The sequence below is a fragment of the Notolabrus celidotus genome, chromosome 1, assembly GCF_009762535.1.
Source record: "Notolabrus celidotus isolate fNotCel1 chromosome 1, fNotCel1.pri, whole genome shotgun sequence".
NCBI classification, from domain to species: Eukaryota; Metazoa; Chordata; class Actinopteri; order Labriformes; family Labridae; genus Notolabrus; species Notolabrus celidotus.
Genome location: NC_048272.1, coordinates 39,939,248 through 40,008,780, shown reverse-complemented (window position 1 = coordinate 40,008,780; position 69,533 = coordinate 39,939,248). Strand labels below are relative to the sequence as shown.

At 41.0% G+C, this 69,533-nt stretch overlaps 6 protein-coding genes and 1 long non-coding RNA gene across 12 annotated transcripts in view; 5 read left to right on the top strand and 2 right to left on the bottom strand.

The window, feature by feature from the left end:
* Positions 1–33,770: 33,770 nt before the first annotated feature.
* LOC117821512 lies at positions 33,771–37,376 on the bottom strand. Its single transcript, XM_034695855.1, has 10 exons — positions 37,260–37,376; positions 36,997–37,154; positions 36,854–36,905; positions 36,184–36,275; positions 35,869–36,085; positions 35,653–35,772; positions 35,409–35,563; positions 35,092–35,295; positions 34,694–34,953; positions 33,771–34,585 (listed from the first exon to the last, which is right to left on the bottom strand). The coding sequence occupies exons 2-10, from the start codon at positions 37,122–37,124 to the stop codon at positions 33,939–33,941; spliced, it is 1,875 nt and encodes a 624-aa protein (XP_034551746.1). The 5' UTR covers positions 37,125–37,154; positions 37,260–37,376; the 3' UTR covers positions 33,771–33,938.
* Positions 37,377–38,349: 973 nt separating this feature from the next.
* On the top strand, positions 38,350–40,190 carry LOC117822059. 2 transcript variants are annotated; one of them, XM_034696691.1, is made up of 4 exons: positions 38,350–38,612; positions 38,872–38,965; positions 39,137–39,224; positions 40,122–40,190. In XM_034696691.1, exons 1-4 carry the CDS (start codon positions 38,561–38,563, stop codon positions 40,125–40,127), a joined length of 240 nt encoding a protein of 79 aa, XP_034552582.1. In that variant the 5' UTR covers positions 38,350–38,560; the 3' UTR covers positions 40,128–40,190. The 2 variants fall into 2 exon arrangements, with proteins under 2 accessions (XP_034552582.1, XP_034552575.1); XM_034696684.1 differs by having other exon boundaries at positions 39,392–40,183.
* A 1,941-nt stretch (positions 40,191–42,131) lies between these two features.
* On the top strand, positions 42,132–48,864 carry LOC117821613. 4 transcript variants are annotated; one of them, XR_004633009.1, is made up of 11 exons: positions 42,132–42,467; positions 43,201–43,333; positions 43,480–43,726; positions 43,867–44,143; positions 44,276–44,453; positions 44,563–44,639; positions 44,749–44,929; positions 47,177–47,422; positions 47,588–47,759; positions 47,859–48,007; positions 48,353–48,864. XR_004633009.1 is itself a non-coding variant. In XM_034696031.1 (8 exons), exons 1-8 carry the CDS (start codon positions 42,414–42,416, stop codon positions 45,528–45,530), a joined length of 1,185 nt encoding a protein of 394 aa, XP_034551922.1. In that variant the 5' UTR covers positions 42,132–42,413; the 3' UTR covers positions 45,531–45,698. The 4 variants fall into 4 exon arrangements, 2 of the variants coding, with proteins under 2 accessions (XP_034551922.1, XP_034551914.1); XR_004633007.1 differs by having other exon boundaries at positions 47,859–48,011; XM_034696031.1 differs by lacking the exons at positions 47,177–47,422; positions 47,588–47,759; positions 47,859–48,007; positions 48,353–48,864 and adding an exon at positions 45,490–45,698 and having other exon boundaries at positions 43,480–43,723.
* LOC117822153 (P2X purinoceptor 7-like) lies at positions 48,113–51,568 on the bottom strand. Its single transcript, XM_034696827.1, has 4 exons — positions 51,449–51,568; positions 49,269–49,338; positions 49,024–49,178; positions 48,113–48,674 (listed from the first exon to the last, which is right to left on the bottom strand). Exons 1-4 carry the CDS (start codon positions 51,565–51,567, stop codon positions 48,512–48,514), a joined length of 507 nt encoding a protein of 168 aa, XP_034552718.1. The 5' UTR covers position 51,568; the 3' UTR covers positions 48,113–48,511.
* Positions 51,569–54,911: 3,343 nt separating this feature from the next.
* On the top strand, positions 54,912–61,678 carry LOC117821497. 2 transcript variants are annotated; one of them, XM_034695820.1, is made up of 13 exons: positions 54,912–55,289; positions 56,037–56,380; positions 56,503–56,724; positions 57,119–57,268; positions 57,379–57,526; positions 57,645–57,802; positions 57,902–58,045; positions 58,154–58,370; positions 58,467–58,586; positions 58,676–58,830; positions 58,939–59,142; positions 59,289–59,548; positions 59,632–61,535. In XM_034695820.1, exons 2-13 carry the CDS (start codon positions 56,367–56,369, stop codon positions 60,255–60,257), a joined length of 2,418 nt encoding a protein of 805 aa, XP_034551711.1. In that variant the 5' UTR covers positions 54,912–55,289; positions 56,037–56,366; the 3' UTR covers positions 60,258–61,535. The 2 variants fall into 2 exon arrangements, with proteins under 2 accessions (XP_034551711.1, XP_034551720.1); XM_034695829.1 differs by having other exon boundaries at positions 55,273–56,380; positions 59,647–61,678.
* A 1,257-nt stretch (positions 61,679–62,935) lies between these two features.
* LOC117822593 lies at positions 62,936–63,656 on the top strand. Its single transcript, XR_004633219.1, has 2 exons — positions 62,936–63,066; positions 63,194–63,656. It is a non-coding gene; the product is annotated as an uncharacterized LOC117822593 (long non-coding RNA).
* A 4,497-nt stretch (positions 63,657–68,153) lies between these two features.
* The window catches only part of LOC117820035, a 2,894-nt gene continuing 1,514 nt past the window's right edge, over positions 68,154–69,533 (top strand). The window contains exons 1-5 of the mRNA XM_034693661.1: positions 68,154–68,176; positions 68,304–68,738; positions 68,826–68,970; positions 69,068–69,375; positions 69,497–69,533. The exon at positions 69,497–69,533 is cut by the window's right edge and continues 145 nt beyond it. Of these exons, the coding sequence (XP_034549552.1) occupies positions 68,154–68,176; positions 68,304–68,738; positions 68,826–68,970; positions 69,068–69,375; positions 69,497–69,533 (948 nt within the window). The remainder of the gene's footprint in view (positions 68,177–68,303; positions 68,739–68,825; positions 68,971–69,067; positions 69,376–69,496) is intronic.

The window sequence follows — 69,533 nt, the reverse complement described above, 5'->3', positions numbered from 1 at the left end:
AGTATCATCAGTGAAGTCAGTGTCATCAGTGAAGTCAGTGTCATCAGTGAAGTCAGTGTACTCAGTGTCATCAGTGAAGTCATTGTAGTCAGTGTCATCAGTGTAGTCAGTGTAGTCAATGTCATCAGTGTAGTCAGTGTCATTGGTGAAGTCAGTGTAGTCAGAGTAGGCAGTGTAGTCAGTCAGTTTAGTCAGTGAAGTCAGTGTATTCAGTGAAGTCAGTGTAATCAGTGTCATCAATGAAGTCAGTGTAGTCATTGTAGTCAGTGTCATCGGTGTAGTCAATGTAGTCAGTGTAGTCAATGTCATCAGTGTAGTCAGTGTCATTAGTGAAGTCAGTGTAGTCAGTGTAGTCAGTGTAGTCAGAGTCATTTTAGTCAGTGTAGTCATTGTCATCAGTGAAGTCAGTGTCATCAGTGAAGTAAGTGTAGTCAGTCTAGTCAGTGAAGTCAGTGTCATCAGTGAAGTAAGTGTAGTCAGTCTAGTCAGTGTCATCAGTGAAGTCAGTGTCATCAGTGAAGTCAGTGTACTCAGTGTCATCAATGAAGTCAGTGTAGTCAGTGTCATCAGTTAAGTCAGTCTAGTCAGTGTCATCAGTGAAGTCTGTCATCAGTGAAGTCAGTGTCATCAGTGAAGTCAGTGTCATCAGTGAAGTCAGTGTACTCAGGGTCATCAGTGAAGTCATTGTAGTCAGTGTCATCAGTGAAGTCAGTGTAGTCAGTTTCATCAGTGAAGTCAGTGTGATCAGTGAAGTCAGTGAAGTCAGTGAAGTCAGTGTCATCAGTGAAGTCAGGGTAGTCAGTGTCATCAGTGTAGTCAGTGTAATCAGTGAAGTCAGTGAAGTCTGTCAATAGTGAAGTCAGTGTCATCAGTGAAGTCAGTGTCATCAGTGAAGTCAGTGTCATCAGTGAAGTCATTGTAGTCAGTGTAGTCAGTGTCATCAGTGAAGTCATTGTAGTCAGTGTCATCAATGAAGTCAGTGCAGTGAGTGTCATCAGTGAAGTCAGGGTAGTAAGTGTCATCAGTGTAGTCAGTGTCATCAGTGAAGTCAGTGTACTCAGTGTCATCAATGAAGTCAGTGTAGTCAGTGTCATCAGTTAAGTCAGTCTAGTCAGTGTCATCAGTGAAGTCTGTCATCAGTGAAGTCAGTGTCATCAGTGAAGTCAGTATCATCAGTGAAGTCAGTGTCATCAGTGAAGTCAGTGTCATCAGTGAAGTCAGTGTACTCAGTGTCATCAGTGAAGTCATTGTAGTCAGTGTCATCAGTGTAGTCAGTGTAGTCAATGTCATCAGTGTAGTCAGTGTCATTGGTGAAGTCAGTGTAGTCAGAGTAGGCAGTGTAGTCAGTCAGTTTAGTCAGTGAAGTCAGTGTATTCAGTGAAGTCAGTGTAATCAGTGTCATCAATGAAGTCAGTGTAGTCAGTGTCATCAGTGAAGTCAGTCTAGTCAGTGTCATCAGTGAAGTCAGTGTCATCAGTGAAGTCAGTGTCATCAGTGAAGTCAGTGTACTCACTGTAATCAGTGAAGTCATCGTAGTCAGTGTCATCAGTGAATTCAGTGTCATCAGTGTCATCAGTGAAGTCAGTGTAGTCAGTGTAGTCAGTGTAGTCAGTGTTATCAGTGAAGTCATTGTAGTCAGTGTAGTCAGTATCATCAGTGTAGTCAGTGTCATCAACAATGTCAGTGTATTCAGTGAAATCAGTGTAGTCAGTGTAGTCGGTGTAATCCGTATCATCAGTGAAGTCAGTGTGCTCAGTGTCATTAGTGAAATCAGTGAAGTCAGTGTAGTCAGTGAAGTCTGTCATCAGTGAAGTCAGTGTCATCAGTGAAGTAAGTTTAGTCAGTCTAGTCAGTGTCAACAGTGAAGTCTGTCAGCAGTGAAGTCAGTGTAGTAAGTGTCATCAGTGAAGTCAGTGTTGTCAGTGTCATCAGTGAAGTCAGTGAAGTCATTGTAGTCAGTGTCATTAGTGCAGTCAATGTAGTCAGTGTAGTCAATGTCATCAGTGTAGTCAGTGTCATTAGTGAAGTCAGTGTAGTCAGTGTAGTCAGTGTAGTCAGAGTCAGTTTAGTCAGTGTAGTCAGTGTCATCAGTGAAGTCAGTGTCATCAGTGAAGTAAGTGTAGTCAGTCTAGTCAGTGAAGTCAGTGTCATCAGTGAAGTAAGTGTAGTCAGTCTAGTCAGTGTCATCAGTGAAGTCTGTCATCAGTGAAGTCAGTGTACTCAGTGTCATCAATGAAGTCAGTGTAGTCAGTGTCATCAGTTAAGTCAGTCTAGTCAGTGTCATCAGTGAAGTCTGTCATCAGTGAAGTCAGTGAAGTCATTGTAGTCAGTGTCATCAGTGAAGTCAGTGTACTCAGGGTCATCAGTGAAGTCATTGTAGTCAGTGTCATCAGTGAAGTCAGTATAGTCGGTGTCATCAGTACAATCAGTGTAGTCAGTGTAGTCAGTGTAGTCAGTGGCATCAGTGAATAAACAGAGTTATTATAGTCAGATATATGTAATCAGTGTAGTCAGTGTAATCAGTGAAGTCTGTCATCAGTGAAGTCAGTGTAGTAAGTGTCATCAGTGAAGTCAGTGTCATCAGTGAAGTCAGTGTAGTCAGTGTCATCAGTGAAGTCAGTGTAGTCAATGTAGTCAGAGTCAGTTTAGTCAGTGAAGTCAGTGTATTCAGTGAAGTCAGTGTCATCAGTGAAGTCAGTGTACTCAGTGTCATCAGTGAAGTCATTGTAGTCAGTGTAGTCAGTGTCATCAGTGAAGTCAGTGAAGTCATTGTAGACAGTGTCATCAGTGTAGTCAGTGTAGTCAATGTAGTCAGAGTCAGTTTAGTCAGTGAAGTCAGTGTATTCAGTGAAGTCAGTGTCATCAGTGAAGTCAGTGTAGTCAGTGTCATCAGTGAAGTCAGTGTAGTCAGTTTAGTCAGTGTCATCAGTGAAGTCATTGTAGTCAGTGTCATCAGTGAAGTCAGTGTCATCAGTGAAGTCAGAGTAGTCAGTGAAGTCAGTGTCATCAGTGAAGTCAGTGTACTCAGCGACATCAGTGAAGTCATTGTAGTCAGTGTCATCAGTGAAGTCAGTGAAGTCAGTGTAGTCAGTGTAGTCAGTGTGATCAGTGTAGTCAGTGTAGTCAGTGTGATCAGTGAAGTCATTGTAGTCAGTGTCATCAGTTAAGTCAGTGTTATTAGTGAAGTCAGGGTAGTCAGTGTCATCAGTGTAGTCAGTGTTATCAGTGAAGTCAGTGTACTCAGTGTCATCAATGAAGTCAGTGTAGTCAGTGTCATCAGTGAAGTCAGTCTAGTCAGTGTCATCAGTGAAGTCTGTCAATAGTGAAGTAAGTGTCATCAGTGAAGTCAGTGTCATCAGTGAAGTCAGTGCACTCAGGGTCATCAGTGAAGTCATTGTAGTCAGTTTCATCAGTGAAGTCAGTGTCATCAGTGAAGTCATTGTAGTCAGTGTAGTCAGTGTAGTCAGTGTCATCAGTGAAGTCATTGTAGTCAGTGTCATCAGTGAAGTCAGTGTCATCAGTGAAGTCAGAGTAGTCAGTGTATTCAGTGAAGTCCGTGTGATCAGTGAAGTCATTGTAGTCAGTGTCATCAGTGTAGTCAGTGTCATCAGTGAAGTCAGTGTAGTCAGTTTAGTCAGTGTCATCAGTGAAGTCATTGTAGTCAGTGTCATCAGTGAAGTCAGTGTCATAAGTGAAGTCAAGTAGTCAGAGTATTCAGTGAAGTCAGTGTCATCAGTGAAGTCAGAGTAGTCAGTGAAGTCAGTGTCATCAGTGAAGTCAGTGTACTCAGCGACATCAGTGAAGTCATTGTAGTCAGTGTCATCAGTGAAGTCAGTGTAGTCAGTGTAGTCAGTGTGATCAGTGTAGTCAGTGTAGTCAGTGTGATCAGTGAAGTCATTGTAGTCAGTGTCATCAGTTAAGTCAGTGTTATTAGTGAAGTCAGTGTACTCAGTGTCATCAATGAAGTCAGTGTAGTCAGTGTCATCAGTGAAGTCAGTCTAGTCAGTGTCATCAGTGAAGTCTGTCAATAGTGAAGTAAGTGTCATCAGTGAAGTCAGTGTCATCAGTGAAGTCAGTGCACTCAGGGTCATCAGTGAAGTCATTGTAGTCAGTTTCATCAGTGAAGTCAGTGTCATCAGTGAAGTCATTGTAGTCAGTGTAGTCAGTGTAGTCAGTGTCATCAGTGAAGTCATTGTAGTCAGTGTCATCAGTGAAGTCAGTGTCATCAGTGAAGTCAGAGTAGTCAGTGTATTCAGTGAAGTCAGTGTCATCAGTGAAGTCATTGTAGTCAGTGTCATCAGTGTAGTCAGTGTCATCAGTGAAGTCAGTGTAATCAGTTTAGTCAGTGTCATCAGTGAAGTCATTGTAGTCAGTGTCATCAGTGAAGTCAGTGTCATAAGTGAAGTCAGAGTAGTCAGAGTATTCAGTGAAGTCAGTGTCATCAGTGAAGTCAGTGTACTCAGCGTCATCAGTGAAGTCATTGTAGTCAGTGTCATCAGTGAAGTCAGTGTAGTAAGTGTCATCAGTGAAGTCAGTGTTGTCAGTGTCATCAGTGAAGTCAGTGAAGTCATTGTAGTCAGTGTCATCGGTGTAGTCAATGTAGTCAGTGTAGTCAATGTCATCAGTGTAGTCAGTGTCATTAGTGAAGTCAGTGTAGTCAGTGTAGTCAGAGTCAGTTTAGTCAGTGTAGACAGTGTCATCAGTGAAGTCAGTGTCATCAGTGAAGTAAGTGTAGTCAGTCTAGTCAGTGTCATCAGTGAAGTCTGTCATCAGTGAAGTCAGTGTAGTAAGTGTCATCAGTGAAGTCAGTGTCATCAGTGAAGTCAGTGTAGTCATTGTAGTCAGTGTCATCAGTGTAGTCAGTGTAGTCGATGTAGTCAGTGTAGTCAATGTCATCAGTGTAGTCAGTGTCATTAGTGAAGTCAGTGTAGTCAGTGTAGTCAGTGTCATCAGTGAAGTCATTGTAGTCAGTGTCATCAGTGAAGTCGGTGTAGTCATTGTAGTCAGTGTCATCAGTGAAGTCAGTGTCATCAGTGAAGTCAGTGTACTCAGCGTCATCAGTGAAGTCATTGTAGTCAGTTTAGTCAGTGAAGTCAGTGTATTCAGTGAAGTCAGTGTCATCAGTGAAGTCAGTGTACTCAGTGTCATCAGTGAAGTCATTGTAGTCAGTGTCATCAGCGAAGTCGGTGTAGTCATTGTAGTCAGTGTCATCAGTGAAGTCAGTGTCATCAGTGAAGTCAGTGTACTCAGCGTCATCAGTGAAGTCATTGTAGTCAGTGTCATCAGTGAAGTCAGTGTAGTCAGTTTCATCAGTGTCATCAGTGAAGTCAGTGTCATCAGTGAAGTCAGTGTACTCAGTGTCATCAGTGAAGTCATTGTAGTCAGTGTCATCAATGAAGTCAGTGCAGTGAGTGTCATCAGTGAAGTCAGGGTAGTAAGTGTCATCAGTGTAGTCAGTGTCATCAGTGAAGTCAGTGTAATCAGTGTCATCAATGAAGTCAGTGTAGTCAGTGTCATCAGTTAAGTCAGTCTAGTCAGTGTCATCAGTGAAGTCTGTCATCAGTGAAGTCAGTGTCATCAGTGAAGTCAGTATCATCAGTGAAGTCAGTTTCATCAGTGAAGTCAGTGTCATCAGTGAAGTCAGTGTACTCAGTGTCATCAGTGAAGTCATTGTAGTCAGTGTCATCAGTGTAGTCAGTGTCATTGGTGAAGTCAGTGTAGTCAGAGTAGGCAGTGTAGTCAGTCAGTTTAGTCAGTGAAGTCAGTGTATTCAGTGATGTCAGTGTAATCAGTGTCATCAATGAAGTCAGTGTAGTCAGTGTCATCAGTGAAGTCAGTCTAGTCAGTGTCATCAGTGAAGTCTGTCATCAGTGAAGTCAGTGTCATCAGTGAAGTCAGTGTCATCAGTGAAGTCAGTGTACTCACTGTAATCAGTGAAGTCATCGTAGTCAGTGTCATCAGTGAATTCAGTGTCATCAGTGTCATCAGTGAAGTCAGTGTAGTCAGTGTAGTCAGTGTAGTCAGTGTTATCAGTGAAGTCATTGTAGTCAGTGTAGTCAGTATCATCAGTGTAGTCAGTGTCATCAACAATGTCAGTGTATTCAGTGAAGTCAGTGTAGTCAGTGTAGTCGGTGTAATCCGTATCATCAGTGAAGTCAGTGTGCTCAGTGTCATTAGTGAAATCAGTGAAGTCAGTGTAGTCAGTGAAGTCTGTCATCAGTGAAGTCAGTGTCATCAGTGAAGTAAGTGTAGTCAGTCTAGTCAGTGTCATCAGTGAAGTCTGTCATCAGTGAAGTCAGTGTAGTAAGTGTCATCAGTGAAGTCAGTGTTGTCAGTGTCATCAGTGAAGTCAGTGAAGTCATTGTAGTCAGTGTCATTGGTGCAGTCAATGTAGTCAGTGTAGTCAATGTCATCAGTGTAGTCAGTGTCATTAGTGAAGTCAGTGTAGTCAGTGTAGTCAGTGTAGTCAGAGTCAGTTTAGTCAGTGTAGTCAGTGTCATCAGTGAAGTCAGTGTCATCAGTGAAGTAAGTGTAGTCAGTCTAGTCAGTGAAGTCAGTGTCATCAGTGAAGTAAGTGTAGTCAGTCTAGTCAGTGTCATCAGTGAAGTCTGTCATCAGTGAAGTCAGTGTACTCAGTGTCATCAATGAAGTCAGTGTAGTCAGTGTCATCAGTTAAGTCAGTCTAGTCAGTGTCATCAGTGAAGTCTGTCATCAGTGAAGTCAGTGAAGTCATTGTAGTCAGTGTCATCAGTGAAGTCAGTGTACTCAGGGTCATCAGTGAAGTCATTGTAGTCAGTGTCATCAGTGAAGTCAGTATAGTCAGTGTCATCAGTACAGTCAGTGTAGTCAGTGTAGTCAGTGTAGTCAGTGGCATCAGTGAATAAACAGAGTTATTATAGTCAGATATATGTAATCAGTGTAGTCAGTGTAATCAGTGAAGTCTGTCATCAGTGAAGTCAGTGTAGTAAGTGTCATCAGTGAAGTCAGTGTCATCAGTGAAGTCAGTGTAGTCAGTGTCATCAGTGAAGTCAGTGTAGTCAATGTAGTCAGAGTCAGTTTAGTCAGTGAAGTCAGTGTATTCAGTGAAGTCAGTGTCATCAGTGAAGTCAGTGTACTCAGTGTCATCAGTGAAGTCATTGTAGTCAGTGTAGTCAGTGTCATCAGTGAAGTCAGTGAAGTCATTGTAGACAGTGTCATCAGTGTAGTCAGTGTAGTCAATGTAGTCAGAGTCAGTTTAGTCAGTGAAGTCAGTGTATTCAGTGAAGTCAGTGTCATCAGTGAAGTCAGTGTAGTCAGTGTCATCAGTGAAGTCAGTGTAGTCAGTTTAGTCAGTGTCATCAGTGAAGTCATTGTAGTCAGTGTCATCAGTGAAGTCAGTGTCATCAGTGAAGTCAGAGTAGTCAGTGAAGTCAGTGTCATCAGTGAAGTCAGTGTACTCAGCGACATCAGTGAAGTCATTGTAGTCAGTGTCATCAGTGAAGTCAGTGAAGTCAGTGTAGTCAGTGTAGTCAGTGTGATCAGTGTAGTCAGTGTAGTCAGTGTGATCAGTGAAGTCATTGTAGTCAGTGTCATCAGTTAAGTCAGTGTTATTAGTGAAGTCAGGGTAGTCAGTGTCATCAGTGTAGTCAGTGTCATCAGTGAAGTCAGTGTACTCAGTGTCATCAATGAAGTCAGTGTAGTCAGTGTCATCAGTGAAGTCAGTCTAGTCAGTGTCATCAGTGAAGTCTGTCAATAGTGAAGTAAGTGTCATCAGTGAAGTCAGTGTCATCAGTGAAGTCAGTGCACTCAGGGTCATCAGTGAAGTCATTGTAGTCAGTTTCATCAGTGAAGTCAGTGTCATCAGTGAAGTCATTGTAGTCAGTGTAGTCAGTGTAGTCAGTGTCATCAGTGAAGTCATTGTAGTCAGTGTCATCAGTGAAGTCAGTGTCATCAGTGAAGTCAGAGTAGTCAGTGTATTCAGTGAAGTCCGTGTGATCAGTGAAGTCATTGTAGTCAGTGTCATCAGTGTAGTCAGTGTCATCAGTGAAGTCAGTGTAGTCAGTTTAGTCAGTGTCATCAGTGAAGTCATTGTAGTCAGTGTCATCAGTGAAGTCAGTGTCATCAGTGAAGTCAGAGTAGTCAGTGTATTCAGTGAAGTCCGTGTGATCAGTGAAGTCATTGTAGTCAGTGTCATCAGTGTAGTCAGTGTCATCAGTGAAGTGAGAGTAGTCAGTGAAGTCAGTGTCATCAGTGAAGTCAGTGTACTCAGCGACATCAGTGAAGTCATTGTAGTCAGTGTCATCAGTGAAGTCAGTGTAGTCAGTGTAGTCAGTGTGATCAGTGTAGTCAGTGTAGTCAGTGTGATCAGTGAAGTCATTATAGTCAGTGTCATCAGTTAAGTCAGTGTTATTAGTGAAGTCAGGGTAGTCAGTGTCATCAGTGTAGTCAGTGTTATCAGTGAAGTCAGTGTACTCAGTGTCATCAATGAAGTCAGTGTAGTCAGTGTCATCAGTGAAGTCAGTCTAGTCAGTGTCATCAGTGAAGTCTGTCAATAGTGAAGTAAGTGTCATCAGTGAAGTCAGTGTCATCAGTGAAGTCATTGTAGTCAGTTTCATCAGTGAAGTCAGTGTCATCAGTGAAGTCATTGTAGTCAGTGTAGTCAGTGTAGTCAGTGTCATCAGTGAAGTCATTGTAGTCAGTGTCATCAGTGAAGTCAGTGTCATCAGTGAAGTCAGAGTAGTCAGTGTATTCAGTGAAGTCAGTGTCATCAGTGAAGTCATTGTTATCAGTGAAGTCAGTGTACTCAGTGTCATCAATGAAGTCAGTGTAGTCAGTGTCATCAGTGAAGTCAGTCTAGTCAGTGTCATCAGTGAAGTCTGTCAATAGTGAAGTAAGTGTCATCAGTGAAGTCAGTGTCATCAGTGAAGTCAGTGTACTCAGGGTCATCAGTGAAGTCATTGTAGTCAGTGTCATCAGTGAAGTCAGTGTAGTCAGTGTAGTCAGTGGCATCAGTGAATAAACAGAGTTATTATAGTCAGATATATCTAATGATGAATTAACAGAGTTATTATAGTGAGATAAAACCAATTATGAATAAACACGGTTATTATAGTCAGATATATCTAATGATGAATAAACAGGGTTGTTATAGTCAGATATATCTAATGATGAATATACAGAGTCATTATAGTCAGATATATCTAATGAATAAACAGAGTTATTATAGTCAGATATATCTAATAATGTATGAACAGAGTTATTATAGTCAGATATATCTAATGATGAATAAACAGGGTTGTTATAGTCAGATATATCTAATGATGAATAAACAGAGTAATTATAGTGAGATATATGTAATGATGAATAAACATAGTTATTATAGTCAGATATATGTAATGATGAATTAACAGAGTTATTATAGTGAGATAAAACCAATGATGAATAAACAGAGTTATTATAGTCAGATATATCTAATGATGAATAAACAGGGTTATTATAGTCAGATATATCTAATGATGAATAAACAGAGTTATTATAGTCAGATATATGTAATGATGAATAAACAGAGTTATTATAGTCAGATATATCTAATGAATAAACAGAGTTATTATAGTCAGATATATCTAATGATGAATAAACAGAGTTATTATAGTCAGATATATCTAATGATGAATAAACAGAGTTATTATAGTCAGATATATGTAATGATGAATAAACAGAGTTATTATAGTCAGATATATGTAATGATGAATAAACAGAGTTATTATAGTCAGATATATCTAATGAATAAACAGAGTTATTATAGTCAGATATATCTAATGATGAATAAACAGAGTTATTATAGTCAGATATATCTAATGATGAATAAACAGAGTTATTATAGTCAGATATATCTAATGATGAATAAACACGGTTATTATAGTCATATATATCTAATGATGAATAAACAGAGTTATTATAGTCAGATATATCTACTGATGAAATAAACAGAGTTATTATAGTCAGAATATATAATGATGAATAAAGAGAATATTATATTCAGATAAATTCAATATGAATAAACAGGAGTTATTATACGTCAGATATATATGATGATGAATTACACAGAGTTAATATAGTCAGATATTATGTAAATGATGAATAAACAGAGTTATTTAGTCAGATATATCTAATGATGAATAAACAGGTTATTATAGTCAGATAATCAAAATAATGACATAAACAGAGTTATTAGAGTCAGATTATATGTGATGAGAAAAACAGAGTTATATAGTCAGATAATGTACGAGTGAATAAAAAGAGTTATTATAGTCAGATATATGTAATGATGAATAAAAGAGTTTATTATAGTGATTAACTCAATATGACTAAACCGAGTTATTATAGTCAGATATATGCTAATGATAAATAACCTACTGTATAGTCAGATACTATCTTAATGATGCATAAACAGAGTATTATAGTCAGATAAATTCAATAATGAATAAACAGAATTATTATAGTAAGATATATCTAATGATGAATAAACAGAGTTATTATAGTCAGATATATCTAATGAATGTACAGAATTATATAGTCAGATATATCTAAAGAATAAACAGAGTTATTATAGTCAGATATGTCTAATGAAAAAATAGAGTTATTATAGTCAGGTATATTTCACAATGAATAAAGAGTTATTATTATAAGATATATCTAATGATGAATAAACAGAGTTATTATAGTCAGATATATCTAATGAATAAACATAGTAATTATAGTCAGAAATATCTAATGATTAATAAACAGAGTTATTATAGTCAGATATATCTAATGATGAATAAACAGAGTTATTATAGTCATATATATCTAATGAATAAACAGAATTATATACTCAGATATATCTAATGAATTAACAAAGTTACTATAGTCAGGTATATTTCACAATGAATAAACAGAATTACTATAGTCAGAAATATCCAATGATGGAGAAACAGAGTTATTATAGTAAGATATATCTAATGATGAATAAACAGTTATTATTGTCAGATATATCTAATGATGAATAAACAGAGTTATTATACTCAGATATATCTAATGATGAATAAACAGAGTTATTACAGTCAGATATATCTTATCATGAATAAACAGAGTTATTACAGTCAGATATAATTAATGAATAAACAGTTATTATACTAAGATATATCTAATGATGAATAAACAGAGTTATTATAGTGAGATATATCTAATGAATAAACATAATTATATAGTCAGATATATCTAATGAATTAACAGAGTTATTATAGTGAGATATATCTAATGATGAATGAACAGACTTATTATAGTCATATATATTTAATGAATAAACAGAGTTATTATAGTCAGATATATCGAATGAATTAACAGAATTATATAGTGAGATATATCTAAAGAATAAACAGAGTTATTATAGTCAGATATGTCTAATGAAGTAACACAGTTATTATAGTCAGGTATATTTCACAATGAATAAACAGAGTTATTATAGTCAGATATATCCAATGATGAATAAACAGAGTTATTATAGTCAGATATATCTAATGAATAAACACAGTTATTATAGTCAGATATATCTAATGATGAATAAACAGAGTTATTATAGTCAGATATATTTAATGAGAATACACAGAGTTAATATAGTCAGATATACTTCTAATAATGAATTAAACAGCGTTCGTATAGCTCAAATATCTGTAATGATGAATAAACAGGTTATTCATAGTCAGAGTTAATTCCAATAATGAATAAACAGATTTCATTATAGTCAGATATATCTACTGTAATGAACTAAACAGAGTTATAAGTCAGATTATATGTTAATGATGAATAAACAGAGTTAGTATGTGACGATGATTAATAATGACATGAACTAGAGTTATTATAGTCAGCACTATATGCTAATGATGAATTCAAACTGAGTTATTATAGTCAGAATTAACTTCTAATAATGAATAAACAGAGTAATTATAGTTCAGATGATCTAATGATAAATAAACAAGTTATTATAGTCAGATATATGTAATGATGAATAAACAGAGTTATTATAGTCAGATATATCCAATGATGAATAAACAGAGTTATTATAGTCAGATATATCCAATGATGAATAAACAGAGTTATTATAGTCAGATATATCTAATGAATAAAATGAATTATATAGTCAGATATCTTATGATGAATAAATAGAGTTATCATAGTGAGATATATCTAATGAATAAATATAATTATTACAGTCAGATATATCCAATGATAAATAAACAGAGTTATTATAGTGAGATAAATCCAATGATGAATAAGCAGAGTTATTATAGTGAGATATATCTAATGATGAAAAAACAGAGTTATTATAGTGAGATATATCTAATGAATGAATAGAGTTATTATAGTCAGATATATCCAATGAATAAACAGAGTTATTATAGTCAGATATATTTCACAATGAATAAACAGAGTTATTATAGTCAGATATATCTAATGATGAATTAACAGAGTTATTATAGTGAGATATATCTAATGAATAAACAGAGTAATTATAGTCAGATATATCTAATGAATTAACAGAGTTATTATAGTGAGATATATCTAATGATGAATAAACAGAGTTATTATAGTCAGATATATCTAATAATGAATAAACAGAGTTATTATAGTCAGATTCATCTAATGATGAATAAACAGAGTTTTTAAAGTCAGATATATGTAATGATGAATAAACAGAGTTATTATAGTCAGATATATCTAATGATGAATAAACAGAGTTATTATAGAGAGATAAATCCAATGATGAATAAACAGAGTTATTATAGTCAGATATATCTAATGATGAATAAACAGAGTTATTATAGTCAGATATATCTAATGATGAATAAACAGAGTTATCATAGTCAGATATATGTAACGATGAATAAACAGAGTTATTATAGTCAGATATATCTAATGAATGAACAGAATTATATAGTCAGATATATCTAAAGAATAAACAGAGTTATTATAGTCAGATATGTCTAATGAATAAATAGAGTTATTATAGTCAGGTATATTTCACAATGAATAAAGAGTTATTATACTAAGATATATCTAATGATGAATAAACAGAGTTATTATAGTCAGATATATCTAATGAATAAACATAGTAATTATAGTCAGATATATCTAATGATTAATAAACAGAGTTATTATAGTCAGATATATCTAATGAATAAACATAGTAATTATAGTCAGATATATCTAATGATTAATAAACAGAGTTATTATAGTCAGATATATATAATGATGAATAAACAGAGTTATTATTATCAGATATATCTAATGATGAATAAACAGAGTTATTATAGTCAGATATATCTAATGATGAATAAACATAGTAATTATAGTCAGATATATCTAATGATTAATAAACAGAGTTATTATAGTCAGATATATCTAATGATGAATAAACAGAGTCATTATAGTCATATATATCCAACGATGAATAAACAGAGTTATTATAGATAGATATATCTAATGATGAATAAACAGAGTTATTATAGTGAGGTATATTTAATGAAAGAACAGAGTTATTATAGTCAGATATATCTAATGATGAATAAACAGAGTTATTATAGTGAGGTATATTTAATGAAAGAACAGAGTTATTATAGTCAGATATATCTAATGATGAATAAACAGAGTTATTATAGTCAGATATATCTAATGATGAATAAACAGAGTTATTATAGTAGGTGTCATAAGTACTGTCAGTGTAGTCAGTGTAGTCAGTGTCATCAGTGAAGTCAGTGAAGTCAGTATAGTCAGTGTCATCAGTGTAGTCAGTATAGACAGTATCATCAGTGAAGTCAGTGTCATCAGTGAAGTCAGTATAGTCAGTGTCATCAGTGTAGTCAGTATAGACAGTATCATCAGTGAAGTCAGTGCCATCAGTGAAGTCAGTGTACTTAGTGTCATCAGAGTATAAACAGAGTTACTATAGTCAGATATATGTAATGATGAATAAACAGAGTTATTATAGTCAGATATATCTAATGATGACTAAACAGTTATTATAGTCAGAAACAGTATATTTTTCTAAACCATGCCTTTGTATTCATTTGTGAACTAACCTGTGTATTGTTAAAGGGGAAACCCTCTGTTAAAGGGTCGGTAACTTGTTAAAACTCTTTGGGTGAAAGTCCTTAGGTGGGTTGTTGGTATTTTATCTTCTATACCCAGAAATCCTCTCCTAGCTTGGTTACACACATATGGATATGTTTTATATTTATATAGTCCATATTTTATACTAGCTCCTTTAAAAGAATTCTGCTGGCAATCACCAGGAAGCAAGCGCTCTCTCTGTTCTTGTCTAAAAATGTTGTATTGTCTGTTTGTCTGTGAAGCCGAAGGCAATTTTCCACATTGTGGACAATTCCAAGTCTAAGTCTAAGTCCAAACATATAGAGACAGTTACATTGAAAAGTCACCAACTTTATTATTTGCTGCAGAGATTGATCATTGTTCATTGTTACAGCCACTGTACAGTATGGGGTGTGAGTGGATACACTTCTTGTACACTGCAGCGACCCTGAGGACAGCGCCCGCAGGAGGCTCCCTGCTCCTCAGTTCTTCAATGGGGTTACTTTTATCCAGCTAGCAGTACAGCTTGTTGAGAAGCTCTTAATAAGGGGCTGTGACGGACTTTGCTGTGCCAGACTTCTGAAGTTGGAGCTGGAACCGGTAGTACACTGTGACGGGGACTGCAGAGGCAAGACGTATTGTTCATCCCTCCCAGGACTCTGTCAGATTAAAAAATGTCTCATCAGATCCCGTCAGAGACTGCTCACTCATAAGCAGCATGTCTCCATGCTCCTCCTCCTGCCTCAGCTCCATTGCTCACATATCTGTAGTGCAATCCAGTGAAATAGATGCAAACAATTCAACTTATCTCTTTTCCTCATTTGCTTGCACCTTGCATTTCTGCAGAGACCCACTGAAACACCATGAAAAGCTTCAGGTCTCCATACAGTGTCTCATCCTCCTCCATCCTCAGGTTGGTGTAACACACAAATCTGTGGGAGGAAGTGTGAGTATTTACAGTTATTTAGTGTCCACTAAAGTGTTGACAGGATATGGAGAAAAAACAACACCAAATGCTCTGGAGATCATTGTATTTCTTGAACCCTGTCCTATTCAGCTGCTTAGGCAGACAGTACAGCAGCTCTGGATGCCTTGTAGTGCTTGAACACATTTTGTTCTACAACAGAGGAGTGTGAAATACTGCTCTTGTTGCATTCTGTAGTATAGCCACCGGACAGTATGATGTCTGAGGGCATAGACAGGGAGAACAGAGAAAAGGAAAGAAGAAGAGACGGTGGGGGAGAGAAGGGAGTGGGAGAGAATTCCAGGGATAGTTGACGTGGATGCTCCAAGGAAGAGTTCAACATTTTCAATCTGAAAAATAAAAGAAAGCATTTTAAAGTAGCTTCTGATCAGGAGTACTATACTCAATATTTTTTTCAATGTGATATCAAGTGTTTAAAGGTGACATATCATGCAAAATGGACTTTTTAATGGTTCTCTACCTGGAATATGTGTCCCTGGCATGTCTACAAACCCCCCGAGAATGAAAAAAATTCATTCTGCCCCTGTTCTGATTTCTCCACCTTTCTGTAAATGTGTGTGAAACGAGTCGTTTCAGACTTCCGTGTTTTTGTTACGTAACAGCAATATCCGGTCTGTCACGGAGTCAGAGCTCAGAGCTTGTTCAGCCCATAGACTGTGTAAAATAATACTGAATCCCCCCTCCGTTTTTCATTCCCTGCACACGTGTGTGCTAACAAGGAGCTTAGGAGGGAGGCATGCTAGTTGTAGGCTGTCTTAATAAACACAAAGGTCGGTTTTACTCCCCACGTCTGCAGATTTGAAGATCTAGTGGATGATTTTTATTTATCATGGATAAGTGCTAGCGCTAGTTAGCATAGCCACATAGCTACATATCGTAGCTGTAGCTGTGTACCAAGACACACGTCGACATACTGACAAATAAAACAACAAGAAACACAGAATCTGTGACCAATCCTTCAGAAAAGGTCCCGCTGCCTTTCTGGCAGAGGTCGGTTTTACTCCCCACATCTGCAGATTTGAAGATCTAGTGGATGATTTTTATTTATCATGGATTGGTTGTAAGTCACCGTTTAAGTGCATGGCGTTACAGAGTCCTGGTAAAAATTCATGTAAGGTCACAGCCTTTGTACAGTCATCCAGGGTGGACTGTCTACTCGTCCAGCCATTCCAGGTCTAGGCCTTCTCCCCGGTGTGATTTCCTGTCCACACCATAATCAAACTTCAGCTCTTTGCCCACTTGAATGTCCACCAGAGCCTTGAATGGGATAACATCCAGTTGTTCTCCATCGTGATCAAGCCTCACATGCACCGGCTTCAAGTTGGGCTTCTTGGCAGAGTGATTTATTTTCCGTCCAGCAGTGTCCCGGTCTGCATGGGGTGAGTTTGTGCATCCACACACAGATCCCTCTGTCCATCTTTGAAAAAGACCAGGTAGCCCATGACACCTTCTTGAGCCTCAAGCATGGCTCTCCCCTCTGCTGCTCCGAAGGGCGATTTGTAATCACTCCTGTAAACAAGAGTAGATTGAATTTCTTTGAGTTATTTGAATAGCTGTAAAATATTACAGGTTGTTCTGGGTGTTGGTAATTTACATAATTTAAAATTATTCAAATGCTCAAAATGTGTTGACCTTTTCTCTCCTGGCAGTAAATGTGCAATGTCTTACCTTTTCCTTTGTCACCATCAAAGTCTTTGATGGAGAGGCCCCTCCACTTCTGTGACATGACACTCTTGAGGAGCTTCTGGTTGTTAGTTATGTCCTCTTTCTGGGGTGGTGTCCACAGCTTGTGGAGGGCCTCATATTTGGGTTTGTTGGTCTCCCAGGTCATGCGCTCAACACATTTGTTGAACTGCTTCTCGGTGGGTTGGCGATGCTTGAATTTGGCTGGAAGAGAAAGACAAAGTCAGTCATAAAACTTGTTTGTGTCATTTATCAGTGTGATAGTCACCGCTGGAATAGGCAGGAGTTCTTACACAGCAAATGCTTGGCTCTTTGGTCCCTCTGGATTCTGTGCCACCTGTCGGTGAGGGACCGATCCTCAGCTGGGAAACTTGCTTCCCTCCTCCTTTTAGCAGGCGGAGCCGGTCTCCACAAATGTAGCACACGCTCGTGTGTGTTGGAGCTTTTCGGGAGGGCTGCCTTCTCCTCCTTCTCCCAATCCGTTTTTTCCAATGAAAAAAGAATCACAATCTGCTATCGCCATGGTCGGTCTGATGTACAGGTAGTAAGCCTCAAACCACTGTGGGAACAAGAGAGAGACAGTGACTTGACTGTAAAACATTGTCATCAATAAAATAAAAAACAAAAATAAATCATTGTGACTGCAAAGAAACACTCACAGCCTCCTGCTCTGTCGTCAGGGCAAACGCTGCAACCTGCATGGTGGCCGTTTTGTGGTTCTTCACACCAATGACCACCCTGCCATTACATTTCTGTCTGTTGACAAACTCGTGCACCTGTGAACCAATGAGAGCGTGTTAATGCATATGCTTACAAATAACCAGGAGACAGCTCATTGAGTGAACAAATCACATTCATCATACAGTCATTCCCTCCACGGCTCCAGGGCGCTAGAAATGCTCTAGGACCAAGATTGCTTCGAGGTAATAGCGGTACATGGTCACTTCCTTATCACCCAGGGCTCCACCTCTCAACAACTTCATAAAGTGTTCCAGGAACTCTGATTTTGCAAGACGCAAAACCGCCTGGCACCTCTGGCACAACAGACTTCCTGCCGTGGATAAGTTGAGTCCATCTAAATCCCAGAAAAGAGACTGATATTAAACACACAGCACTGAGAATGATATTAATAGTAGCAGTAGCAGTAAACTATAGCATTAGTAATGACAGGATAATGCAGCGTGAACAGTGAAGCCATTTACCTTTCTTTGACTGTTTTCTGGGTGTTGGACCTGGAAACTGGCTTCCTCACAGTTTGGATAAACTCCTTGAACACCTGACACTGGTTACGCAGCTCTGGATAACTGCTTTCAAGGTCCACTCTGGTTTTCAAGTAATCCAAGAACTTTATTAGACTTTTCATGTAATTCAGGATTGTAGCCGGGGTCATGGAGGTGTATTCCAGTTGGACGAAGTAGTCTCTGGTCTCTACCGTCTTCTGGAGGAAATCCAGGGTCAGCTCATCCCCTGTGGGCTGCACGTAGCGCAGGAACCTGGAGACATTGTCGACCTTTGAAGGCAGATGATGAGAAAGAAATGTTTAGTATCTCTGTCAGGACAATATGATGGACGTATGGAAACATTGTCATTGACATTGATAAAAAGATCTTACCTCCTGCTGGCAATTGGGGCTCTTCAAGGTCTCGAGCAGGTACTTTTTAAAGTCCAGCAGTAGAGCAGTAGTCTCTGCAAACTTCTCGTAGAGACCTGCTGCCATCATGTTTTTCCTCACTGATGAGGTTGGGGCTGGAAGATCTCTGTTTAAAAGACATGAATAAAAACACTGAGCTTTCAGCGCAGGGAATTCACTTCAGCAGAAGCAGTGTGGAGTTTACTGTGCTTACATCTGCCGAGTTGGGTCACTAGGTCCTTCACCAGCAGATGAGGATGGTGATGATGGGGCTGACTGAACGGGGCTATCAGTCGGGGCTGATGGTTGAGGGATGGCTGTTGAAGCAGAGGTGCCAGCAGTGGGGGGTTCAGCTGCAGAGGCCATGTCAAGCTCGTCGGGCTGATTGGTGACAAAACTCCCCCGCTGCAGCAGGTCCTGCATCACACGATAACGACTGGAGGTGTCAGGGATCATCTTACACAGTGCCTTGTAGTCCCAGATCCTCCCTGCTTTGGCCCAGTCCTTAAAGGATTTCCTGGCTTCCTTCACCGCAGCAGTTCTCTCCTCTGGGTCACTCTGTTTCATGCACACACGAGCCAGGTGTACCGGAAGGTTTTCCTGAGGCTTGAAGCACTTCAGGCAGTGGACAATGTTGCGCTCTGGAATCCTTGAGGATAATGAGAAAAAACAGTAAGTCAGTTTGATTCTAATTGACAATTGTCTGGAAAATGAACAGCCTCCGGTGAAAGACACAAGGGAAAAAGAATAACAAAGTCTCACCTTCTTTCATTCTGCTCGGCCATCGTAGATGCAGCAAAAACAAGGAACAAGCAACAAGAAGGCTAGCAATCAGCAAGCAAGAAAAAAGTAAGCAAGTAGCTCAGCAAACAGCAGTACACTGTATCTGGTAAGAGAAACAGGGTAAAGTGACTGAGTTTTCCTGATGTCTTTATACCTGACTGTGGGCAGGGCACTGGGCCTGGCACACCCTTGTGAGGGACAGCCAATCAGACAAGCTAGTGCTTACACTGAGGGTGTGTCTGTGAGGGAAGGTGGTGGTGGGTGGACCATCTCAAACACAGTGCCTTGAATGTAATTTTTTCATAAAAGTCATTTCAGTAAAACATATCAAATTGACAAATATTCAACTGTTAACTAAATACTGCAAAAAGCTTAACCAAAAGTATAAATGTAATGTTTTGTGAAAGTTCTGTTTCAACTGAAAGAAAGGCTGGAACATCTCTCACACAGTCTCTGTGTCTGTTTGTGATAGTTGGAGACAATGGACCACAGTGGGAGAAATTCTCCAACTATCAAAGTTTGACCATCTAAGTGATTATGTCTCCTATGCCTAGATAGGGATATAGACATGCACAACTTGTACAAGACACATGTTTTTTGATTTTGATTCCATTACCAACATTTCAGGTTGAAACTTTGAAAATAAGACTAAAAGGAAATAGGTTGGGTCACATGCAGGCTGTTGAAAACATGGCTTGGCCAGGTGTACTGGACTGTGAATGGGCCATCATCATCATGTAAATACAGTTACCCCCCCATAACTGTATTTACATGATGATGGGCCCATTAACAGTCATGCTAATGGAAACTTTGAGAACTTGAGAACTTCCCACACTGTGGTGCAATGTCTTCAACTAGTGAATTGATTTTGTGCCAGTAAAAAGTTATTTTTATAAACCTTCACAGCTTGAATTGATGTTGTGTTTGTAAATAGTTATTTTTATAAACCTTAACAGCTTGAATTGATGATGTTTTTTTTAAATAATTATTTCATAAACCTTCACAGCTTGAATTGATGTTATGTTTGTAAATAGTTATTTCATTAAGAATCTCTCACACATGTCTCCAATGCCTAGATAGGGATATAGCCATGCACAACCTGTACAGGCTACATGTTTGAAGTTGATTTTCAAAATCAGAACATAATCAGAATCAGAACCAACTTTATTGGCCAGGTATGCTTGAACACACAAGGAATTTGACTTGGTAAACTGTGCTCTCTTTGTAGAAGGCATAATAATAAGACATACGAATGCAAATAAAAATATAATAACAATAACCTCAGCTATAAATACAGCTAAATTTGATTCCATATAGACATTTCAGGTTGAAACTTTGAAAATAAGACTAAAAGCAAACAGGTTTGGTCTCATGCAGGGTTTTGAAAACAAGGCCAGGTGTGCTGGACTGTTAATGGGCCATCAGGATTGTATTTATAATCCGGGCTCGTCACAGAATCTTCACAGGAGGAGTTAACCAATGAAGGTTTATGAAATACCTATTTACAAACACAACATCAATTCCTAGTTGGAGACATTGCACCACAGTGTGGGAAATTCTTCAAATCTCACAGTTTTCATTAGCATGACTGTTAATGGGCTCATCATGTAAATACAGTTATGGTGAGGATACCTGATGATGATGATGATACATGATGGCCCATTAACAGTCTAGTACACCTGGCCTTGTTTTCAAAACCCTGCATGAGACCAAACCTGTTTGCTTTTAGTCTCATTTTCAAAGTTTACACCTGAAATGTTTCAAATGGAATCAAAATGGACTTCAAACATGTGGCTTGTAGAAGTTGTGCATGTATGTCCTGGTCTAGGGATTTGAGTTAGACAGGTCAAACTGTGAGATTTGGAGAGTGTGTGTGTGTGTGTGTGTGTGTGTGTGTGTGTGTGTGTGTGTGTGTGTGTGTGTGTGTGTGTGTGTGTGTGTGTGTGTGTGTGTGTGTGTGTGTGTGTGTGTGTGTGTGTGTGTGTGTGTGTGTGTGTGTGTGTGTGTGTGTGTGCTGCTTATGAGTGAGCATTCTCTGAGGGAGGGATCTGATGAGACACTCACTAATCTGCCAGAGTCCTGGGAGGGATGTACAATACGTCCTGCCTCTGCAGTCCCCGTCACAGTGGACTATCCCGGGGACTACCAGTTCCAGCTCCAACTTCAGAAGTCTGGTACAGCAAAGTCCGTCACAGCCCCTTATGTAGAGCTTCTCAACAAGCTGTACTGCTAGCTGGATAAAAGTAACCCCATTGAAGAGCTGGTGAGCAGGGAGCCTCCTGCGGGTGCTGTCCTCAGGGCCGCTGCAGTGTACAAGAAGTGTATCCACTCACACTCCATACTGTACGGTGGCTGTAACAATGAACAATGATCAATCTCTGCAGCAAATAATAAAGTTGGTGACTTTTCAATGTAACTGTCTCTGTATGTTTGGACTTAGACTTGGAACTTTTATTTGTCCACAATGTGGAAAATTGCCTTCGTCTTCACAGACAAACAGACAATACAACATTTTTAGACAAGAACAGAGAGAGCGCTTGGGATTCTTCCTGGTGATTGCCAGCAGAATTCTTTTAAGGAGCTAGTATAAAATATGGACTATATAAATATAAAACATATCCATTTGTACATACAGATACATTAGAACACGTGTACACATGCATATATGTGGATATACATACACATGCACACAGACAAGTGCATACATACATACATACATACATACATACATACATACATACATACATACATACATACATACATACATACATACATACATACATACATACATACATACATACATACATACATACATACATACATACATACATACATACATACATACATACATACATACATACATACATACATACATACATACATACATACATACATACATACATACATACATACATACATACATACATACATACATACATACTACAATTGAAGTCATAAAATTATGCAGGCCCCTGTAACCTGTACGGGGACAGGCGGATGCTGCAGTTTGCTATTTATTTGTTTGAGTTTGCTAAAATTGAAATGTAAAAGTTTGGTTTGATTTTGTAATCTAAGAGTTGAATAATTGAATTGCTCTTGGAACAAAAGAGTTCTTGTAAATATTCTTTGTGGCTCGTGGCATTCTAAAACGCCGACCTGAAGGGAGCAGTTCAAAATGGCAGTGCAAAGGATGGGCCGTGTCACCTGTGATGTTAAGGACCTTCCTTTTACTTATCTGTGCATCTCTGTCACTTAGTGGTTGCCCTATAATTTTGCAATCCTATTAAAAAATAAAACACTTTCTACAAGATTCTTATACACCATTTCAAGAATCTTTTGACAAACACCAAAGTCATTTAGCTTCCTGAGCAGGTGTACCCTCTCTCTCTGTGGCCGGTCAGACAAGAAGTCTCTGATCCACAGAATAAGACCACCATTGACTTCTAGGTCCAAAGGCCTTTTAAGGAGGATATGTGTCCTCACTGAGTTAAAAGCAGAACAAAAATCAATAAATAAAACCCTAGCATAATGTGCTGTAGTTCACAATCCAAATAAACTGAATCTAGATCTCAAGCTTTAATTTTTATTTATTTATCTAACCTTTATTTAACCAGGTGAGTTAATTGAGAACTAATTCGCATTTGCAATAGCGACCTGGGCGAGAAGGCACCTCAGGTGGCATGACAATAAATAAAATACAAAACAAAAAACAGAGAGAACAAACAGAGAAACCTAGAGACAGAACAATACAATACAAAAACATGACAGCAGTGAACAACTTAAAAGCAATTTAAATTGATTATTGTACATAATCTCTAAAGACTCTTCAGGCAGTTCCAAACGCTGCAGCACGAGTATTGACTAGAACTAGGAAGAGAGAGCGCATCTCTCCAGCGTCTCTTCACTGGTTCCCAATAAAATATAGAATATAATTTAAAATCCTTCTTTTAACCTACAGAGCCCTTAAAAATCAGGCACCCTTGTATCTTAAAGAGCTCATAGTGCCCTATTACCTCTCTAGAACACTACGCTCCCAACATGCAGGCTTGCTAGTTGTACCTAAAATCTCTAAAAGTAGTATGGGAGGTAGAACCTTTAGTTACCAGGCCTTTGGAATCATCTACCAGTCAAGGTCTGGGAGGCAGACACCCTCTCCATTTCTGAGAGTAGGCTTAAAACTTTCCTTTTTGATAAAGCTTATAATTAAAGCTGACTCAGGCTTGGACCAGCTTTTGTTATGCTGCCATAGGCCTAGACTGCCGGGGGAACTGGCGCACTAACACACTGGGATCCTAGCTCACCCCCTTCCCCCCAACCCCTTCATCACTTACTTTAACTCTGCCTGTCCTATTAAAGTTACTAACCATAGACCTTTCTGGAGTCCCTGAGCTCCATTGTCTCGTAGATTCCTCTGAGATGCCATAGACGTCCTCCTGCTGCAGACATTCTGGACTCCAGCTGATACGGACGTGCTGGACTCCAGCGGAAACAGCTTCTACTACTCTTCTCATCACTATGACCGCTCTCTCTTACTCACGTACACGTACAGGGCTGAGCTTGTAGAATGTTCATCATGACCATAGGTACAATGCGTGTCGTGATTTTCAGACAGGTGCTACCTTCTCAAGTGTCAAAGGTCACTCAAAGGTGGTTACCGGACACCTTTTTCAGTATTTTCCAAAGAAATTTCAGAAACGCTTTGAGCTAGGAGGCTGAACTGGGAGTATGTTCATCGTGACTGCATGTACAAGGTGTGTGGTGATTTTGGGGTCACTTGTGACAACGGTGGCCTTGTGGCGTCCAAAAATATGTATTTTCCACACTTCAGCGAAAAAGGCGAGGAGGCCTGAAGTCCCCTTTTCTTGAATAAATCATACATGCTTTGAGAAAGGAGTATCTTATCTTATTGTAGTTTGGTAGTCAGTGTCATCAGTGTAGTCAATGTAGTCAATGTCATCAGTGTTTTCAGTGTCATCAGTGTAGTCAGTGGCCACGGTTACATGATTTTTTTAAATTCAGAATTAAAGTATTCTCTTTCTTGTTTACACGGAAATAGTAATTCTGAATTGAGGTTTACATGGAAAACATGTTTACCTGGGTGTTAGGGAGGGTTCTGATTGGTCAGGGGTTGGCGTGACGTATTTACGTTTACCGGAAGAAAACAGACCCCAGTTCCTGCTTCTTTCATTTTTGGTTACGACATGGAAGACCACACAATAAGTGTAATTTTCACTTTGATCTTGATTATAGTTTTGAATAAGCAGCTCGACACAAACATACTGCCTCACTTTTGTCAGCTGAGGAGGAGAAGAGAGATAGACGACCGGTGAAGGGAGGCGGAAGACCGTACTTTGGCGAATTAAAACCAGTTAGTGCAACAGCTGCTCTACCTCAGCCTGAAATATGTGTGTCATCATGACAGGACAAAGGAACGAGCATGAGCAGGACGACCGGAATTAATTTAAAGCAGAATGAACGTATACATGATCGAGGAACTATTCAATTCAGATTTAAAATCAGAATAAACCAGCCACTTACATCGGATTTAAGTTTAATTCAGAATGATCATTTTCATTTGGAATAAAAGGTGTTTACAAGGTCATTTTTAATCTTTTTAAAGAGGATTTAATTTCAATTCTGAATTAAAGAGGAATTAAAAGTCTCATGGAAACGTAGCCATTGTCATCAGTGTAGTCAGTGTCATCAGTGTAGTCAGGATGGATGGATGGATGGATGGATGGCTGCCAACCAACCAACCAACCAACCAACCAACCAATCAATCAATCTGAGACTGGATCTTATCCTGTCCTCAGACTCCTTCCAAACAGAGCAGGTCTAGACTGTACTCAATGTTCTATTATTAACAAAGAACCAACATTGAGACAGGATAATATCTAGTCCCAGTTTGATGGATGGATGGATGGATGCTCATGCTACATGTTTATTGAAGCGGACTAGACATCTCTCCTACAGCAGTGGACCTGCGAGAGAGAAAACTATTCAAGGAGAGGAAAGATCAAACGAAAAAGGATATTAAGGCATACGAGGAGTTAGTAGAAGAAAGAAGCAGTGACCGTGACGCTAGAAACTAAGAGCATTGTGCCGGGTTTTGACACGGACAGTTAATTTTAATGGGTAAATGGCCTCTATTTGAATCCTCTCATGAGGTCAATGATTGTTGCCCTGTAGACATTTTGGATGTGGATTTAACTTTTGAATATTGGCTTTTATGATGTCATAGTTTTCCCATTTTCATCTGTGCCAACCAACCAACCAACCAATAAGACCTTATTTTCGGCAGTTGAACGGACGCAGGCAATTCACAGATTTTTGTGAAGCAAAAATCCATCCATCCATCTGATAGTTGTGTCATGTGTCATGAGCTTCAGAGACAGCTTGTGGATGCAAGCAGTCAAAGCTCGGGGTAGAAAGGAGCCTCCTGAGGTGGTCTTGGCATCTGATAAGGTGGCCTCTTTGGCACCTCTCCTCTGAGGTACCTTGGGTGGTACCTCTCTGTGCCAGACTAACTGCTGTGTGAAATCTGCATCTGACTCCAGTTCAAACCTATTTGACGGTTGTGACCGTATGACAGGGATGTCTCCTGCAGCCATGTTTTGACACACACTCACGAGTTGCTATGCTAATGTAACCAAGCTAGGGCTGGAAAGGGATTTCTGGATTTAGAAGATAAAATACAAACAACGCCACCTTGGGACTTTCACCCAAAGAGTTTTAACAATATACTTATTTTTAGTTACCGCCCCTTTAACAGAGGGTTTCCCCTTTAACAATACACAGGTTAGTCCACAAACGAATACAAAGGCATGGTTTAGGAAAAATATATATACACACAAGCTTTATTTAATTAGCAGACAAAATAGTTTTTAAAACACAACAATTACTACTTCATGAACAGACACCAGAAATCAGTGTTGGGACACCGCTAACTGCAGCCAGGCTTATCTGTGTCAGGCCTATAAACCCGGCACACTCACGACAATAACACACACATCTAGTTAATGAATTAGACTATGCAAAGGACATGAAAAAAAGCCTGACACAATAAACTGTAGCTACAGCCACGGCTGCTTACACAGCCTGGACGGGGATACTTTAACACTGTTACTGAGTAGAGTCTTTAAATCACACTGTTACTGAGTAGAGTCTTTAAATCACACTGTTACTGAGCAGAGTCTTTAAATCACACTGTTACTGAGTAGAGTCTTTAAATCACACTGTTACTGAGCAGTCTTTAAATCACACTGTTACTGAGCAGAGTCTTTAAATCACACTGTTACTGAGTAGTCTTTAAATCACACTGTTACTGAGCAGAGTCTTTAAATCACACTGTTACTGAGCAGAGTCTTTAAATCACACTGTTACTGAGCAGTCTTTAAATCACACTGTTACTGAGTAGAGTCTTTAAATCACACTGTTACTAAGCAGAGTCTTTAAATCACACTGTTACTGAGCAGAGTCTTTAAATCAAGACAAAAAGGCAAGCAAAAAGAGACAAAAAGACAAGGCAAAAGTGGCAATCTGCAACAAAATACATGAACGTTAACCACTCACATACAACAACAACACACGGCACATTAAGATAAACAAAAACCAGTTGAGGTTTACCTCGGCCGTCCGCGACACTATCACGTCAATACCTCGCGCACTATATGCGTTGCCGGCACACAACGATCCGCCAACCCGAAAGGAACACCGTCCTGGAATTAAAATGAAAGTTACTCACATGTACGGACGTTGAAAACACTTAACACACGCGACTCGTACCTGCTATCAACCCGGAGCTCTGCAGAGACTGAAGGGAGCTCCGTCACTCAATTTTATCCCCGCAAACAACCAGGTAACCGCAGGTGATTGGTTCCCACCCAGCTGGGGGGCATGGGCGCTAATCAGCCAGTTACACTAACACAATGCTCTTTTCATGTTGGCACACCTCGTGGAAGAGAAAAGGAGCTCATGTGGATTTAAAAATACACACACCAAAAACTGAGCATTTTTAGAAAGGGTGTTTAGAGCTGGTCCAAAACCTCCTCTGGAGCTTGATTTCTATCATATTTTGTCTGACACATGGCGAGGATGTTACATTTAGACAACAGGAGACTGTATTCAATGGTTGAAAAAGTGCGTCACCTTTAAGATTCATCATGTCACTTATGATGTCAGAGTTTATGTCCAATGAATACTTTTCGTTGCCTAGGAGATCTGACATCACTAGTGAGGTCATACTTCCTCATGTTATCCCATGAAGGCAGAGCACTTTGCAGCTAAGTTACAGCAGCAAAGACAAACTTCCCTTTAACAGGCAGAAACCTCCAGCAGGACCACACCCATGTTAGACAGCCATCTGCCATGAGTGCAGTCATAATGTTATTCGTCTAGTGATGTCATTGACTGAACTATGACATCATCGTTGACATCATAGTTGGTTGAGTAGAAGTCTATATATAGGACCTGTTTTCATGTCACATCTATTGACAATGCTATGCGGATTATGGGCGGCCCCTCAGCCTGCCCAAGTCCAAATGTCAGACAGAACCAGACTCGTGTAGTCAGTGTAGTCAGTGTCATCATTGCAGTCAGTGTCATGTGAAGTCAGTGTAGTCAGTGTACTCAGTGTCATCATTGTAGTCAGTGGGTGCATCTCAAAGCTCTAAACTGCAGTCTCCTCGCTCCTCGGCCGAACCGGAAGTACTTACTGACGCGCCATTTTAACTTGCGTCCCAAAGCTCTAAACGCTGCTGGAGGAGAGAGGAGCGAGGAGCGAGGAGACTGATCCGAGGAGGGATAATCGAGGAAACACGAGAGCAGACTTAACATCAGCTGAGTTTAATAACAGAGAAAAAACTGACCTTAAAACAGTCACTGAGGGTGCCCTGAAACAGATCATAAACATCCGTCGGTTTCTAAACAGTCTGTTTGTGATGAGCTGAGATTGAAAAGTGTTTGACATGAATTTTAAAAACAAAATACTGATCGCAAAATCATAAATTCAATATAACAGAGGATGGATTATGTTATATCTGATTGTTTTTGTCAGATTCACTGTCTAATGAAATAGAGTAATAGAGTCTAATATCATTGATAGAATATATATCAATGATCAGTTATTCCTCCTGTTAGTTTCCCCATTTGTTCTCATTTTCTTCATGAAGAGAAGTCTGACAGTAAAGTTTGTCTGTTAGTAAAAACACTTTTTATGTTTCCTATCAGGTTAATAAAGTTTCATACGAGGCTGATCATTAATGAGCACAGGGTTTTGAAAAGAGTTGCATGGTTTCTATTTTCCCTTAAAGTAATAAATAATTTAATAATGAGGCATTTTACCGGTGAATCGATCCGTGATGCTTTAGGACAGAATAAACAGAGAGCTGATTCTCTTCATGTGCAAGTCTGTGTTAAACATGTAAACACAGAGACAGAGATCTGTTACTGTTTATATATATCAGAGTTATTACAGTGAACATGTGTGCAGACACAAACAGCTGTTAAAGCCGTCGTCACAAACCGACGTCGCTTCACGTGACGCTCCGGAGGACAGGACGTCTCATTTCTCTAAATACAAATCTCCTCTTTCCTCTCTCCTCTGGTTTCATTTCCTCGCATCTCTGGTGGGCGGGACTAAGACGCGAGGAAGAGACGCGAGGAAGAGACGCGAGGATGGACGTTTAGAGCTTTGAGACGCACCCAGTCTCATCAGTGAAGTCAGTATAGTCAGTCATCAGTGTAGTCAGTATAGTCAGAGTCATCAGTGAAGTCAGTGTAGTCAGTGTCATCAGTGTAGTCAGTATAGTCAGAGTCATCAGTGAAGTAAGTGTAGACAGTGTATTCAGTGTCATCACTGTAGTCAGTGTAGTTAGTGTCATCAGTTTAGTCAGTATCAAAGACTGTAAATAAAAATGGACAGCGTTGCTCCGCCTCTTCACGTTGTACAGTTCTGAAGCCAAAAAATCCCTCTCCCGGGCGCAGCCATTGTGCAGCCAGAGCCTGTGAAGCCTTTGTAATAAGCTCCGCCCTACAGCGTAACGTCACAAGACACTGTGTGCCCTTTGAAGTTTCGTTCTACGGCGGCTATGAATCAAAGGAAACCCGGAAGTAAAACCCCGTTTTTTAAACTCTAATAAACTTTTCAGAAAAAAGAGGCCTTGGACACAAAACAGTCAAATACTAACTACATATAACCACAGCATACGGATGTGAGAAACATTCGTACGACGTGTATTTATTTTTTAAAGTTTGACTGCTCCCCCATTCAAATGAATGGGGGAGACGGATTTTTTTTACCTATACTGCAGCCAGCCACCAGGGGGCAGTCACCACCAGGGCCGTATCCGGCATGCTTGGTCAGTATAGTCAGTGTCATCAGTGAATAAACAGATTAATTATAGTCAGATATATCAAATGAATAAACAGAGTTATTATAGTCAATATATCAAATGAATAAACAGAGTTATTATAGTCAGATATATGTAATGATGAATAAACAGAGTTATTATAGTCAGATATATCAAATGAATAAACAGAGTTATTATAGTCAATATATCAAATGAATAAACAGAGTTATTATAGTCAATATATCAAATGAATAAACAGAGTTATTATAGTCAGATATATGTAATGATGAATAAACAGTTATTTTAGTCAGATATATCTAATGATGAATAAACAGAATTATTATAGTCAGATATATCTAATGATGAATATACAGAGTTATTATAGTCAGATATATCTTATGATGAATAAACAGAGTTATTATAGTCAGATATATGTAATGATGAATAAACAGAGTTATTATAGTCAGATATATCCAATGATGAATAAACAGAGTTATTATAGTGAGATAAATCCAATGATGAATAAACAGAGTTATTATAGTCAGATATATCTTATGGTGAATAAACAGAGTTATTATAGTCAGATATATGTAATGATGAATGAACAGAGTTATTATAGTCAGATATATGTTATGATGAATGAACAGAGTTTTTATAGTCATATATATCCAATGATGAATAAACAGAGTTATTATAGTGACAAAAATCCAATGATTACTAAAGAGATTTATTATAGTCAGATATATGTAATGATGAATGAACAGAGTTATTATAGTCAGATATATTTTATGATGAATTAACAGAGTTATTATAATCAGATATATCTAATGAATAAACAGTTGTTACACTCAGATACATCCAATGATGAATAAACAGAGTTATTATAGTCAGATATATCCAATGATGAATTAACAGAGTTATTATAGTCAGATATATCTAATGATGAATAAAATGAGTTATTATAGTCAGATATATCCAATGATGAATTAACAGAGTTATTATAGTGAGATATATCTAATGATGAATAAAATGAGTTATTATAGTCAGATGTATCTAATGATGAATGAACAGAGTTATTATAGTCAGATATGAGATGAGATGAGATTAGATGAGATGAGATGAGATGAGATATACATTATTTGTCCCCAATTGGGGGAAATTCTTTTGTCACAGTAGCTTACAACACACGACAGGGGAATACAACAATGTACTAACATAGTTAAAAAAACATAATAACAGTTATAATAGCAATGACAGGGGGAAAATATAATATATTAAAATAAAAGAAAATAAATAAGAATAAAAAAAAATAAAAAAAATAAAATTAAATAAAAAAAAATAAATTAGATGAAATAAAGTAAAAATAATATAAAATATATTAGCTATTACGGATGTATACACACTATGTACACTTCTTTCTGATAAATAGATAAGGTAAGTTATTGCACGATAAAAATTACACCAGGTGATTTAAAAAAACATACATACACAGTATAAAGAACAGTGCGATTCAGATGGATACAGTAGTTATTTGTGAATGTGTCACATAGTAACTTCCATGTAGTGCAATGGAAATTGAGAACAGATGATTAAGGGACGCAGCAGTGCTGGTGTTAAAGAGTCTGATTGCAGATGGGATGAAGGACCTGCGGAAGCGCTCCGTCCTGCAGGGTGGGAGTCTAATATATCTAATGAATGAACAGAGTTATTATAGTAAGTGTCAACAGTGTAGTCTGTGTAGTCAGTGTCATCAGTGAAGTCAGTGTAGTCAGTGTCATCATTGAAGTCAGTGTAGACAGTGTAGTCAGTGTCATCAGTGTAGTCAGTGTCATCAGTGTAGTCGGTGTAGTCGGTGTAGTCCATAAAGTCAGTGTCATCAGTGTAGTCAGTGTCATTAGTGTCATCAGTGTCATCAGTGTCATCAGTCTAATCTGTGTCATCAACGAAGTCAGTGTAGTCAGTGTAGTCATTGTCATTGGTGTAGTCGGTGTAGTCAGCGTCATCAGTATAATCATGAAGTCAGTGTAGTCAGTGTCATCAGTGTAGTGAGTGAAGTCAGTGTAGTCTGTGTTATCAGTGAAGTCAGTGTAGTCAGTGTCATCAGTGTAGTCAGTCTATTCAGTGTCACCAGTGTAGTCAGTATAGACAGTGTCATCAGTGAAGTCATTGTAGTTAGTGTCATCAGTGTAGTCAGTTTAGTCAGTGTAGTGAGTATAGTCAGTGTCATCAATGTAGTCAGTATAGTCAGTTTCATCAGTGTAGTCAGTGTCATCAGTGAAGTCAGTGAAGTCAGTGTCATCAACGAAGTCAGTGTCATCAGTTTAGTCAGTGTCATCAGTGTAGTCAGTGTCATCACTGTAGTCAGTGTCATCAGTGTAGTCAGTGTCATCAGTTTAGTCAGTATCTTCGGTGTAGTCATTGTAGTCAGTGTCATCAGTGTCATCAGTAGCATCAGTGTAGTCACTGTCATCAGTGTAGTTAGTGTCATCAGTGTAGTCAGTTTAGTCAATGTCATCAGTGTAGTCAGTGTCATCAGTGACGTCAGTGTCATCAGTTTAGTCAGTGTCATCACTGTAGTCAGTGTCATCAGTGTAGTCAGTGTCATCACTGTAGTCAGTGTCATCAGTGTAGTCAGTGTAGTCAGTGTAGTCAGTGTCATCAGTGTAGTCAGTGTCATCAGTTTAGTCAGTGTCTTCAGTGTAGTCAGTGTCATCACTGTAGTCAGTGTAGTCAGTGTCATCAGTGTAGTCGGTGTCATCAGTGTAGTCAGTGAAGTCAGTGTCTCCAACTGTCACAGACAGGTCAAACGTCACAAAAAGACACGTGCCCTAGGTATCCCTAGTGAAAATACTTGAATAAATGGTTGTCCAGGCATGGTGGGGTCCCCTGGCAAGTCGGACTGTGGTCAGTGTACCTCCAGGCAGGGAGAGAGAGGGGAAAAAAAATTTCATCCAGGCTGGAGGGGCCATATCCGGCCACCGAAAATGAGGCACCGAGAGCGGGTAAAATACCTCCGCGAAGACCCCCGTAGGAAAGGCGTCTTTCCTCTCGAGAGGATAAGTGTTTTCTTCCAGAGGCACACTGCCACATGCCTAAGCCCCTGAGGGAGCTCACAGGGCGGGTAGAATACCTCAGGCATGTACCCTGGAGGAATTTTTTTTTTTCTTTTTTCCTCTTTCACCAAATTCAAAGTCTTTTCTTCCAGGCTCCAGGGGCACACCGGGGGATTTCCTTTTTTCCTCTTTCACCAAATTCAGACTCTTTTCCAGGGGCCCACTGCCACGCAAATACACACTGTGAGACCAAAAGAGAAGTGTTTCCAGCACTTAGTCCCCTAAAATGAAGCGAAGGCCTCAAGTCCCCTTTTCTTGAATAAATCATACATGCTTTAAGATAACTGAGCTTATAGAATGTTCATCATGACTGTGCTACCTTCCCAAGTGTCAAAGGTCACTCAAAAGGTGGTTAGAAGACGCGTTTTTCAGACCTTTTAAAGGAATTTTCAGAAACGCTTTGAGCTAGGAGGCTGAACTGGGAGTATGTTCATCGTGACCGCATGTACAAGGTGTGTGGTGATTTTGGGGTCACTCGTGACAACGGGCCTCGTGGCATCCGAAAAGATGTGTTTTCCACACTTCAGTGAAAAAGGCGAGGAGGCCGGAAGTCCCTTTTTCTTGAATAAATCAGAAATTACCTTCATGAAGCATCACTAGTAAGACTGTGACCTGCAGTTGAAGGGTGTGTCTCTGGTGACGCCCCAAACTTTGATGTCTCGCCATGAAAAAGGAAACATTAATAGCTCCTTCATAGTGTCCAATCCACTTCAAATTGCATACACATGATCAAAGTCCAATTCTCAACACACCTATGGGCTCATTTATCTACTAAAGCCATAGTGCCACCCACAGGAAATACATGGTATTGACATTTGAATAAAATCTCTGATCTCCGAACTTTGATGGTTCTGGGGTGGCAAGCCTATAATGGTTGGAGAGAAGATAATCTAAGCCTGAAAAGGAGGTTGGACTCCCTTAATCAGATCATGCTAGCCTGAAGTACCATGTTAAATATAGAGACCTGATCTGACTTCTGACCCAGCTCTGAAAGCTCTCTGACCAGATAGGGACACAGAGTGTGAGAGTAGGTTTCAGACAGCCCCATGTTACAGCTGCCATTCAAAACTTGACTTCAATTATATCTGTGTTTCATACAAGACCACACACATAGAGACAGCTGAAGTTAAAGCACACTAACTTTATTGTTTGCTGCACAGAGTTTTTACAATAACTATATAGAAGTCTGTAAGTTTTCACATAATGCACACATATGTACAGAGTTCTGGGACACAAACAAGAGGTGTTGGAAAGGAGATCATGTATCAAAGGTGGGCTTCTGGCAAAATCTAGGAGAGCCAAGGCCTGACGAATTTAGGAGAGTTTAGGCCTTCACTACGAAAAGACTTCCTGTCCGCTCCATAGTCAAACAGGAGCTCTTCATTGACCTCAATGTCCCTGGTTGCAAGGAAAAGAATAACATCTTTTTCCTCCCCATCTGTTACCACAGTGTACAACCTTGGCCTTAGGTTGGCTGCTGCTTTTGAATGGTTGATGAACCTTCCAACAGTCTCTCGTTCAGGGTGGCACTCACAAAGAGCTGAATGCGCATCGATGCACATGGGCTGCCCTTTTGTGTTCCGGTAAAAGAACATGTATCCAGTCCCCTCCTCACTGGTGTTCATGTCAATGTCCTCGCCCTCTTTGGCTGTGATGACCCGCCCATGGTAATCACAGACCACCTCACCAGTCTGAAAAATTCGAGTCACAATGACTCCCTTGCCCTTCCCTTCAATGTCACTGACCAGAAGTCCTCTCCACTTCTGTGAACTGGTCAGTTTCTGGATCTGTTTAGAGTCCATGACCATGTCTTCATATCCTGAGGGCTTCCACTCCCTGATGATGTTGGCAGCAATGGGGAGGTTGCTCTTCCAACCCTGCTTTGCTATCCAGGCCCTGACTCTATTCTCAGTTGGACGACGTCGGCAGAAGTACACTGAGGAGAAGATAAGTTGGTGTTAGTCAAGAAGAATATGATTGACAACTGCGAATCATGTACATAGAGAAAAAACATGTAAAAGAATATTGAAAAAGAAATTCTCACCAAGAACATGCTGCATGCGCAGTCTCATCTGTGCCTTCAGCCAACGCTCGTACATCTGCCACTGAAAGGTTACCGATACCTCCTTGCGCGCAGTCCTGTTAGGCACGCCCCCTTCCAGACTCACCGGGTGAGTGGCCAACAGTTTGTCATAGGCTGATTGGAAGTCCATCTTCACGTTTGTCCCACGGACAGACGTGCTGGCAGCATCTCGGGCAGATGCATGGACACCCCTACTGGAACCCTCTTCTGGAGACTCAGCACTACATAAAAATAAAAGATTATCATGGGAAGAAGAGTATAAGTGTTCAGTGTGCCTACATATAAACTATTGTGGGTGTGATTACATTTACAAACTGTTGATTGTATTAGTGGTGTTGACAAATATAAAACATGCTTACCCTGAATCACCAGCAAGGGTAGCCAGCAGCTGACTGGCCCTCACAATAGCACCCGTCTGCTTCATGCGGTAACGTTTTTCCTCTGTTGCAGTGGAATGCGTGAGGTAGTCGGCCATCAGAGACTTTTCTGTCTCCGTCAAAGTCTTGGTGGCCGCCTCAAAGATTCTGCGTGCCAACTGGCTGGTCACTGGCTGAAGGTTGTATCTGAAATGCAAGTGGAAACAGTATATTAATATGACATTTATTAACACATCTCTGAGACAGCTATAAATACAAGTACAGGTTGGAGGGGAAATTAATCATGATGGTTAGCTTACTTTATGTGCAGCCGGTTCAGGTCATTGGAGGCACTGTAGATTGGCCTCCCCTTGGTGGAGATGAAGAAACACTCTTCTTCTTCGGTCTCGTACCTCTTGCGCTTCTTGGAGTTCAGGAGTCTTGGCTGCACCCGTGTGTAGTACATGTCAAACCACTGTTGGCAGAGGAACAATAGGAATAAAGATTAACTTCTGCTTTTGGACAGGCTCTGACAGATTCTCATAGGAAATGTGATGAACTTACAAACTCCTCCTCCTGTGACAGGGCAAACGTGGCCACTTGTCGTGCTTCGGTCTTGGGCTCATTCACTCCAACCATGGCGTTGCCCTTCTTGTCGGTCTTTCTCACAATCCACTCCTGGACCTGCACACAACAAGGATGTCACATTGATTAGTATGGGTAATGGTATAAGGTGACACTTGTTAACAACGAACACAAAAAGAGCACAATAATACTAACAGTCATGTGCTCAACCACGACTGGTCGTTGGAGGTGTTTCAGGATGACCACTGCCTGGAGATAGTACACCACAAGGCTGAAATCAGGTAATTCCAGGGTTGTACCCTTGTCCTCAGTCAACTTGGTGATGACTTCCAAGAAGTCCTTTTTGCCAGCTCTCAGCACAGCCAAGCAGTCGTGTGGTGTCAGCTGTTGGTTGTCAGTCAACATGTCATGCCTGTGAGAATAAAGATCAGATGTATTAACAAATCATAACAGGATTTGACACAGTGCTCACATATATGTAGTGAACTGGATGCAAACAATGAAACTTACCTCCTTTTGGTGATTTCTTTGCTCACTTGCATGGAGAGGCATTTCTGCAGAGACCAAATGAAGTCTATGAAGTGCTTGCAGTCCCCATAGAGCAGGGGTCTCAAACATGCGGCCCACGGGCCAAAACCGGCCCGCCAGAGGTTCCAATCCGGCCCACGGAATGACTTTGCAAAGTGAAAAAACTACAGAGAAGACATTAACTGCCATTTTTTAATAACACTAATTACTATTTCAAATTTGTCCTCCGGGGTTTGCATAAAATCATTGTGCTGCGGGGGGTCCATAATAGTCATCTTTACCTTCTTCATTATTATAATCTCTCTGTTCTTTTGCAGTAAACATTACACTCTGTGTCAGGTGAATGGGTAACCTGTGTGTTTGGTGTGTTCGCAGCAGGTTTCAGGGCTTTAAGAGTAAAATATTTGGCCTCACTATGAGACTTATCATGGCAATAAATACAACAGCTGTTTTTGTAGAAAGATAGTTCATTAAATGTGAACATTTTCAGAATTTACTTCTACTTTTTTGCACTAAAACAAAGGGAAACATTAAGAGTTGTTGTTACTTATAGGTCATTATGTTGTGATTTTACTGGTCCGGCCCACTTTAGATCAACTTGGGCTGTATGTGGCCCCTGAACTGAAATGAGTTTGACGCCCCTGCCATAGAGTGTCTCATCCTCGTGCCTCAGGTTGGTGTTGACGGTGTGGTACACCAGGAATCTGTCAAAGGGAGTACAAGTATTTACAATTATTTATCTTCCACAAAAGTGTTGACATTATATGAAGAAAAAAAACACCAAATGGTACCAACCTTTTCAAGCTCTTGATGTAATTCTGCTGGGTCTGCTTGGTGAGTTTGGCATCAGAGAGCTCACGGAGGTACTGCTGGATCTTTTCCCGGCCACGGACAAACTCCAGGGATGGTTGACGTGGGTCCATGTAGAAGAGGAAACGTGCAACGTTTTCGACCTTAAAGGAAAGAAAGTATGTAAGGTTACCTTCTGATCACGAGTATTTGGCTAAATCATGTTTTTTGCTGTGATATATAGTTTGGAATAAAACAGCATGTTATATTTAGGTTTAAAATTCTCGTTGCTCAGGTCTCTCTTCAGGTATGTTCCAAAGTCCTTCAGCAATGGATAGTCCAGAGAGTGCTTCTGATGGAGACCCTTCTCTGCCATGAGTTTCCTGGCCTGGTTCTTCCACTGCACATCTGGGTTAGTGCAATGTGGGAAACGTGTCATGTTATAATAGTGTATATTTGAGATCCATTTGACTCACAATCAAAAACAAACATCTTCATTAAAGGGGTCAAACTGGGACTCTCACCATTGAAAGGTCTCGCCACTGCTGACAGAGGCACTGTCGGACTGCTCGCTCTCTCCAGTCTCTGGTTGCGCTGACGGTGTGCTGGTCGTGATGTTGGCATTAGACAGGGTTGGAGGGACACCAATCACCACCATGTGCCGACGCTGCAGTTCCTCGATCAGCCTTTCAATGAAGAAACACATCATTTAGACAATAGTATGCAATACAATTAAAAACTTCTCAATACATATCAGAGAGTCATAGGTGTTAAAGGTGACATATCATGCAAAATCGACTTTTTAATGGTTCTGTACCTGAAATGTGTTTCCCTGGCATGTCTACAAACCCCCCGAAAATGAAAAAAATCCATTCTGCCTCAAGCGGCAAACTCCGGTCTCAAACGATGAAGCCAATGCGGAAGTGATATAAACTGCAATACATCGAAAATCCGCTTGAGGCTGGCTGCAGAAACACCGGAAACCACATAGATATGAATGGGAAAAAGACGATCTTTGCAGCATTAATAAACATGTTTACAGCCTGGTTCAAAAAACGGCTTGGCCCTACAACGCTAATCTCTCTAATGGCACACACTGTATGGGGGGTTAATTTTTTTCTAACATGACGGTTAAGAAGATATTAAGATTATGAGTTTTGCCCAAATAAGGACATGACTGACGTGACTCCCGGTCGGGAACACACAGCCATTGGCTAAGAGACTCACACTACGTCACACTCTGCCTAGTTGAGTTCCGCATTACCAATATGGCTGCTGCCGTCGATTTGCTTCAAAACAGCTCTCAGGAACAGATGGGTGACGTCACGGATACTACGTCCATATTTTTTACAGTCTATGGCTGTGTCCGAAATCACTCCCTATCCCCCATATAGTGCACTATATAGTGGATACGCCATTTTGTAGTGCTGTCCGAATACTGAGTGAGCATGGTTATACACTATATAGTCCACTCAATGTATCCCACAATGCATTTTGAAAAGTAGTGTATGAGCGATGTTCACTATACGAGCAATATATCCCATCATGCATTGCGGTTCAAACAGAAGAAATGGCTGACAGACAGGAACGCGAAGGCGGACGGCGGGAGCTGACTTACAAATGTAAGTACTTTTAAAATGTTGGACGAGTGTTTCACTTTGGATGTCTGCTTCTCAGGATTATTAGACACGTTATAACTTGTATATCACAGGTACTATAATTACGCCTCTACGGTAAAAACCCAGCTAGCCAACATTAGCCTTAAGCTATCTGTTAGCCACCATTGGTAGCATTGCTAACTAGCGTTATCAGTACATTGCACTGTTGTTTCACGATAATACCGGAGCAAAATGTATTTTCAATTTATATTATTGTGTTCAGGGACTGACGATGATGTGGCCCAGCTTATCAGGCTGAGGGGGGAGAAGGACCACCTCTTCAGCGGGAGGCGGTTTGCTGCTGCTGCAGGATGGGAGTGAGACATTTAAATATGATTATTAGGTTTCTTATTGGGATGTGTAATTATATTGGAGGTGTAATGTTCTTGACTTATACCTTTCTAGTAGGCTATAGTTATTAATGATTTTGATACACTTTGTAGGCTATTGTTTAATATATTTGTATGTTTGTTTTTTTCATTTTGAAGAATTGTGCTGAAAGAAATGAGGCTGGCGGACCGAGTCGGTCCTGCAAGAGCGGCAAAGAAGTGGGAGAATTTGAAGAAAACGTACAAGGTTTGTACTTGTTGTATTTAAATGAAGCCCTAGATAATTAAAGTTTACATAAAAAATGGGACTTCATATTCTCCTTTAGTATCTTCCTTTGTAGTATTCAGCATCTGAAATTAACTTTAACATGTATAATTGTGCATAGCTACTAGTTGATATGTATGTGTGTGCAGGAGCTCAAACAACCACCCACAGGGAGTGGCACTGAATCAGGGGAGGCAACTGCTGGGACATGGAAGTGGTTCTCCCTCATGGATGAGGCAATAGGTGGGAGGCCATCCATAAGGCCTCCATGCCTCATTGCCTCAGCCTGGGGAGACAACTCTCTCGTGTCCCAGCCAGAATCCCCTGATTCAGTGCCATCTGACTCTGAGAGAGAGCCAGAGAGAGGGACAGAGGAGGCAGGGCCAGCACCAAAGAGGCAGAGGAGTGCTGGGGACAAAGTTCTGTCATTTTTGGAGAGGGCTGAAGAAAGGGCAGAAGAGAGAGCAAGCAGAGATGAGGCCAGGGAGGAGAGATTATTGAGTTTGTTAGAAAAGATTGTTGAAAAAATGTAATAAAATGAATGGATGAAAAAGCTGCACTTTAAAATTAATGTTTTATAAATCAGTCTTTAACATGAACACAAACTTGAAAGAACTGATTTTGAAAGAACTGATACAGTATGTAGATTTTAAACAAAGCAGAAAGAACAAATATAAACAACTGATAACTACTAATAACTACATATTTACAACTATTAACACTTATGAATAATTAACTATTTACATGAATTGAAGTCTTAACAATTTTGCTTTATCTTAAATCTAACTACATATTTACAACTATTAACACTTATGAATAATTAACTATTTACATTAATTGACGTCTTAACAATTTTGCTTATTTTGGTCCTAAATATAGTCATGATCGTCGAGAGCTGGCAGATTTTCCACCGGGGCTGAAAGGGCAGCAGCCATGCGTACCCGCAGCTGCTCCCCACACTGCGAGTCAGGCTGAAGCTGGCCGTCCACATCATCCGGCCTCAGTGCCTCTTCCACTGGCTCCATTGTGTCTCCATCCCTCAGGCAGAAATTGTGGAGGATGGCACAACACGCTACCACCTCCACAGAGAACACAGGGCTCACCTCAAGGGCCTTGAAAAACACTGAACGCCATCTGGCCTTCATGATGCCAAAGGCCCGCTCGATAATTGAACGGGCCTTTGAATGGTGCCGGTTAAACCGGGCTTCCACTGCCCCTCTCACAGGCTCCCTGTAGGGGGTTATCAGGGTGATGGGCTGTGACAGACAGGGGTATCCCCCATCACCCAAAAGACAGTATCCTTCAGGTGGGTACAGGCTCTGAACAAAGAGGGGGCTGTTCTTTAAAACCCTCGAATCATGCACTGACCCTGGGTACCCAATAAAAACATCTAAAAATTGACACTGGTGGTCACACACAGCCTGCATCTGAACAGAATAAAACAACTTTCTATTAAAATAACATTGAGCATCATGACTTGGCGGTTTAATTCTAATGTGGCAGCCATCAATGCTGCCAACAACATGATTAAAAGCTGCAGATCCTGCCAGGTTTTCAAAGCCTGCTCCAATCCTCGCCAGGTCATCCTGGGGTGGCAAGCAGATGACCCTGTTCTTTAGGCCGATGACTGTCTTTGAAACTTTGTGAACAATGTCATGTATTGTTGAGCGGGGAATGCCAAAGGCTCGTGAAACCACCCGATAAGATGTGGCACTTGCCAACCAAAAGAGAAAGACGAGGATCTCCAGATCAAATCCCCAGCCGTGGTCTGATGGTGAGCGCAGGATCTCAATCAGGTGGAGTATGGTGGGTCTGGAGAGGCGGAAGTCAGGACGGAGGTCACTTTGGCCATCGAAGTACATGGCCAGAACTGGAACATGGCGGTTCACTTGGCAGTACTGAGATTGATGTCTGAACTGAAAATAAAGATATTTTCTCATAATATGATGCTTTGAAATTTTATGTGTTCAAAAGGTATGTAAAAATTACTCAGAAGATTTATGTGGTTACAATACTGTGACATGTCTAAGTTTCCCCAGCAGGTGGTGTAGTCTGACATTATGACATTACATACTGTAATTCCACATTATCTAATATATCTAATGTAAACGGACTAATATCATCTTTTAACTTACAGTTTGGCTACGTCTTGCTAGTATAGCAACGATGGCACGTCTCAGTCTTCTCTGTCTTTCTCTTCTTACTCTGATTCTTCTTCGAAGCATGATGAGTTGAAGAAGAGTCAGAAGAAAGGCAGAAATATTCACAGGAGGCATTTTTCGGCCGTGAAGTGAGGAAAGTTTGGGAAAAACGTTTGAAACGGAGTGACAGTAAAAGTCAGGCACGACAAACAAATAGGTTGTGGCGGGAAAGTATTGTTGGTATTTATTTATTAAAATAATGTGTAATACATTTATTTATTACATTTGATTATTGTGACAAAATATACTGTCGAGTATAATAAGTTTAATATTAGTTATCACTGAAATCCATGCCGTTTTACAGTGTTTGAGAAATTATATTTGCTAATATCAAACTTCTAACTGTAAATCCCCAGCCGTACATGAGCGACGTCATAGTTGTACGACAGTGATTACGTCACTGTCAGCGGCCGGTCAGTGAGCGAGTAGTGTCCGAAATGTTGTTTTAATTTTGCTGAGTGAGTGCACTCTATAGTCAACTACATCTAATTCACTATATAGTGAGTAGGGAGTAGGGAATGAGTGAGTGATTTCGGACACAGCCTATGTTCTGCCTCTATTCTGATTTCTACACCTTTCTGTAAATGTGTGCTGAAACGAGCCGTTTCAGATTTCCATGGACTTGTTACGTCACAACAATATCCGGTCCGTGACGCAAGTCAGAACTCGGAGCTTGTTCAGCCCTCAACTCCGCCTCCAAGTTTACTTTCTCTGCAGACTTCTACAGTCCATGCTGCAGACAAGTTTGTTTTACAAAGATGTCGAACAAACGTGCTAATCTAAGTTGCTCAGTTGTTGGCTGCTTAAAAAGACGTCTGAAGATGTGAAGACCCGGTGGATGGATTTTATTTTTGACGGAACAGTGCCCACAACAACAGCTAAAATGCTGTATGTGTGAGCTAACCACTTCACCTCAGACTGCTTTTCTAACAAGGGACAGTACAATGCAGGCTTTGCAGAAAAACTGCAGATGAAACATGGATCAATTCCGACTGTCCGTGACCCACATTCAAACTCCGGAGCTGTAAGTTTAATCATTTTATGCTGGTTTACTGTGTGTGTAGCATGGTAGCCTGTTAGCCTGTCGGACTAGTGTTAGCATTGCAGCTAATGTGGGTAGTATCATAGAGGACATGCTGGAGTCATTTATATAAGGTTTTATACAAGCGAAACTATGAAAACATAAGCCTAATTTGAGTGTAACCATATCCATGCGTTTACTTTCGAAGTCTGTGACTATTTTTTACGTGCTTTCCTTGTAGCTTTGCATGCTCCTGTAATGTAGACCGTGCTCAACTGTTGTTACAGACAACCGGTCTCAGATCGCCACTGTTGTATCTGTTACTGTTGTATGAGCTTATATGCATTCCTCTGCTTTGTGACGTCGTGTACGGGTGCCTACAAAGTATAAAGACAGAGAACGAGTCATCATTTATAATGGCTGTTTGAGCTAGTGTTTATATCAATACGCATGTTTGCGCCTACAGTGAATGTCTGTAAAGTACAATGATAAGCAATATGTGGAAGGGAGAGAAGCAGACTTTTTTATCATTACAAATATGTGAAATGTCCTGCATTGATCAGCTTTTGCGATATCGAATTTAAAAAAACAACAACATAGGTGCATTGTTCTTTTTAACTCTTTGTCTGTTTAGAAGTGAAGGCATTAGTTGTGATTGTTGTTTCACTATTTCTAGCTTTTTACAGAATTACACATTTGAAAACATGTAGGTGTAACCTGTGTTTCCTCTGTACAGGCCAGCACATCAGATGTAACTGTGGAGTTTCATGCAACAAGGGATGTTGCATGTCAGACTGACCAGCTGCAGACACATAGTGTAGGCACACAGCTGTCCCTGCAGACTCTTCAGCCTCATGTCAGAAGTAAAGGTTTGTAGCCTCCTATTATACACTTGTGATACAGTTAATAGTCATTTAGCCCTTGACATTTCTTAATTTGCTTCTACTGTAATATTGCTCTGTGTTAATCTGTCACATTTATAGAGCTTCTTTTCCAAAAATGTAATTTTTTGCAGGTGTTCATGCTGCTGTGTCCTGTAGGGAGTTTGGTGTTGGAGCATCCATTGCTACCTCTGCAGATCCTCTGTGTTTCTCATCAACACCAGTAAAGAGACCATCAAAGAGAGCTTGTTTGGACCTCGTGGAGGAGGGGGAGGAGGATCCGTTAGAGGGCAGTTCGTCTTTGGCAACCTCACTAGGGCTAGATGCTGCCTATGACCCTGCAGACTCAGTCGCAGCCTTGGCAGAGTCAACACTGAGGTCGTAAGTTACTCTAATATTTATCTCTATATGCATGTGTGAGAATAAAATAACAATTTGTGAGAGTGAGCCATGTGCACTGCTGAATAAAGCTCAAGCTATTTATGCTCATAACATTTTCATTTATTGATTTTTTTACACAGAGATGAAACATCTACTCCCACCCACAAAACAAAAAAATACATAGTGTACGAAACCTCCTTAATGGAGTTGTTCGAGGTGTGTCCTGTGTGCACGCGGGTGTATGATGTGCGGACTCAAAGGTCGGGGACATTCCTGTCTATGGAACAGCGGTGTCCCCATTGTGATTACCTCAGACGCTGGAATAGCCAACCTATTGTTGGAAGCACTCCAGCTGGAAACCTTCACCTTTCCGCAGCTGTATACCTCAGTGGAGCATCTTTCTTTAAAATAGAAAGGGTAAATTACACACAACTACTTTCCCTGTGAGTCTCTAAATATGGCATGTCATTTTGCTGTCTGTTTTTAATTCAAATAATATAACACAAGAAATTACTACAACAAATGTTGTGTCCACCTATTTTACAACAGGTGTTCAAGGCAATGCAGCCGCAGCTGTTCCGTTATAACACATTCCGTCGCCATGCCAGAACCTTCATCGAGCCAGCAGTCATCCACCATTGGAAAGCACTGCAAGATGTGACCCTGCAACGCCTCAGTGAGGAGACCAGAGTAGTACTTGGTGGTGACATGAGGGCTGACTCTCGAGGTATTTCAATTTGAATAAATGTAGGAGTACCAGAATAAATGCCACACCACTTCAAGTAATGACATAGTAAATGATGACTAAAGTCAAGATTTTAACACTGTTTTAACAGGGCACTCTGCTAAGTTTGGTAGCTATACCATGACGGACCTCAATACCAACAAAGTCTTGGATATCCAGTTGGTTCAGGTGACTAGGAAAATATATGATTAGAAAAATTATATTTATTTTTATTTTTAATTCACTGTTCATTCTGCATTTCCTAATACTACGTGTTTATTTCTGGTGGTGTCGGCAGAGCAATGAGGTTGGTGGGAGCTACCACATGGAAAAAGAGGGCCTGAAGAGGAGCCTTGCATTATTGAATGCACGTGGTGTGACTCTTCACTGCATTGTCACTGACCGCCATCCTCAAATCCAGAAGTTCCTCCAGGAGAGCAGCATCACCCAGTACTATGATGTATGGCACATGGAGAAAGGTAGATTTCCTTATTATCGAATACAAGAAGTTATAATCATGTGACTGTATCAGTGATAATATTTTTTTTTAAGTACATTGTAGTTATGGTCCACCCATTCAGGCAGTGTCAGCTACTACAAGTCTATTAGCGACAAAGCAGTATCCTGTATTATATAGTGATGTTAGAGATGTGCCGAAGCTTCAAAGCTTGTGTCGAGTATTTGAGGGGGCGTTTCCGCGAAGCGCGTATCGAGGCTTGCTCCATTGAGGGGAGGGGCCGAAAATTATGACATTCGAAGCCTCGCGAGCCGCCTGTACCACGTGACTGATTCAGGAACCGGTTTGCGGGTTTGGTGGGTGATTCGAAATATAAAAGGCAGCGCACAGTCACAACTTTCTCCCCAATTTGTTTCCACTTTCCCTTTTGACCGACAGACATCATATTAAGAAGTTCATTATCTATGTGTTGGCATCACAAACATCATTCACTTATTCAATTCAAAGCTTCACACAACAAAGGGATGGTGTCATTATAATCACTGCGCTTATTTTACATTTTTTGTCCACTTGATGGCGCAGTAGAGCAAATGGAGCACCATGAAGCTTCGGCCCATGAGTGAACCAATTGGATGGAAAGCCTCAATGCTTCAAGAAGCTTCATCTCGCCATCACTAGTATTATAGCACTTTGCACTGACGTCTGTGGTCATGAAGTCCTTCCAGAGACTGGTGTTGAGCCACCTGAAGGACATCACAGCCCCGCTGCTGGACCCCCTGCAGTTTGCCTACCGGTCAAACAGGTCGGTGGAGGATGCAGTCAACATGGGTCTGAACTACATCCTGCATCACCTGGATTCCCCCAGGACCTACGCTAGGATCCTGTTTGTGGACTTCAGCTCAGCGTTCAACACCATCATACCAGACATCCTGCACCAGAAACTCACCCAGCTCACAGTGCCGGCCTCCATCTGTCAGTGGATCACCAACTTCCTGACTGACAGGAGACAGCAGGTGAGACTAGGGAGCACCAAATCCAGCACCCAGACCATCAGCACTGGCGCCCCACAGGGATGTGTTCTCTCCCCACTGCTCTTCTCCCTCTACACCAATGACTGTACCTCAGGGTGAAATTCCTGAAGTTTGCAGAAGAAACCACCGTCATCGGTCTCATCCAGGACGGAGACAAGTCTGCTTACAGACAGGAGGTGGAACAGCTGGCTCTCTGGTGTAGTCAGAACCATCTGGAGCTGAACCCGCTCAAGACGGTAGAGATGACAGTGGACTTCAGGAGAAGTCCCCCCCCTCACCATCCTGAACAGAACTGTGTCTACTGTGGACTCTTTCAGGTTCCTGGGATCCACAATCTCCTGGGACCTGAGGTGGACCTCCCACATAGACACAATCAGAAAAAAGGCCCAGCAGAGGATGAACTTCCTGCGTCAGCTCAGGAAGTTCAACCTGCCCCAGGAGCTGCTGATCATGTTCTATACCTCCATCATCCAGTCTGTTCTGTGCACCTCCATCACTGTCTGGTTTGGATCTGCAACCAAACTAGACAAACACAGACTGCAGCGGACTATAAGGTCTGCAGAAAAAATCATCGGTGTCGACCTGCCCCCCATCCAGGACTTGTACCGGTCCCGGGCCAGGAAACGGGCAGGTAGCATCTTCGCTGACCCCTCACACCCTGGACACAAATTCTTCAAACTCCTCCCCTCCGGCAGGCGCTACAGATCACTGTGCCCCAAAACAACCCGCCATAAGAACAGTTTCTTCCCCCAGGCTGTCACTCTGATGAACACTAAACCATAACAGTGTCATACCTGTTGGACCAATACTCTCTGTAAATATACATGTAGATACACAATGCAACAATTCTCCAAGCAGAATTCCATATTTCTATTTTTTGTACTATTTAACTTCTATTTTATAATGTAAAACTACCTCTGCAACTCACCACTGCACTTTATCATATTATTTTAGCCTGTACATATTAGTCATGCCTATTTCTTGTTCTTTTGTATTTATAGCTGATGTTATTATTTTATTTTTATTTTATATTTTTATTTTATTTTTTATTGTAGTTCTTATTCTTATTCCTATTCTTATGCCTTGTACAAAGAGAGCACAGTTTACCAAAGTCAAATTCCTTGTGTGTTCAAGCATACTTGGCCAATAAAGCTGATTCTGATTCTGATTCATATATATATTGATACATCACTTGACTTGATGCATTTACTTATGAAAAATTTATTTTTGCACTGTAGGAATTTCTAAAAAGCTGACCAGATAACGAAGATGAAGGGCTGTGAAAAACTCCAGAAGTGGATCAGAGGAATAAAAAACCACATATACTGGACCGCAGCTTCATCAACCACTGGACCAGAGAGAGGCAAAGTGGACCTCAACCATGAACCATGTCCAAAACATCCACACACATGAAAATCCTCTGTACCCCCAGTGCCAGCACCCACTGCGCCAGACAACGGACATGGGTAAATGGATTTCAGAAGGTATGTTGCACTTACTAAAACCTTAATCACATTTCCTTTTATAATTAGTGATAGGACATAATCTCTGAAGTCAATTACACCCAGCGATTAAACGTACTGTTGTGTGTAATACAGGATTACTCATTACATATGACAGTGTGATAAAGTATACTTATTTTTCTTTAGAAAATCCTGCCTTATACCGGCTGGAGAAGGTGCTGACAAACAAGAGGACTTTGAAGGATGTCGAGAAACTGAGCCCTCATCACCAGACTTCATCTGTTGAGGCTTTCCACAGCGTCATCATTCGTTTCGCCCCTAAAGGTGTCGTCTTTCCCTATCTTGGAATGCTGTGCAGGTAAATTAAAAGGTAGTAAGTTTAAAGTTCAAATATTGTGGGTAGCCTAAGGTTTCGGTCATAAATAACATCTTTGATTTATCTTTACTGTACATCTAGACTCTACCTGGCTGCCATGTACTATAATGAGAATGCTGGCAGACCACAAGCCCAAACCACAGAAGGTGAACCTCTCTTCAAGGTTAACTTTCCAAAGGCCTTGAAGGGGGAATGCAGAGCAAAACCAGTAAAAGTTGAGCCAACATACCGTAGGTATTACATTACTTTATTTTTCAAAAAAAAGGCAAGTTCTTTAATATTGTGGAGTATTTTTAAATACAAAATATACAGTAGTAAAATATCAACTCTTATACAAATAATAAATAAGTATTAAATGGCAGGAGGTAAGTAAACGTAGTTGCTTTGTTAACCATAATAAAATACAAAATTGTTATATTCAACACAAAATTGCAATTTTAAAAAAATCAACCAGATAAAATAATAAATTAAAAAGTGTAAATTGGCAGGTATTTGGCAACAGACTTTCAGTCACAGTAAATAACAATACAATCTAAAAATGTAAACAAAATCTGTCTTTTTCTTTTAACAAACAGGGTATGTTGATGACATCTTGGACCTCGTGCTGGAAAAAGTATTTGTGGACCCGTCATCATACACTGAGGCTGTGCTTGCCATCCCCATCCCTGAAGACCTCTCGGCACAATACGAGCGGCCTGACAGGGAGGAAGTCATAGCCAGCCATGTGTCGCGGTTTAATCGAGGGGAGGTCTAAAACCCACATACTGATTCTGGGCATCAGGAAACTCTGTGCGGATCCGTAGCACCACACAGGATGGAATGACCATTCGGATTTTGCGCCCAAGGAAGCCCCAGCACCAGCTTACAAAGCTCCTGTAGGCCGGATACCTGTAGCGGCTGCAGAAATTGAACAGTATTACTGTGTGAAAAATTGTATGTGTGTCTGACCCTTTTTTTTTTTTTTAACCCACATCTGTGGATAGTTTTTACAGTGTATTTTTTATGAACAGCAGCATTTCTGATATTTGCAAAATTGCTATTATATTTGCACAGATTGTACATTATTTCATTTGAATAAATCCTGAGTTTGTACTGAATGGAATCATGTTCATTCATGTCAAATAAGCTCACTACTGCTTATTTGTGGGTTTATTTCCATTGTACAAGTTTCTAAACTAAAGTATAGAAAGACTTCAAAACATCTTTAAGAGGAAATAATGAGAATTTACAAAGACACAAAACTTACTGGTTTATTCCTCTAAGCTGCATAGGTCCATAGTCAGCTTTGTAAATGTTGCAGGCATTCTGCAGAGAGTAAAGGTTGAGGCAGACAGGCTCCAACCCAGGATGCTGTATCATGCATGATATTGGTTCCTCAACCTCTCGTACACGTTTAATAACCTACAGGGAATTACAAATGTTAAATGTCATGGTGTCTTGAAAATGTAAAATATAATAAAGACACATTATTTAGTAATTCGGCTCTGGCACCTGTGGTGTCTCCAAGCAGCATCTATTTTCAGGTTCTGTGGGCATGGCTGCACAGTTTCCACAGGAGCACCTACCGAAAAAAATAGAGAAAAATGTCAACATCTCACTAGAATATAAAGCTTATGGAATTCACAAACTGACAGAGTAAATAAGTGGAGGTTGGAAAGAGGTAAGTTTTGCAAAATGTTGCCTAGCATAGGTTATTTTAAACGTGTGACTCGTGTAGCATATAATTTGTAGAAGGATAACTGTATTTTAGTAAACACTGCAAACAGCCTCAGCCTTTAAAATTCGAGTATAGCTTGATAATATTAATGTTCATGTTTCGGCTGACTTACAGTAGGGATAAACTCAAATGTACAAAGATACAAAAAGTTATGGTCAGCATTTACCAACATACAGTCATGGCCAAAAGTTTTGAGAATGACACAACTATTAATTTTCACAAAGTCTGCTGTTTCAGTTTTTATAAAGACAATTTGCATATACTCCAGAATGTTATGAGGAGTGATCAGCTCAACTGCAATTAATTGCAAAGTCCCTCTTTGCCTTGAAGATGAACTTTATCACCAAAAACACATTTCCACTGCATTTCAGCCCTGCCACAAAAGGACCAGCTAACATCATTTCAATGACACACAGGTGTCACACACATTAACACAGGTGTGGGTGTTGATGAGGACAAGGCTGGCGATCAATCTGTCATGATTGAGTGACTGGACACTTTAAAAGGAAGATGGTGCATGACACCATTGTTCCTCATCTGTTAGCCATGGTTACCTGCAAGGAAACACGTGCAGCCATCATTGCATTGCACAAAAAGAGCCTAACAGGGAAGTTTATTGCAGCGAGTAAGATTGCACCTCAGTCAACCGTCTATCCAATTATCAAGAACTTCAAGGAGAGGGGTTCAATTGTTGCCAAACAGGCTTCAGGGCGCCCAAGAAAGTCCAGCAAGCGCCAGGACCGTCTCCTGAAGGTGTTACAGCTGTGGGATCGGGGCACCACCAGTGCAGAGCTTGCTCAGGAATGGCAGCAGGCAGGTGTGAGTGCATCTGCACGCACAGTGAGGCGAAGACTTTTGGAGGAAGGCCTGGTGTCAAGGAGGGCAGCAAAGAAGTCCTTCTCTCCAGTAAAAACATCAGGGACAGACTGATATTCTGCAGAAGGTACAGGGACTGGACTGCTGAGGACTGGGGTAAAGTCATTTTCTCTGATGAATCCCCTTTCCCATTGTTTGGGGCATCTGGAGGAAGGCTTGTTCGGAGAAGACGAGGTGAGCGCTACCATCAGTCCTGTCTCTTGCCAACAGTGAAGCATCCTGAGACCACTCATGTGTGGGGTTGCTTTTCGGTCAAGGGAGTGGGCTCTCTCACAATCTTGCCTAAAAACACAGCCATGAATAAAGAATGGTACCAGAACGTCCTCCCAGAGCAACTTCTCCCAACCATCCAAGGGCAGTTTGGTGATGAAGAATGCCTTTTCCAGCATGATGGAGCACCTTGCCATAAAGCAAAAGTCATAACAAAATGGCTCGGGGAACAAAACATTAAGATTTTGGGCCCTAGGCCAGGAAACTCCCCAGATCTTGTTCTCCCATTGAGAACTTGTGGTCAATCCTCAAGAGGCGGGTGGACAATCAAAAACCCACAAATTCTGACAAACTCCAAGCATTGATTATGCAAGAATGGACTGCCATCAGTCAGGATTTGGTCCAGAAGTTGATTGACAGCATAGCAGGGAGAATTGCAGAGGTCTTGAAAAAGAAGGGTCAACACTGCAAATATTGACTTATTGCATGAATTCTGTGTAATTCTCAATAAAAGCTTTTGATACTTATGAAATGCTTCTAATTGTATTTCATTATACCATAGAAACATCTGACAAAAACACCTAAAAACCCTGAAGCAGCAGACTTTGTGAAAATGTAATATTTGTGTCATTCTCAAAACTTTTGGCCATGACTGTATATGTATAGTGTTGACATTAAACACAGGCATGCGAGATAAGTATTTTCCACAATTTAAGGTATCAATTTACCAAAATAACTTCAAGTAATGATGGGAGAGCGAAGATAGCAGTAACCGTTAGCATTAGCTTCGCGTTGCACGTAAGTGACTGTGTCAGACACACATCGACAGACAGAAAAGAAGTCAGAATAAACAAAATCCGTGACTAACCATTCAGAAACGTGTTGCCGCAGTCGTACATTTTGAGCTTCTTCAGGCACCTCTCCTTCAGGATCGGATTCTGGATCAAATTCGTATGGCCGGACCAAAGTAGCTCTGTTAGCAGCCATATCGATGCGGCAACCATGTAAACATTGACCATGCTGGAGAGCCGAGGCCCCGTCCCCTTCCAGAGAGGGGGCGTGGCCAGAGAGCTCATTCACATTTAAAGGGTCAGACAGAAAACCGACTGTTTTGAGAAGGAGTGAAATAGAGGGGTTTTCAGGCAGACCAAAATCTGATTTCAAAGTGTTTTTTGAGCAATACACGTTAAAGACATGTTTTGGGGACCTCTTAGATCAATCTAAATTGCTGAAAAAGAGCACGATATGTCACCTTTAATAACATGGAACACAAAGCACACACCCGTCTGAACCACCTCAAAGCCCTCTGCGGAAAGCATGGCGCATCACCCTCCACAATAACAAAAGTCTACCTCGCATACATCCGTCCACTGTTTGAATACTCTGTCCCAGCCTGGATAACCCTCTCAGACCACCAACTCCACCGTTTACAGTTAATACAGAACAAAGCACTCAAACTGGCCCAAAGACTCCCACCCTTCATCAGCAACCACTACATTCACTCCATATCAGGCATCCAGACCACCAAACAACGACACCAAGCAATAGCCCTGAGATTTCTATCATCTGCAACCAACAACCCTGCCCTCCGGAAAACCATTAAGGAAGCACACGCCACAATCAACACCCCCCTGTCATTCATCATTCAACTCAAAAAAGACCTCCACCCACTCCATGACCCAGAAACATCTGCCCATCCACTGCTGCCTGAGCCCATACCACTACCACACATCATGCACACACATATACACAGTACACCTAAAACATGAAACACACATACATTAACAAACACACACACACTCTTTAACTCTTTTATTCCACTACCTTAGTTTATTTTATTTCCCTTATTCTTTGTTTTTCTTTCTCTTTTTCATTCCTTTACTTTACTCTATCTTTATTTATGTACCTCTTTATTTCTTTATTTCTCTACTTTTCTCTACTTTCTCTTCTTCCTTATTTTTTTATGCATTTATTTTGGTGCCTTGGTCCACAGTATCCTGTAACCTCTTGAGTCCTTTGCCTCCCTCCTCCTCCTGCCACCACAGATAACCATGGACAGAAAAGGGTTACAACACCCTAAGCTGTCCCACCAGGCTCAAGATTCACCTTAGCCTTAGCCTCCTCCACCCACAGCTGGGGAGAGAGGCTGCGTTATACCTGAAAATAAGTTAAAGGTTAAAAAAGAAAGTTTGGAAGGCATAGATATATTTTTTATTGTAATGTTGGAGTATTGATGTTCTGGAGTTCTGATGACATCTCAGACAGTTTGAAGTTCTAGCTTGTTTTAAAAAAAATGAAAGCAGGTACATTCATTTGTGCAAATTGCAGCTCCTTTTACTATAATGTTTGAAAGTAAACCATCCCTAACAGCATTCATTTTGGCATTTTCCAATTTATGTCACTTTATTAAAGGCAGTGTGCTCTTCACATTGTTATTAGCATTTCCAATACAATACAATACAATACAATAAGTTACTCACTACTTCACTTTTTTTTTTTTTAGGTACTTATTTACTCTTACTCAAGTACTTATTTCTCCAAGTACTCTTACTTCTACTTGAGTAACATCATTATAAAGTTACAGTACTTTTACTTGAATACTGTTTCGGTTTACTCTACCCACCTCTGTTGAAAAGAGACCACAGGCAAAAAAAACTGATCCTCATCTATACAGAGAAAATCTGAAAGAAATCAGACTTTGACTGAAAGACACTGCGGAACATCCCTCACACAGTGTCAGTCTCTTTTTGTGATAGGAAATTCTCCAAATCTCAATGGTTAACTCCTCCTGGGACAGTCATGCAAATGTTTGGAGCTTCAACACTGGGGGAAAAGGGGAGGGTGTTGTGTTGGATAACACTGGTGAGGGCCTGAGTAACATTACACATGTTACTAAGTTAACTTATCATTATGTAATTAAAGCAGTGGTGATGTGTTTCTAAATGTGTGCATATATATATATATATATACACATATACACATATACACAGTTGTAACCTAAAACTACAGTCACACTCTATGTCCCAATCTAGGCATTGGAGACATCATCAATTAGACAGTTCAAACTGTGATAGTTGGAGAATTCCCCCCACTGTGGTGCATTGTCTCATTAGCATGCTGGACATGTCTTTTGTTTGACTCAATAGCAGCCATCTGACATCCCCCCATAACTGTATTTACATGATGATGGCCCATTAACAGTCCAGCACACCTGGCCTTGTCTTCAAAACCCTGCAGGAGACCAAACCTGTTTGCTTTTAGTCTCATTTTCAAAGTTTCAACCTGAAATGTTTATAATGGAATCAAAATGGACTTCAAACATGAGGCTTGTAAAAGTTGTGCATGTCTATGTCCCTATGTAGGGATTGGAGACAGAATCAGTTAGACAGGTCAAACTTTAATAGTTGGAGGATTTCCCCCACTGTGGTGCAATGTCTCCAACTATCACAAAAAGAGACTGTGTGAGAGATTCTTTATGAAATAACTATTTACAAACACAACATCAATTCAAGCTGTGAATGTTTAAGAAATAACTATTTACAAACACAACATCAATTCAAGCTGTGAAGGTTTATGAAATAACTTTTGACAAACACAACATCAATTCATAGTTGGAGACATTGCACCACAGTGTGGGAAATTCTCAAAATCTCACAGTTTTCATTAGCATGACTGTTAATGGGCTCATCATGTAAATACAGTTATGGGGGTGTACCTGTCTTATTTTCAAAGTTTCAACCTTAAATGTTTCAAATGGATTTAAAATTGACTTCAAACATGTCGCTTGTACAAGTTGTTTATGTCTATGTCCCTATCTAGGGATTGGAGACAGAATCAGTTAGACAGGTCAAACTGTGATAGTTGGAGAATTTTTGCAGTCAAAGTCTTATTTCTTTCAGATTTTCTCTGTATAGATGAGGTTCAGTTTTTGTGCCTGTGGTCTCTTTTCAAACAGTTAGAAGTGGAGTCAGACTTCAGTTTTCACTGTTGTCTTTTCAAACAGTTAGAAGTGGAGTCAGACTTCAGTTTTCACTGTTGTCTTTTCCAGTAAGTGATGGTCTTAGTCTTTCTAAACAGCGCTAGGATCCACCCTGCATGGGTTTGTGTCTGATAAATGCACTTACTCTCACACGCTGTCTCTCTCTCTCTGTCTCTCTCTCTCCCCCTCTTGTCAGATCTGTCTGTCTGTCTGTGTGTGTGTGTGTGTGTGTGTGTGTGTGTGTGTGTGTGTGTGTGTGTGTGTGTGTGTGTGTGTGTGTGCGTGCCCTCCCCATCCCCCTCCTTGTGTCTGTCTTTTCTGAAAGCGTTGTAGCCAGGCATGGTAAATGAAGCTACCGGTGATGATTCGGTCAGCCAGGTTTCAGAAAGACAGAATAAGTCCAGATTTGAGTCTGTGAGCAGTGTTTTCCACTTGATCACTTTTTGGCTTAATACTTCGGATGTTCAGATGTCCCCCAAGAAGGCCTTTCGGTTTTGCATACAGATCCCAGATCAATTTGGAGTGCTGGACAGTTTGAAAGAGGACAATCTTAAAGTGTTTTGTGATTGCCGGGTTACGTGAACCGTGACTGTTTGGAGAGGGAGTGCAGCGTCCATGTGGATTGTTACTTTGATTGAAGAGTGTCTGAGCTTCAGGCTGCAGGTCATGCGTGAAGCAAGGCCCCGGGTTTCAGCTGCACATCGCCAGCCAAAAGGATGGTTGTCAACAGGTAAATGAGCTGCCTCCCATGTGATCGCGTAGGTTTGTCTCTTACTTTACTTTTTTCATATGATGCGGTTGCCCGGCCGTCTCGTAGGATAGCGGTGTTTGAAGTTAGTGGGCTCCATGGATTTAGCGAGACATGTTGTATAAACTGTGTTGCATTTCCTTGTGGCCACATCAGCTGATTGATTCCGCAGCAGCGTGTTGAGAGGTACAGCAGTGCTATTGTGTATGTTAACACAGCAGATCTCCAGACAAACTTTTCAGAAGTCAGTCCAGGTTTAGTCTGCGCACAGATGAGATCACGGCTCACGTTTGTCGTTTTAGTGAATGGTAACGAGGGTACCATTGTAAGTGTAGAGAGCAGGTCAGTAGCTCCTGCAAGTCTACCTGCCTGCTTCGCCATCTTCTTTGGCATTCCATCTTTTAAAAGCAACTTCACAGTCTTCCTTATTTGGGGAGGGTCACCACATGTGCTGATGGACTCAGGCTTAGTTCATCAGCAGTTCTCCTGCACAAGTCTTATTAGTTACAGTGGAAAAGACTCTGAGGATACTGAAACATAAAACGTGAAACCATCATTTTAGAAATATTACTTAGTTAATTAAGTACAGAAGAAATAACTTATTTTAACTGGAGTATAAATCACTTTATTTTAAAAGTACCTGCAAAGTCTTCCTTACTTGGGGAGGGTCACCACTAGTGCTGATGGCCTCAGCTGCAGTTAATCACCTGTGAAGTCACCCCCTCCCAGGTGTGCATGCATGCCAATGCTAATGCAGGAAGGTGGGCGGGACTACCAGATAGGCATACAAGTCAAGACCACCAGATGTCCACATCAACTGATGTTCTCCTGAGACACTCCAGAGAGGCTCATCACAGATCATCTGATCACATCTCTCCAGAGAGAAGCCTGCTGTCTGCCATCAAGACCACAACAGCAATTTTAATTGCTACTCCTCAAGGGCTGATATTCCAAGGCAGTCCTAGGTCCATTGGCTTGGGAAAGCTTTCACTCCTGACTGAGATTTCTCCTGCCTTTGCTCCTGCTCTTTTAACCAGCCTTATTTTATACTGCTGAAGAATGGCTCCCCAGAGGTAAGTTAAGATCAATTTCATGGTTCACAATGTAGTTATTTGTAAAATAAATAAATAAATAAAGTCTACTTGGCAGTTGGAACTACACTGGAAAGGTTACTAATGTATTTTTCTATTTCCAGGAAACCCAATAGGTTCCATCTGCTGTGCTCTATTTGCATGAAGACCAAGGCCGACCTGTTGGTGCATCTGCGCAGGGTTTGCATGAAGCACGGCACACCAGAAGCCATTGATGCAGAGGTAGTGAAGGCAAAGATGGCTGCGCAAGAAGTCCTGGTGTCTGGCAGGGTGTTCAGCTACGTGCTCCTTCACCAGATTGTGCATGATGCTGATCCACTCAACAGGTTGGTGGAAGAGCTTTTAGTCTTTTTTAAACATGACTCATTGTAAACTAGTTAAAAACTCATTCACTTCATTAATTATAATATCTGGAACAACAGGATATACAAGGGCAACATGGAAAAACTACGCCTGTTTATGGGAACAAAATCACTGTAACAGTTTCAAATAGCAGAGGCTTCTCCTGACCACTCCTGACATGGAAAAGTCACAGAAGCTCATAGGCAACACATTGAAATGACTCCTGAAGAGAAAAAATGGTCAGGAGAAACTCTGATTATACATGTCATGAAAGGGGGACAAGTTCACAATGGATTAACACTTTTTACTGCCTGAAATGTATTGAACTTTGCACTGCATTGATTACAATCGTTTAAATGATGTGCTTTTCATTGACAGGCTGATTGGGGAGCTGCAGCGTCGGCACATGGTGGTGACTGGTGTCCCTCCACCCCTTCCTAATGCCACGACCAACACACCGACAGTGCAACCAGAGACTAGAGGGAGCGAGCAGTCCGACACTGTCAGCATTGGCGAGACCTTTCAATGGTGAGTTTCAAACAGTTTGACCACTTTAATGAAGATGTTTGTTTTTAATTGTGAGTCACATGGATCTTAAATACGCTCTATTATAACCAAACACTTCTCCCACATTGTAGCTACCGGGATGTGCAGTGGAAGAACCAGGCCAGGAAACTCATGGCAGAGAAGGGTCTCTACCAGAAACACTCTCTGGATCATCCACTGCTGAAAGACTTTGGCACGTACCTGGAGAAAGACCTGGGCAACGAGAATTTCAAACAGGAGGTGAGGACCACCATTAAAACATCCTATATTTATTCCAAACTATATATCACAGTGAAAACCATGATTTAGCCAAGTACTCAAGATCAGAAGGTCATTTACGGTGTTTTCTCTATTTCAGGTTGAAAACGTTGCACGTTTCCTCTTCTACGTGAACCCACGTCAACCATCCCTGGAATTTGTCAGAGACCGGGCAAAGATCCAGCAGTACCTCCGTGAGCTCTCTGATGCCAAACTCACCAAGCAGACCCAGCAGAATTACCTCAAGAGCTTGAAAAGGTTGGTACCATTTGGTGGTGTTTATCTACATATAAACATATAATGTCAACACTTGTGTGGACGATTAATAACTGTAAATATTTGTACTCCCTTTGACAGATTCCTGGTGTACCACACCGTCAACACAAACCTGAGGCACGAGGATGAGAATCTTTATGGGGACTGCAAGTACTTCATGGACTTCATTGGGTCTCTGCAGAAGTGCTGCTCCAAGAAAGTGAGCAAAGAGATCGCCAAAAGGAGGTAAGTTTCATTGTTTACATCCAGTTCACTGGATTCCACTACATATATGTGAGCACTGTGTCAAATCCTGTTATGATTTGTTAATACATCGGATCTTTATTCTCACAGGCATCGCATGTTGACTGACAACCAACAGCTGACACCACACGACTGCTTGGCTGTGCTGAGAGCTGCCAAGAAGGACTTCTTGGAAGTCATGACCAAGGTGACTGATGACAAGGGTAAAACCCTGGAATTACCTGGGTGCATCCTTGTGGTGTACTATCTCCAGGCGGTGGTCATCCTGAAACACCTCCAACGACCGGGAGTGGTGGAGCACATGACTGTTAGTATTATTGTGCTATTTTTGTGTTCGTTGTTAATGAGTGTCACCTTATACCATTACCCTTACTAATCAATGTTACATCCTTTTTGTGTGTAGGTCCAGGAGTGGATTGTGAGAAAGACCGACACAAAGGGCAACGCCATTGTCGGGGTTAAGGAGCACAAGACCGCAGCACAACAAGTTGCCACATTTGCCCTGTCACATGAGGAGGCGTATGTAAGTTCATCACATTTCCTATGAGAATCTGTCAGAGCCTGTTCAAAAGCAGAAGTGAATCTTTATTCCTATTGTTCCTCTGCCAACAGTGGTTTGACATGTACTACACACGGGTGCGGCCAAGACTCCTGAACTCCAAGAAGCGCAAAAGGTACGAGACCAAAGAAGAAGAGCGTTTCTTAATCTCCACCACGGGGAGGCCAATCTACAATGCCTCCAATGACCTGAACCGGCTGCACAAAAAGTAAGCTAACCATCATGATTAATTTCCCCTCCAACCTGTACTTGTATTTATAGCTGTCTCAGAGATGTGTTCATAAATATTAATATCCTTTTGCAACTTACATTTCAGATACAAACTTCAGCCAGTGACCAGCCAGTTGGCACGCAGGATCTTCGAGACAGCCACCAAGACTTTGACGGAAATGGAAAAGTCTCTGGTGGCCGACTATCTCACGCATTCCACTGCAACAGCGGAAAAACATTATCGCATGAAGCAGACGGATGCTATCGTGAGGGCCAGTAGGCTGCTGGCTACCCTGGCTGGTGATTCAGGGTAAGCATGTTTTTTATTTGTCAACACCACTAATACAATCAACAACTTGTAAACATTAACAAACCCACCATCATTTATATGGAGGCACACTGAACGTTTATACTTCCTCTCATTTTTATTTTTATTTTACTTTTATTTTTATGTAGTGCTGAGTCTCCAGAAGAGGGTTCCAGTAGGGGAGTCCGTGCCTCTGCCCGAGTCCCTGCCAGCACGTCTGTCTGTGGAACAAACGTGAAGATGGACCTCAAGGCAGCCTACAGCAGACTGCTGGCCATACACCCGGTGAGTCTGGAAGGGGACGTGCCAAACAGGACTGTGCGCAAGGAGGTGTCGGTCACCTTTCAGCGGCAGATGTATGAGCGTTGGCTGAAGGCACAGATGAGACTGCGTGTGCAGCATGTTCTTGGTGAGTGTTTCTTATTTAATATTAAATGACATTCTTTTTCAAGACACAAAACTATGTACATGAATCGAGGTTGTCAATTACAGTCTTCTTCCTGACAGCATACTTCTGCCGACGTCGTCCAACTGAGAGTCGAGTCAGGGCCTGGATAGCGAAGCAGGGATGGAAGAGCAACCTCCCCACTGCTGCCAACATCATCAGGGAGTGGAAGCCCTCAGGATATGAAGACATGGTCATGGACTCTAAACAGATCCAGAAACTGACCAGTTCACAGAAGTGGAGAGGACTTCATGTGAGTGACATTGAAGGGAAGGGCAAGGGAGTCATTGCGACTCGAATTTTTCGTACTGGTGAGGTGGTCTGTGACTACCATGGGCGGGTCATCACAGCCAAACGGGGTAAGGACATTCACAGGAACATCAGTGAGGAGGGGACTGGATACATGTTCTTTTACCGGAACACAAAAGGGCAACCCATGTGCATCGATGCACATTCTGTTTTCTGTGAGTGCCACCCTGAACAAGAGACTGTTGGAAGGTTCATCAACCATTCCAAATCAGCTGCCAACCTAAGGTCCAGGTTGTACACTGTGGACACAGACGGGGAGGAAAGAGACGTTATACTTTTCCTCGCAACCAGGGACATTGAGGCCAACGAAGAGCTCCTATTTCACTATGGAACAGACAGGAAGTCCTTAGCCTCCCTTGACTAAAAATGACTTTCTGCCGGGACTCTGTAACATCACGCACTTAAACGGTGAGTTACAACCAACGAGTCCTGGTCCACAGACATGGGACTGTCTAAAACCAACGTCCCACCCTGTCTCCATCTGGTCTGCGGTCAGCGGTTGTGACTCCAAATGACTCTCTGCCAGGACTCTGTAACATCACGCACTTTAACGGTGAGTTACAACCAACGAGTCCTGGTCCACAGACATGGGGCAATGCAGGAAATCTTCCACCTTCCCCCAAAAGGCTGCAGGAGTTGAGGACTACCAAGAAACATTAAGTATTTATTAAACACTTGATATCACATTGAAAAAAATATTGAGTAAAGTACTCCTGATCAGAAGCTACTTTAAAATGCTTTCTTTTATTTTTCAGATTGAAAATGTTGAACTCTTCCTTGGAGCATCCACGTCAACTATCCCTGGAATTCTCTCCCACTCCCTTCTCTCCCCACCGTCTCTTCTTCTTTCCTTTTCTCTGTTGTCCCTTTCTATCCCCTCAGACCTCATACTGTCCGGTGGCTATACTACATAATGCAACAAGAGCAGTATTTCACACTCCTCTGCTGTAGAACAAAATGTGTTCAAGCACTACAAGGCATTCAGAGCTGCTGTACTGTCTGCCTAAGCTGCTGAACAGGACAAGGTTCAAGAAATACAATGACCTCCAGAGCTTGAAAAGATTCATAGCATTTGGTGTTGTTGTTTCTCCATATCCTGTCAACACTTTAGTGGACAGTAAATAACTGTAAATACTCACACTTCCTTCCACAGATTTGTGGTGTAACACACCAACCTGAGGATGGAGGAGGATGAGACACTGTATGGAGACCTGAAACTTTTCATGGTGTTTCAGCGAGTCTCAGAAATGCTCTTTCAAGCAAGTGAGGAAAGAGATCACCAAAAGGAGATAAGTTCCCTGCCTTCAGGGAAAAGGTACCGGAGCCTCCAGGCCCACTCCACCAGACTTTTGAACAGCTTCTTCCACCAGGCTGTCAGGATGCTGAACTCCACTCACTACCTCCCCCCTCTGCCCCCTGGATTCTAACACACACACACACACACACACACACACACACACACACACACACACACACACACACACGGACTCTACCTCCGCTGCTTTTTGCACATTATTATTTGCATATTATCTAGAATACTGCCTGCTCCTTAATGTGATTTGCACTGTTGGTTTTTTTCATTTTTATTGTCCATTTTTGAACTGTCACTGCACTACCTGCACTGTGTACATAGGATGTTTTATAGAACTGTATTTTATTATATTGTATTGTTTTTTCTATTTAAATTTTAGATATTTAAAAGCTGGAAAAGAGAAACTGCATCTCGTTTTTCCTGTATGTCTCGTATATACAGTGAAAATTGACAATAAAAACCTTTGAATCTTCAATCTTGAATTGAATAAGTTAAATTGTTTGCATCCATTTCACTGGATTACACTACAGATATGTGAGCAATGTAGCAAGCAATTGTAACAAACGACTCGACTCTTGTTCTCGTCATAGTTACACACTAAGGGGATTCATGGGAAACCGGTAAACCTGGTCGGTACAGAAAAGAAATAAAGCACTTGTAACCGTATCAAGTTTTAAATTGGACCGTTTATGGACCCTCAACGTAAATCAACGTAAAATTATTCCAAAACGAAATCCACATTCAACAAAACAATATTGCACTCTTTTGTGTCTTTTTCAGTCTTTTTAAGTTCGTTCGGGCGCTCCGGTCCGCCGATGCGTCCGTCCTCCGTCACCGAGAAGTTAATCCGATAAAAACAAATAAGAAGCCATCCAAAAGAAAAACGATCGATCCCCCCTGGTATACCAGTACAAAAGAAAAACAGTCCGATCTCACCCGCAGCCGGCGCAATATTTCCTTCCAATATCCAAAGACGAGCCTGGGAGTCTGATGTCTCCGTGCGGGAAACGAGGGGAAAAAATCCGCATAATCCACAACAGTCGCGTTAAGGGATTTCCTGGGAACAAACTTTAACCACAGTTTTCACCTTACAACTCAACGTAAAACAGCAGTAGCTGCAGACAGCTCTGGCACTACAAACTTTTTCTCATTTTTTCGCGGCTCTCCTCCGTTTCCTCCCCTTCCTGGACCTCACATCCTCCTTAAATAATCTTGTCTAATTCTCACGGTATACTAGATTGATACAGGTAATGACAATAATGCCATAGATGCCTCCTCAGCTCATACCTCTCCTTTACAGTGGAAATACAACATATCATACACATCATTCACATATTTTCCAATTTATATTGTGTCTGACATATCTGCCATATTTTTTGTGGTCGGTTTAACACTTCTTACTATGTGGCCCTGTCACACAATGATCTGATTGGTTCATACATGTCAGGTTTTAGGAATATACTCATGATCAGAAGGTCATTGAAGATCATTTCTTACTCTCACACGCTCTCTCTCTCTCTCTCTCTCTCTCTCTCTCTCTCTCTCTCTCTCTCTCTCTCTCCCTCTTGTCAGAGCTGTCTGTGTGTGTGTGTGTGTGTGTGTGTGTGTGTGTGTGTGTGTGTGTGTGTGTGTGTGTGTGTCTGTCTGTCTGTCTGTCTGTCTGTCTGTCTGTCTGTCTGTCTGTCTGTCTGTCTGTCTGTCTGTCTGTCTGTCTGTCTGTCTGACTGTCTGTCTGTCTGTCTGTCTGTCTGTCTGTCTTATACAGATGCAAATGTTCCACCATCCTCCCAAAGGCTGCTGCAGGAGCACTGAAGGCACATACCTGGAGAAAGACGTCAGCCAGGACAACTTTCATCAGGAGGTGAGGACTACCAAGAGACATTCTGACATTCTGTCTTTATGAAACACTTGATATCACAGTGAAAAAACCATAGAACAAAATCTTGGTGATCAGAAGGTACTTTCACATGCTTTCTTTTCCTTTTCAGGTTTCTGCTGGACCACGCTGTCAACACCAAGCTGAGGCAGGAGGAGGAGCATGGAGACATACTGCTTATGAGTGAGCATTCTCTGAGGGAGGGATCTGATGAGACACTCTTTAATCTTCCAGAGTCCTGGGAGGGATGTACTATACGTCCTGCCTCTGCAGTCCCCGTCACAGTGGACTATCCCGGGGACTACCAGTTCCAGCTCCAACTTCAGAAGTCTGGCACAGCAAAGTCCGTCACAGCCCCTTATGTAGAGCTTCTCAACAAGCTGTACTGCTAGCTGGATAAAAGTAACCCCATTGAAGAGCTGGTGAGCAGGGAGCCTCCTGCGGGTGCTGTCCTCAGGGCCGCTGCAGTGTACAAGAAGTGTATCCACTCACACCCCATACTGTACGGTGGCTGTAACAATGAACAATGATCAATCTCTGCAGCAAATAATAAAGTTGGTGACTTTTCATTGTAACTGTCTCTGTGTGTTTGGACTTCGACTTCGACTTAGAACTTTTATTTGTCCACAATGTGGAAAATTGCCTTCGGCTTCACAGACAAACAGACAATACAACCTTTCTAGACAAGAGCAGAGAGAGCGCTTGGGATTCTTCCTGGTGATTGCCAGCAGAATTCTTTTAAGGAGCTAGTATAAAATATGGAGTATATAAATATAAAACATATCCATATGTACATACAGATACATTAGAACACGTGTACACATACATATATGTGGATATACATACACATGCACATAGACAAGTGCATACATACATACATACATACATACATACATACATACATACATACATACATACATACATACATACATACATACATACATACATACATACATACATACATACATAAATCCTACAATTGAAGTCATAAAATTATGCAGGCCCCTGTAAACCCTGGACAGGGACAGGCGGATGCTGCAGTTTGCTATTTATTTGTTTGAGTGTTTTGTGATTTAATAATTGAATTGCTCTTGGAACAAACAAGCTCTTGTGAATATTCTTTGTGGCTCATGGCATTCTAAAACGCTGACCTGAAGGGAGCAGTTCAAAATGGCAGTGCGTAGAATTGGACATGTCACCTGTGATGTTAAGGGCCTTCCTTTTACTTAACTGTGCATATCTGTCACTTAGTGGTTGCCCTATAATTTTGCAATCATATTCAAAAATAAAATACTGTCTACAAGATTCTTATACACCATTTCAAGCAGCTTTTGACTGACACCAAAGTCATTTAGCTTCCTGAGCAGGTGTAGCCTCTGCATCACTGTTTTAAAAACAGAATCTGTGTTGTCTGTGCATATCAGGTGGCTGTCAATGTAGGTGCCTTAATATTTAAAACAACTGACCTTTTCCACAGGTTGTTCCATGATTGTTAGGGGTTGGCATGAATCAAGAATATAATGTTTACATGATATGATCATTTCTTTAGTTTTGTTAATGTTTATGTCTAATGCACTCAACAGACACCAATACTGGAGGGAGGTCACATAGTGAAAATACTCAAGGCAAGGCAAGGCAGCTTTATTTGTATAGCGCATTTCATACACGAGGGCAACTCAATGTGCTTTACATTAAAACATTAAAAGCATTGGAGACATTCAGACAGGCATAAAAGAACACAATTAAAATGACAAATATGATAAAACAGAAAAGAAAAGGAAAATTAGAAATATATTAAAAATTACATTAAAATTTTAATTTAAAGTGGGCTAAAATAATCTAAGATAGGAAGGCAGTGTTAAATAAAAAAGTCTTAGTCTTTGATTTAAAAGAGGTGAGAGTTGGACCAGACCTGCAGCTTTCAGGGAGTGTGTTCCAGATATGTGGTGCATAATGACTAAACGCTGCTTCACCATGTTTCGTTCTGACTCTAGGAACTGAAAGCAGACCAGTACCTGATGACCTCAGAGGTCGAGGTGGTTCATAAAGTAGTAGCAGATCAGCAATGTATTTTGGGCCTAACCATTCAGTGCTTTATAAACCATCAGCAGGATTTTAAAGTCTATTCTCTGACAGACAGGAAGCCAGTGTAGAGATCTAAGAACTGGAGTGATGTGGTCTACTTTTTTGGTCCTTGTTAGGACTCGAGCAGCAGCATTCTGTATGAGCTGCAGCCGTCTGATGGACTTTTTAGGGAGTCCTGTAAAGACCCCGTTACAGTAGTCTAGTCTGCTAAAGATAAATGCATGGACGAGTTTTTCTGCATCCTGCTGAGACATGAGTCCTTTAATCCTTGATATATTCTTAAGGTGATAGTAGGCTGACTTTGTAATTGTCTTAATGTGGCTGCTGAAATTAAGGTCTGAGTCTATGACTACACCAAGGTTTCTGGCTTGGTTTGAACATTTCATCACTCTCTCCTATAGTGTCCCCCATGTGTAGGAGGCCAACAAGCGCAATATCATCAGCATATTTAAGGAGGCTAAAATCTGGGTCTTGGAGTCTAAAATCATTTGTGTACACAGAGAACAGTAAAGGTGACAAAATGGTACCTTGATGTGCACCTGTGTTTAGGATGGTCAGTTCTGACACACAACCATTAGAATATACTCTCTGTGGTCAGACAAAAAGTCTCTGATGCACAGAATAAGACCACCATTGACTTCTAGGTCCAAAAGCCTTTTAAGGAGGATATCTCCTCATTGAGTTAAAAGCAGAACTAAAATAAATAAATAAAACCCTAGCATAATGTGCTGTCTGTTGCAGATGCTTTGTCCCTGTGTCAATTAAGGTTACTGTTGCATCATCAGTTCCTCTAGCTCATTCATATGCAAATTGGAGGGTGTCAAGATGACAGGCCACAGATGATGTGAGGTGCTTAGACACAACCCTTTCCATACATTTGCTGAAATCTCCAAAGTCATACCTACTATAAAAACTGTTTCAATCATTTACAAAGGAAGGATTGTGCAAGTGTGAATATTTCTGCTTGCTGCACTCTCTGCCCATCATAGCATTGAGGTCTTCCCATGCCTGCTTAGCATTACCATTAAAAAACCTGCTTTCAACTTTGTCTTTATATTCTAATTTTGCTTTCTTTATTTTAGATCAAAGTTCCCTTCTTTTTTCTCTAATCAAGTTGGTGTCACCCTTAAGAAAGGCATGTTTTTTCTCATTAAGGCATATTTTAATATCTTTGGATAACCACGGTCTATTGTTTGGGAATATTCTGACCGTTTTTGTCTGGACACAGTTGTTTTCACAGAATATTATATACGAGGTTATGGTTTCAGTCAGTTCATGTACATTGTCACAACAGTTGAAAAACAGTTGCCAGTCTGTGTCATCAAAACAGTCTCTCAGCTCCTCTTTACTCTGCTCAGTCCACAGTTTGATCTCCTTACTCATAGGTTTCTCTCTCTTCACCTTAGCTCCATATTTGGGAAGCAGGTGCACCACATTGTGATCTGACACTCGAGGAAGGTGGTGATGGAGGCTGGAAGCTGTAACCTCTGATGTGGTCTGGTTCAGGGTTTAAGCCGCAGCCCCAGGCAAGAGTGACTGAGATTGTACCATCAAGACTACAGCATGGATAAGCTCAGCCAATGACCAGCCAGGGTCAGCTCCAGGGTCTCTGTGCGTGTGACACTTGCTGAGTCTCTGGAGGATGCAGAGTTTGGTTGGAGCATGTTGGAGGTCACTCAGCCAGCTCTCCTCCGGCCCCCAGGAAGCCTGTGCTGTGCTGCTGCAGTAACAGTGAAAAATGATCAATTTCTTCAGCAAACAATAAGGTTGGTGTGTTTTCACTGTGACTGTCTCTGTGTGTTTGTTCTTGTATAAAACACAGGTATCATTTAATTTAAGTTTTGAATGACAGTTGTATCCTAAACCTACTGTCACACTCTATGTCCCTGTCTAGGGATTTGAGACAGAATCAGTTAGACAGGTCAAACTGATAGTTGGAGAATTTCCCCCACTGTGGTGCAAGCTCATGTGCTCAAAGAGCCATCTCAGGCTAATCACCTGTTGAAATCAGCCCCTCTCAGTGTCTGAATGTCTCATTAGCATGCTGGACATGTCTTTTGTTTGACTCAATAGCAGCCATCTGACATCCCCCCATAACTGTATTTACACAATGATGGGCCCATTAACAGTCCAGCACACCTGGCCTTGTTTTCAAAACCCTGCACGAGACCAAACCTGTTTGCTTTTAGTCTCATTTTCAAAGTTTCAACCTGAAATGTTTCAAATGGAATCAAAATTGACTTCAAACATGAGGCTTGTACAAGTTGTTTATGTCTATGTCCCTATCTAGGGATTGGAGACAGAATCAGTTAGACAGGTCAAACTGTGAGATTTGGAGAATTTTCTATCGCAAAAAGAGACTGACACTGTGTGAGGGATGTTCCTCAGTGTCTTGCAGTCAAAGTCTGATTTCTTTCAGATTTTCTCTGTATAGATGAGGTTCAGTTTTTGTGCCTGTGGTCTCTTTTCAAACAGTTAGAAGTGGAGTCAGACTTCAGTTTTCAGTGTTGTCTTTTCCAGTAAGTGACGGTCTTAGTCTTTCTAAACAGCGCTAGGGTCCACCCTGCATGGGTTCGTGTCTGATAAATGCACACCTTTAACTGATTTGATTTGTTTTACTGAAATTACTTTTATAAAAAAATTACATTCAAGGTACTGTGTTTGAGATGGTCCACCCCCCACCACTTTCCCTCACAGAAACACCCCCAGTGTAAACAAAAGCTTGTCTGATTGGCTGTCCCTCACAAGGGTGTGCCAGGCCCAGTGCCCTGCCCACAGTCAGGTATAAAGTCAGCAGGAAAACTCAACCACCTTACCCTGTTTCTGGTACCAGATACAGTGTTCTTGCTGCTGTTTGCTGAGCGTCTTGCCTTTTGCTGAGCTACTTGCTGCTTGCTGAGCTACTTGCTGAGCTAATTGCTTACTCTTTCCTTGACTTTTGCTTGCTGTTTGCTAGCTTTCTTGTCGTTTGACTTTTGTCATCTACGATGGCCGAGCAGAATGAGAGAAGGTGAGACTTTGTTATTCCTTATCCCTTGGGGCCTGCATAATTTTATGACTTCAATTGTACGCTGTTCATTTTCCAGACAATTGTCAATTAGAATTGAACTGACTGTGTTTTTCTCATTATCCTCAAGGATTAAAGTGCGCAACATTGTCCACTGCCTGAAGTGCTTCAAGCCTCAGGAAAAACTTCCGGAACACCTGGCTCGTGTGTGCATGAAACAGAGCGACCCAGAGGAGAGAGCTGCTGCAGTGAGGGAAGCCAGGAAATCCTTTAAGGACTGGGCCAAAGCAGGGAGGATCTGGGACTACAAGGCACTGTGTAAGATGATCCCTGACAACGCAAGTCGTTATCGTGTCATGCAGGACCTGCTGCAGCGGGGGTGTTTTGTCACCAATCAGCCCGACGAGCTTGACATGGCCTCTGCAGCTGAACCCCCCACTGCTGGCACCTCAGCTTCAACAGCCATCCCTCAACCATCAGCCCCAACTGATAGCCCCGTTCAGTCAGCCCCATCATCACCATCCTCATCTGCTGGTGAAGGACCTAGTGACCCAACTCGGCAGAGGTAAGCACAGTAAACTCCACACTGCTTCTGCTGAAGTGAATTCCCTGCGCTCAAAGCTCAGTGTTTTTATTCATGTCTTTTAAACAGAGATGTTCCAGCCCCGACCTCGTCAGTGAGGAAAAACATGGTGGCAGCAGGTCTCTACGAGAAGTTTGCAGAGACTACCGCTCTACTGCTGGACTTTAAAAAGTACCTGCTCGAGACCCTGAAGGTCCCCGAATGTCAGCAGGAGGTAAGATCTGTTTATCAATGTCAATGACAATGTTTCCATACGTCCATCGTATTGTCAGAGCTACTAAACATTTATTTCTCATCATCTGCCTTCAAAGGTCGACAATGTCTCCAGGTTCCTGCGCTACGTGCAGCCCACAGGGGATGAGCTGACCCTGGATTTCCTCCAGAAGATGGTAGAGACCAGAGACTACTTCGTCCAACTGAAAAACACCTCCATGACCCCGGCTACAATCCTGAATTACATGAAAAATGTAATAAGGTTCTTGGATTACTTGAAAACCAGAGTGGACCTTGAATGCAGTTATCCAGAGCTGCGTAACCGGTGTCAGGTGTTCAAGGAGTTTATCCAAACTGTGAGGAAGCAAGTTTCCAGGTCCAACACCCGGAGAACAGTCAAAAAAAGGTAAATGGCTTCACTGTTCACGCTGCATTATCCTGTCATTACTAATGCTATAGTTTACTGCTACTATTAATATCATTCTCAGTGCTGCGTGTTTAATATCAGTCTCTTTTCTGGGATTTAGATGGACTCAACTTATCCACGGGGACACAGAGAAGGCA

Excerpts from the sequence above, each read along its gene's own strand:
- LOC117821512 (XM_034695855.1), bottom strand. The coding sequence starts at position 37,124 with ATGGACCCACGTCAACCATCCCTGGAGTTTGTCCGTGGCCGGGAAAAG. Across the intron at positions 36,906-36,996 it reads TACATCAAGAGCTTGAAAAG|ATTCCTGGTGTACCACACCG; the intron begins GTTGGTACCATT and ends TCCCTTTGACAG. Across the intron at positions 36,276-36,853 it reads TGAGGCACGAGGATGAGACA|CTCTATGGGGACTGCAAGCA; the intron begins CTCTATGGCAGG and ends TTGAGACCCCTG.
- LOC117822059 (XM_034696684.1), top strand. The coding sequence starts at position 38,561 with ATGGCTGACAGACAGGAACGCGAAGGCGGACGGCGGGAGCTGACTTAC. Across the intron at positions 38,613-38,871 it reads GCGGGAGCTGACTTACAAAT|GGACTGACGATGATGTGGCC; the intron begins GTAAGTACTTTT and ends TATTGTGTTCAG. Across the intron at positions 39,225-39,391 it reads ATTTGAAGAAAACGTACAAG|GAGCTCAAACAACCACCCAC; the intron begins GTTTGTACTTGT and ends ATGTGTGTGCAG.
- LOC117821613 (XM_034696023.1), top strand. The coding sequence starts at position 42,414 with ATGAAACATGGATCAATTCCGACTGTCCGTGACCCACATTCAAACTCC. Across the intron at positions 43,727-43,866 it reads GCAGAGTCAACACTGAGGTC|AGATGAAACATCTACTCCCA; the intron begins GTAAGTTACTCT and ends TTTTTTACACAG. Across the intron at positions 44,640-44,748 it reads TGGATATCCAGTTGGTTCAG|AGCAATGAGGTTGGTGGGAG; the intron begins GTGACTAGGAAA and ends TGGTGTCGGCAG.
- LOC117822153 (XM_034696827.1), bottom strand. The coding sequence starts at position 51,567 with ATGGCTGCTAACAGAGCTACTTTGGTCCGGCCATACGAATTTGATCCA. Across the intron at positions 49,179-49,268 it reads GCTGCTTGGAGACACCACAG|GTTATTAAACGTGTACGAGA; the intron begins GTGCCAGAGCCG and ends AATTCCCTGTAG. Across the intron at positions 48,675-49,023 it reads CAGCTTAGAGGAATAAACCA|CCGCTACAGGTATCCGGCCT; the intron begins GTAAGTTTTGTG and ends CAATTTCTGCAG.
- LOC117821497 (XM_034695820.1), top strand. Across the intron at positions 58,587-58,675 it reads TGTCACATGAGGAGGCGTAT|TGGTTTGACATGTACTACAC; the intron begins GTAAGTTCATCA and ends CTCTGCCAACAG. Across the intron at positions 58,831-58,938 it reads CTGAACCGGCTGCACAAAAA|ATACAAACTTCAGCCAGTGA; the intron begins GTAAGCTAACCA and ends CTTACATTTCAG.